Source organism: Lissotriton helveticus, chromosome 2_1 (assembly GCF_964261635.1).
Source record: "Lissotriton helveticus chromosome 2_1, aLisHel1.1, whole genome shotgun sequence".
In the NCBI taxonomy this organism is placed as follows: domain Eukaryota; kingdom Metazoa; phylum Chordata; class Amphibia; order Caudata; family Salamandridae; genus Lissotriton; species Lissotriton helveticus.
This window is the reverse complement of record NC_136059.1, coordinates 1,992,601,716-1,992,673,804: the sequence shown is the minus strand read 5'-3', so window position 1 is coordinate 1,992,673,804 and position 72,089 is coordinate 1,992,601,716.

Here is a 72,089-nt window from a genome sequence, read left to right as displayed (position 1 = left end):
ACGAGTGTAATTCAAAGCTTTTCAAATAAGCTACACCGATGCCTGAATGTCTACTTCAGTTATCTAATCTCCCATTAGCCACATTTGGGCCACCACTGCAGATTTCCTCAAACAGTAAAAATGAAAGAGTATGCAGAATACCATTTCAAGATGCTGACATGGTTTTGAAGTTTGCAGTACTGATACCTGGCGCTCTGCATAAGAAAGTTGCGGTCCAGTAGAAATGGAAGCAGAGCTTCTGGTATTCTCCTTACTCTTTGAGGGCTAGTTTGCAGGTGCATGTGAGGTGCTGGTGGATCACTAAACAAAATATCTCCTGAGGTCGGACTCTTCTTGATACCGAGTAACACAGAGCAAGCAGGCAAAATACTGTTATCCAGACTAACTGACATCTTAAAGACCAGCAGTTGTCTACTAGGCAGACCCAAACATTGACAACAAAGCAAATGGTTGAAGAGGGTGGCTGATCCACTTTCAATTGTATGTATGCTGAACCACTATGTGAAGGGTACTCTGATGAATAACTGAATTGGGCCCACAGCCCATGTTCTAAGCAAGATTATGTATTATTTTTGAGAAATCATGAGGTGGGTAGAACAGCTAAAGCAGTCTTCTGGTCAGACTTAAAACACAGAAATACATAGCGCACAGGGAGCAGGAGGAGGGCAGGGGGCCTTGGCTCTCACACATAAGATATACAGAACTGGTCAAGAGCATTACAGTATTTACTGAAAAGTATAGAACAAGTTTAGCACTACAAGCCCAGTGCAAGTTTCCTTCAAAGACAAGGAACAGGTGTAGTACTGCAGTGCCAGCCAGTGCAAGCTGCAGCAAAAGACAGGTAATAAGTGTTCTATTGTAGTGTCAGTTAGTAAATGCTTCCTTCAAAGACATGGAACAAATGTGGTACATAATTCAGTATAGTATTGTCCTCGAGCTGGGTACATGAATGTTTCTAAGTTCACGTTTCCATTGTTTTACTTTTAACAAATGCCTCCCAATGCAGTGATATAATCTGTTGTACTAAGGTGAAATGCTTGTTAAAGAAATATACTTTTTTTATTTTCATAGATACTTTATCATATTTTACGTAATACAGCTCGTGCCTGGGCATTTGGAGCCAGGGTAGACATGTGACTGAGCTCTCCCATTTAATATATTGCCTCTCCCAACTCTACTTCAGTATTGTGTATCACAGTTAAGTGCAGTCACCGTACCTCAGTATCTCACTCTGGGGATATTTCCAGGTATCATTGCTGCAAACCTCAAGACCATGTCACCATATTGAAATTGTACTGTGGAAACTCTATCATTTTTTACTGTTCTAATACGACAGATCAGCACATACCCTCCATGTTTAGTTGCCATTATGTTCCTTTTGTTTTTCTTTCCTAATTTTTAGGTCGAGCTATTTATAGCTCTGAACTATTGCAATGGAAACAACACTCTTGAACAAGCGGATTCCTCCCAATGCATGTTGTCTACTGAAGCGTGATGCTTCGCCAGACGCGCGCTTGACCCCCCATATGCTCGTTTGCCTCCCAAGCTGCTTCCCCGCCCCGCCCCCCGCAATGAGACTTCAAAGCAATGCGCTGCTCTGAAGTGATTGTTTTTCACGCGCTCTGCAGGTCACCCATGCTTGTTCCCTCCCACTCGCTCGCTCCCCCGCGCCCCCACCCCCATCCGAAGTTCTCGTGATGACTGCTCCACCATTCTAAGCCTCTTATAAAATATTTTAACAAACTACTACTCCGCCAACGTTGTGGAAAAGTAAATTTTGCCATGTTCTGTGTCCCTACGTGTCCTCCATCTTATGTTATGTGTGCATGATTAATATGCATATGTATCCCCCATGTTCGATTAAAGACGCAATTACAGTTGTGTCCATCTCTAGTATGCCAGTTTCCAGTTCTCGTGAAAGCTACGAGTATTAGGCCTATGTAAAGTTACGTTGCCACGTTTCTCAGTGTGCACGTTATTTCATTGAAAAGTCCCTGTTTCTAGGCCTCAAAAGGGCCCGGACACCAGATTCAGCTCCTGTCTCCTGAACCCTCGCTGAGGAGCGATACAGCCCCCACCTGTATCCTCGACCCTTCACTTACTTCCTGCCTCACAGTGCCCGGCTCGGCCTGGCTCTGCCTATGAGTCTGCCAAGAGTATGTTATGATTCTAGTTATCAGTCCATCCCTCCTTCTCTGCATCCCTAAGCTACTGAATCGCATCAATAGTTTCCGTCATTGTCTAGCCTTTACGTCTCCATGTAAGAGAAATACTGCATTTAATGGTCATTTAATATTCTTCATCACGCACTACATGTAGAATAATGCATGCTCCAGTCTTAGAGTCTGTTAGCCTCTCCCCTCCTGACTTTTAGTTTATATCAACATGTCCTCTAAACATTAGATACTAGATAGGATTTAGGTACATGTCGCCCTGACTCTCCAGACTTCAGTCTCTACTCCTAGCACAGAGTTCATAGCCCCCAGCTTCTCCTAGTAACACGTCATTGTCAGTTTGCGCGCACCATTAGGTTAGAGGTCCCGGCTCCTTAGGTAGCCCCCTCCATGTTTCCGCCCCATTTATGACATATTCTGTTACGTTTACATCACATGTCTATGTATACGCCTCTTGTTACACCCACTTTCACCCTTATCTTTCGCGACTGCTATTGACCACACCCACTGCTCCGCCTACTGTAATTCACTGCAATGCAACTGTTTTAGTATATATGCTTGTGTACTGTTATTAAATGTTACGCCAGTCCAATCCTGTCCCGTGCTAGCTAGCCATCCCAGATCTTGTCCGTGCAGGTTGTCCTGTTCCTGTCCTTTATGCTGTATTAAACCTGCAAACTCCTACTACCTCGAATCTTGACTCTTATTTATTGAGCTATCTGTTATTCATATATTCATTCAAAAATAGAGGTATTATTTATTTATTTACCACATAATGGCGCCCGAACAGGGACTTGCCCTTTCCCCACGCGCCGGTGAAGCCACGCCGGCCCCCTGACCCTCTGCAGCCGTGACGGAACCATACCGTGCACGTGCAGATATTTCTGCTTCAAGTATCCCTCAGGCCCACGGAGGAGACGGAGGTGGCGGTCCAGCATCCAGACGAGGCGGTGGAGGAACGCGGCGAGTCCCGACCAGAGCCCAAGCCGAGAGTACAAGGTCCGAGGTATCCGGAGGCCCACCCGTAACAGAAGTCCGAAGTTCGTCCGTCCGGCGTCGAAGCAGTCCAGTCCAGTCCGAGGCCTTCCGTTCTTGCTGCCCGGTGAGTACCGTTGCTGGGGTAGTATCTAGACAGGGTCAATCTAATTGACTCTGGTCCGTGGGTTTTGGTGGTACACAGACCCAAAACGAAGTGTCCACTTCGGTGGATGCGGGTCCTGACGTGTCTCTTTATGAGACCGGTAAGTTTCGTACTGTTTTAGCAGTGCATCTAGTTTCTGTTCTAGTCAGTTCTGTTCTCGAGAAGATTCATGTATTCTGTTTTCAGTATTCCAGGTAGTATTCTGTTCGAACTGTTATTTTAAATGTTCTTCATGTATTTCAATGTCGTGGTATGAGAGTGGAGTAATTATCGTGTTCATTGTGTATTGTATTGTGTCTAGATTACAGTTCAGTCATGCCTTTATTCTCGAAATTACGTCAGTTAAAAACCAGAAAAGGTCTGCTAGAAGCAGCAGTTCCTGTCCCGCCTAGGGACAGTCCAGGTCATTTTATGTATCAGAAGCATGGCATAAGTGCCATATTATATCTAGATTTATGGGTAGAGTATACCAAACAGTTAGAGGAAAAGTATAGATGGCCCGTATCAGGCACATGGGATGCCGAGTGCATCATGCGAGTAGAAGAAGCATTATGGAAAAAGAAAGCCAGACAGTCACAGAAAGATGCCATCGAGTTATGGCGCAAAGAATCTCATAAAAGAACCGAAAAAGAAATCAGAAAGTCAGAACTAAGTAGAGAATCCTTAGAACGAGCCCAAGAAAGGGAACTAATCGAGATAGGTGAACGAGTTAAAACCGAACAGTCAGACCGACAGAGGAATGCCCTTATTAAGGGTATGTACCCTCTTCTTGCCGAGGGCTTGCCAAAAGCAACCCCGGAGGCATCCAGTAATTTTCCGCCACCATTAGTTCCGACCAAGCTACGTCACAAACCGACCGCAGCTGATATATTCATCTCGTCCTATTTGGACGACACAGTTCCAGAATATGCGAATCCTGTTCCGCCAGTCCCTGTAAATAATGTAAATCCTGCTCCTCCAGTCACCGGAGTACCTGCTACGGTACCCCCGGTCCAGCCCACATTACAATTTCCCACTCTGCCAGTACGAAGAGTATCAGTCGACGATTCTAGTTTAGGGGCCGCAGGAGGAGGTCCTCCTGGTACCCCGCCCCCACACCAACGAGTAACGTTAGTCGAGTTACATGAATGTGCGTTACAGCGTACGCCCAAATATAAGTCCGTTGCAGATATCCGACGAGCTCTTACTGAATGCCGCTATGATCCAGTTGCAGGTGATGATAGTACAGTTATATATTCCATCCGTGTAAGACGGGTGACCGGGTATTTGGACACCCTACCGAATATGAAAGAAGATCTAGACAGAATATATCGTTTCATCCGTACAGGGGATGATCCAGAAAGTATTGGCGAAGCCATGTCTCAAAGGAAAGCTGAGATCCAGCTCATGTTATTAAAGTTTCTGATTAATTGTTTAATAAGAGAACAAGATTACCCGACTAAAGATCCGGCCGAAATGAGAATCCTGACAAGGTGGAGTGATAATATAGCCGAGGGTAAGCACAGAACCATCAGTAGTATAGAGAGTATGTACAAGAAAATCTGTAAAGAAATAATAAGGTTACACGAGAAACGCAAAGAAGCACAAGTAAGCGAGAAAGAAAATGACTCTTCTACTGAAGAGGTAGAGGACGAGAATCCCGCCAGAATAGCGTATGTAGGAAAATCTAGATTTCCAGACCGCCATTTACGCCTAGAACACAAGTCAGTCTTTCATCATCCAGCACCAGAACAAGGTTCTCTAGAACAAGTATTTCAAGCTACCGATCACATTCTGAAATCACGAATTGGTTACAGTGAGTTAAGTACTATGCATGAACAAGAACTAGTCCGATCAGCAGTCCGATGGATTACTGATTCTACCACTTTTCCAGATGAAATAGTGGCACAAATGTTTCTGAAACTGCCCCCAGCCGAGCAACGACTGGTGGGTATGTATATGATCCAACACCTCATTACTCTGTATGAGGGCCAACACTCTGATCCAGGTCCGTTACACGATGTCCTGAACGAGTTACTCCAGTATAGATGGAAAGGTCTAGGTACTGATTTAATTAGTGTCATCCTAGAACAGCGCCACAAATATAGTACGTTTTTGAACCCGCATTTTGTTCATGTCTCACCCCCAGAAAGTAAACCCTTTTACATAGATAGACAGAATCCGTTACGAGAAGTACACCCAGTTAAGACAACGGATGGTGAAATGCAACGAGTGTTTGTTTACACCCCGATTACAAAGATGGAACTCTTAGAGATGAAGAAATTAATTCCCTGTCATGACAAAGATCCAGCAGGGTTCCACCGAGAATTAAAGGACATGCTCCGTATGGGAGAATACACGTATCCAGATATTATTAAAATGTTAAAAGTCCTGTTGCCCGCAGGGGTATATGAAAAACTCAAGGAAAAAGAATGGGAGGTGGGAGAGAAAAAGATCGATTGGGCAGTTCTAGAAGCTGAAGATAAGATACGAGTACCAGGTACCGGTCTTGGAGAGAAATGTAAAGAATTACCAGAACTGTTAATACAAGTTTTGCCCAGATTATTAGCCACTAAAAAGGAAGACTGGGATGCAATCTCAGCCTGTAAACAGAAACAAGATGAAGACACTAGTGATTTTTATTCTAGATTTGAGAAATGCTTTAGTATTAACAGTGGCCTCAAGACAAGTAGCGAGTCATACCCTCATCTTTTTGTTACTAAACTAGTCGAGAATTCAAGTCCACAAGTTAAGAATCGAGTTTTGAAAGTCGAAAGTACCTGGCAAGCTAATACCCCGTCCCAAATGTTACAGATGCTTCAATACCACCAGAATAGAATCAGAGAAGAGCAAGATCATGAGAGAAAACGTATGAAAGAAACGAAAATGAAAGTACTAGTTGCACAATCTGTTCCTCAAGACAGTCAGAAGAGGGGTACGAATCAAGCCAGTCATCCTGCAGTTCCCGTTAAAGGGACCTGCAATTATTGTAAACAGCCAGGTCATTTTATAAACGAGTGTGCAGTTCTGAAACACAATATAGCTACCGGTAAGACTAAAGAAAGACCACGTACGCCTAGACAAGAACAAGTTTCACAGACTTCTCAGCCACAGAATGCACAACAGACAGTTCCAGTACCGCAGCCTATTGCTGCAACACAGCATGTTACACAGCAGATGTACCAGTATGCACAGTCCGAGTATCCAGAGTATCAGCCATATTCATGAAACAGCCTAGAGAGGGAGGTAGGCTTGCCTCTCATCGAGATTCCTGTAGATCAAGAGGGTCCCTATGTTCATAGTCAAGTATTAGGGAAAGACAGAAAGTTTTTGATTGATACAGGGGCAAGTAGGACCACTATAAGTCACGCCGAAGTTCCAGGGGCTCCGCTCTCAGGCTCTAGAAATGTTTCCCTTGGATTTTCAGGAAAGCCTATTGTAAACGAGATATCTAAGCCAGTTACTCTAGAAGTAGGTCCATTGTCCCGCACTACTGATCTGTTACTTACGAAGTCGTGTCCAGAAAATTTGTTAGGTATTAAAACACTGAAAGAATTAGGTGCAGTTATTTGCTGCTCCCCAGAGGGAATACGACTGTTCCTACGTGACTTCAAGGGTCACTATGTATTACGAGATTTTGATCCGAGATTGTCCAATGTTCCGCAGCATCTATGGGCGCAAGGTCCAACTGATGTAGGTTATATGCAAATCACACCCCATCGTGTGACTCTCAAACCAGGTGTAGTGTTACCACGAATCAGACAGTACAGATTGCCACCTGAGGCTGTAACAGCCTTATCCAAAATTATTGACGAGCTCATGGCTCAAGGAGTAGTTGTAGAAACTGACTCCAATGTATGTAATTCTCCGATCATTCCAGTCATGAAACGTACTGATCCAAATGCACCCCCAGTATATCGATTAGTGATTGATCTTCGAGAACTCAATAAATGTATTATTCCCCAGTACCCAGTTGTCCCAGATATCTCTTCCCTACTGACAGCTATTGATTCCGAAGCCACATTTTTTACAGTCATAGACCTCAAGAACGCGTTTTTCAGTGTCCCCATTCATCCAGACAGCCAGTTTCTTTTCGGATTTTGTTTAAATGGAAGGAGCTATATGTTCACACGCGCTCCTCAAGGTTTCACAGAAAGTCCTAGTATTTACAGTCAAGCACTTAAGAGACAACTAGACAATATTCACATGCCAACTGACACTGCCCTGCTCCAGTATGTCGATGATCTACTGATCACAGCCCGTTCTGAACGTGCTTGCGAGCGAGCATCCCTTACAGTCTTGTATTTCCTAGCGGAGATGGGGCACAAGGTGTCCCCTTCGAAGCTTCAATTCTGTGTCCAGCAAGTGATCTATTTAGGCCACTTACTGTCCAAGAGGGGTAGGCAGTTGACACCTGACCGTATCCAGCTAATAGCGAGTCTTCCTCAGCCCAAGACCCAGAAGGAGGTACGTGCTTTTATCGGCCTCACTTCTTACTGCAGACAATGGATTCCTCAGTATGCATTTCTAGCCAAGCCACTGATACAGTTAACGACACAGGAGGCAGCCGTATTGACTGTCCTCCCTTGGACATCTGAACATACACTTAGTTTCAATGAATTAAAGAAAGCTCTATGCCAAGCTCCAGTTCTAGCTACACCGAACTACAGTAAGCCTTTTACACTTTTCGTCACTGAACGCAAAGGTACAGCATTATCTGTTCTTACACAAGATCAAGCAGGACAATACAAGCCCTGTGCTTATTTTTCGAGCACACTAGATCCTGTAGCCCAGGCTCTGCCTGCGTGCCTCAAGTCAGTTGCAGCCACAGCACTAGCTATCAGACAAAGTGATTCCATAGTATTAGGACATTCCTTGACAGTACAAGTTCCACACTCTGTGGAAGTTCTTTTAAATCGAACACAAACTCAGCACTTGACAATTGCACGTTTAACAGGTTATGAACTGACACTGTTCCAGCCACACATAGAAATCAGACGCTGCAACGTTCTAAATCCTGCTACACTGTTACCGTCAGTTAATTTGAATCCTGCCACACACGACTGTGTGGAAGTAGTTAATATTATGACAAAGCCAAGACAAGATCTGACAGATATTCCATTACCAGATCCCGACCTGACACTTTATGTGGATGGTTCATGTATGAGAACAAGTACAGGAGAACTAGTAGCCGCGTATGCAGTGACTACTGACACTGAAGTTATAGAAACACACCGTATTGACACCCTGTCTGCTCAAGCAGCAGAGCTAGTTGCTCTGACACAAGCCTGCATACACGCCAAGAACCTGAAAGTTAATGTTTACACAGATTCACGCTACGCATTTGGAGTCGTACACGACTTTGGAGTACTCTGGCAGGAGAGAGGTTTCATGACTTCTCATGGAACCAAGATTCAGCATGGTCTCCTTATTCAAGCTCTGTTAGATGCCATACACTTACCGACATCTATTGCTATCATGAAGTGCAAAGCACATACGAAAGTTACTGATACTATTTCTCAAGGTAACGATCTAGCAGATCGCACAGCCAAGCTTACAGCACAGACTCCAGACATTCCAGTTAATCCGACACAGACGCATACTCCAGATCCGACTACTTGTATGACAGTTAAGGACCCCACTCAAGATGTCATAGATATCCAGTTACATGCTACTCCTGATGAAATCAAGAAATGGTCCGAACAAGGAGGGGTCCAGACAGATCAGGGATGGGTAACGAAGGGAAAAGCCACATGGTTTCTCCCCGACTCTATGGTTCAAGTCATTATCAATACCGCACATAGTCCAGCACATTTAGGAGAAAAAGCTATGTTAGACAGTATCCAGAACATTTGGTCCAACAAGCATTTACGAGCTGCAGCCAAGCAGAAGGTCCGTACTTGTATGATATGTTGCCAGTTTAATCCAGGTAAAAGTGTCCCGGTGGAACAAGGTGGATTCCAGCCCCCTGACCACCCTTTTGAAGTCCTCCAAATGGATTATATTCAGATGGAGCGATGTCGAGGTTTCAAGTATGTCCTTGTAGTTGTATGCGCTTTGTCCAGATGGACAGAAGCATATCCAGTTCCAGATTACACAGCCGCGACCACTGCCAAGCAGTTGGTTCGTGAATTCTTCCCCCGCTACGGACTCCCTAGAGTCGTATATTCTGACAACGGCCAGCCATTTTCATCTGAACTCATGAAACATGTTTCCCTTCTGTTAGGGTACCAGTGGAAGTTCCATTGTGTACGCCATCCTGAAGCAGCCGGTCTAGTAGAGAGACATAACCAGACCCTGAAAATTCGAGTTGCAAAAGTATGTAAAGAGAAAGGTGTGGACTGGCTAGTAGCTCTGCCAGTTGCTCTGTTTTATATGCGCATGGTCGCACATTCCAGATCAGGTCTGTCCCCGTACGAGGTCGTATTCGGCCGCCCCCCTAATATGTGGGGTACACCTAGACCCCGAAGTATTACCGATGTTTCAAGTAATATGCTGACAGATTACCTAGCTTCCTTGATGTCTGCCCTACACTCTTGTCGTTCACAGGTTGCCGCCGCATTTCCAGACAATACCGAGGTGGCACCGCATGAAATCGTTCCCGGATGCATGGTTCTTGTGAGGAACTTTGATCGTTCAAGTCCGCTGGAGCCTCGCTGGAAAGAACCCAAACAGGTCCTCCTGGCCACCCGTACTGCCGTCAAGCTGGAAGGCAGGAAGGGCTGGGTCCACCTGTCACATGTGAAAAGATTTTTTGGACTAAAACCTGTTACCAAGAACATTTCCGAGGATTGTAAAGACTGCCAAAGTACTATTCTTAAGGACTGTCCCGCAAAAGACTATGATACAGATTCCTCCCCGTTAGAGAAAACTCCGCAGCAGGAGTATAAGCTTAAATTAAGGTCTAGTAAAATAAGTCAGCCAGTTTGATTGTCTAAGTCCTCCCCTAGGTGAAACGGTTAGACCGGTTTCTGACATGTATATAATAGACCCCCACAGAGAGAGAGTTAGTGAGAACTCTAAAAGTTGCATTAATATTTTATGTTTTCTGCTATATTTTAGCATTATGATTTCCTGCACAAGTTATGCCTTTTATTTGTATTCTCCAGTTCCTCATGTAAATAAGTCTGCTAATGTTACAGTAGAGCACACGTTTAGTGATCTGCCTCCTCATGAACTCTCATATCGTCTTGCTATGCGTAATAATTCCTTCATCCGCATGTTACATCATTCACACCAGACCAGCAATGCCACTAATTGTTGGGTGTGTGGTCGACTCCCCCCTTTCCAGACCCCGAAGGGAGTTCTGCCACTCTTTCCTTATCCATTTTCACATAATGGTTCGTGTGGAGCATGGTCCACGTTAACGTCATCCTCAACAGATATGTCTTTTCTTAACAGTACATGTTTTCCAGACAAGCAAGGTCTTCCCCACAGAACAGGGTTAGATCTAGAAAATGAAGTTTATAATTTGGGTAATTATTCTTCGAATTTTATGGTCCTGAATGTTCAGTCTGATTCTACTCCAGACTTACCTGCTATATCAGTACTACCAGGAAAAGGTGAATTATGTGTCCGAAAGAATGGTTCCGTACATGTAGGCCATAGTGATTGTACTACTATTGTCAAGTATAGTGACAGTAGGAAATCTACTTTCAAAGCTTCACGTCATTCTTATTTTGTTTGTGGTCAGACCGCATATGTTCGTCTGCCCCTCGATTGGGAGGGAACCTGTTACATTGCCTTCCTACTGCCACCAGTTTTTCTAGCCCCACCTGACTACCATAGGAATTCTCACCTAGTACATACGAGACACAAGAGAGACCTCCCGATTGTCGATTATACTGAAACTGCTCTAGAACAATACATAGATATCAATAAAGGTGTCTTCCCCTACTTAGGTACTGTTGTAAATACTAAACTGATACGTAGATTAACCAGAACCCTCGAAGCAGTAGTGATTGAGACTACTTCTGCTCTAGGTAATTTAACCGAGGAGCAATCCTTTATGAGAATTGTCGTGCTCCAGAATCGTCTCGTCCTTGACGTCATACTGGCCGATAGGGGCGGGGCATGTAGAGTCATCGGATCTAGTTGCTGCATTTTCATTCCTAATAACGCGCCGTCTGTTTATTCAGCTATTACCAGACTCCATAATATTGCCCATATGTTACACCAAGATCCAGGCACCTGGACATGGTCCGGTTGGTTCTGGAATACAATTTCCGCCTGGGGATGGAAAGTATTGTCATTTCTGGGTATTGCAGTAGCGATCATATTCAGTTGCTGCCTCTGTTTACAATGTGGCCCTGCGATTTGCGGCATTTGTACTACCTCTTGTATTCCTAGTCCCAAGTCCCGTTCTAAATCCCGTTCCAAGACAATTCGAGACGAGCAAATGATACTGTATGAAATGATAGATGGTATCATGAATATTGATGTTTCCTGATGGAAACGTAGTGACAAGGAGGGAATGTGGAAAAGTAAATTTTGCCATGTTCTGTGTCCCTACGCGTCCTCCATCTTATGTTATGTGTGCATGATTAATATGCATATGTATCCCCCATGTTCGATTAAAGACGCAATTACAGTTGTGTCCATCTCTAGTATGCCAGTTTCCAGTTCTCGTGAAAGCTACGAGTATTAGGCCTATGTAAAGTTACGTTGCCACGTTTCTCAGTGTGCACGTTATTTCATTGAAAAGTCCCCGTTTCTAGGCCTCAAAAGGGCCCGGACACCAGATTCAGCTCCTGTCTCCTGAACCCTCGCTGAGGAGCGATACAGCCCCCACCTGTATCCTCGACCCTTCACTTACTTCCTGCCTCACAGTGCCCGGCTCGGCCTGGCTCTGCCTATGAGTCTGCCAAGAGTATGTTATGATTCTAGTTATCAGTCCAGCCCTCCTTCTCTGCATTCCTAAGCTACTGAATCGCATCAATAGTTTCCGTCATTGTCTAGCCTTTACGTCTCCATGTAAGAGAAATACTGCATTTAATGGTCATTTAATATTCTTCATCACGCACTACATGTAGAATAATGCATGCTCCAGTCTTAGAGTCTGTTAGCCTCTCCCCTCCTGACTTTTAGTTTATATCAACATGTCCTCTAAACATTAGATACTAGATAGGATTTAGGTACATGTCGCCCTGACTCTCCAGACTTCAGTCTCTACTCCTAGCACAGAGTTCATAGCCCCCAGCTTCTCCTAGTAACACGTCATTGTCAGTTTGCGCGCACCATTAGGTTAGAGGTCCCGGCTCCTTAGGTAGCCCCCTCCATGTTTCCGCCCCATTTATGACATATTCTGTTACGTTTACATCACATGTCTATGTATACGCCTCTTGTTACACCCACTTTCACCCTTATCTTTCGCGACTGCTATTGACCACACCCACTGCTCCGCCTACTGTAATTCACTGCAATGCAACTGTTTTAGTATATATGCTTGTGTACTGTTATTAAATGTTACGCCAGTCCAATCCTGTCCCGTGCTAGCTAGCCATCCCAGATCTTGTCCGTGCAGGTTGTCCTGTTCCTGTCCTTTATGCTGTATTAAACCTGCAAACTCCTACTACCTCGAATCTTGACTCTTATTTATTGAGCTATCTGTTATTCATATATTCATTCAAAAATAGAGGTATTATTTATTTATTTACCACAACGTGACAGTGATTTTTTGCTCAAGACCCTGGCAGAGGCGCACCCGCTGATGCTTATTTCATGGACCATAATGCTTTGGGGCAACACGCTGGTAGGACAAGCAGTGTGCGACCAAATGGACTTACTACTCCGTACTTGTTTGCAAACATTTCACTACAACTTTAGGGTCCATTACGTATGTAGTATCACTATTCACAAAACTAGCGTTATTTGTTTTCAGCTGCTGTCCTCTTATTAAGCCACTTTGCTATGTCCCCCATCAAACTACAAGTTTGTATCTCTTTCCTACCTTTGTTAGACGTCTCATTCATTATAGCTTCGTATCCAACTACTGTGCGTTTCACACAATCCTTTTACGAGCATTGTGTGCGCTTTTTTTGCTAACGTTCGTTTTTAATCTACCTTGTATGTCTCCTCACGGCCGAGCTGCACTTCTACAATTCCTCATGTTACCTCATTGTTTTACGACGCATGCGAGCTTAATCTGCAGCCATAATGAACTCATCATACATTTTATGTGTAAATGTATGTTCTTGTGTCACCAGAGCGCATAAACATTCATTCCTGCGATTTGTTATTTGCGAAATGTCATTTGCAGTTTACTTTACGTAGTACTCATTCACATTCCTCATGGGCTCCGCTTAACTGGACAGCAATTCAGGCTTGGGCTACATTATCTGCGAGGTTTTTATTTACTACAATCAACCTTTTATGCCTCCTCATGGCCGAGCCGCACTTCAAAGGCAGCTCGATTTACTTCTCCGGACAACGCAGGGCTCCCCCGCTGTGTCCATTAACTTACCTAGTCAAGCGAGAACAGCATTTAGCGGATGTCTGTCGAACGTAGCATGTGCACGTTTCTGGCCTCAAAGTCGGTACTTAACCTGAACACGCTCAGTGTTCCGTTTGCAAGCCTGCTTGGTGGTGTATCTGAATCTGTAGGGTAGATTTTGTTATTTCTTTTGGTTTGTATTGCATTAATCTTGCTGCTCTATGCTGGTAGAATTGCTGGTGTTGCACCCCTCAACGCCACAGCACCACTCAATGCCACAGCACCACTCAATGCCACAACACCACTCAACGCCACAGCACCAGTCAGCGCACAGCATCCCTCAACACCACAGCATCACTCAACGCCACAGCTTTACTCAACGCCACAGCATCACTCAATGCCACAGCATCTCTCAACGCCACAGCATCACTCAGCACCACTCAACGCCACAGCACCACTCAACGCAACAGCACCACTCAACGCCACAGCACCACTCAACACCACAGCACCACTCAACACCACAGCACCACTCAATGCCACAGCACCACTCAACGCCACAGCATCACTCAGCGCTACAGCATCACTCAGCACCACTGAATGCCACAGCACCCTTCAATGCCACAGCACCCCTCAATGCCACAGCACCCCTCAATGCCACAGCACCACTCAACACCACAGCACCACTCAATGCCACAGCACCACTCAATGCCACAACACCACTCAACGCCACAGCACCACTCAGCGCACAGCATCCCTCAACGCCACATCATCACTCTACGCCACATCATCACTCAACGCAACAGCATCACTCAATGCCACAGCGTCACTCAATGCCACAGCATCTCTCAATGCCACAGCATCACTCAGCACCACTCAACGCCACAGCACCACTCAACACCAAAGCACCACTCAATGCCACATCACCACTCAACACCACAGTACCACTCAGCGCCACAGAATCACTCAGCACCACTGAATGCCACAGCACCCCTCAACATCACAGCACCCCTTAACGCCACAGCACCACTCAATGCCACAGCACCCCTCAATGCCACAGCACCACTCAATGCCACAGCACCACTCAATGCCACAACACCACTCAACGCCACAGCACCAGTCAGCGCACAGCATCCCTCAACACCACAGTATCACTCAACGCCACAGCTTTACTCAACGCCACAGCATCACTCAATGCCACAGCATCTCTCAACGCCACAGCATCACTCAGCACCACTTAATGCCACAGCACCACTCAACACCACAGCACCACTCAGCACCACTCAACACCACAGCACCACTCAATGCCACAGCACCACTCAACGCCACAGCATCACTCAATGCCACAGCATCACTCAGCACCACTGAATGCCACAGCACCCCTCAATGCCACAGCACCCCTCAATGCCACAGCACCCCTCAATGCCACAGCACCACTCAACACCACAGCACCACTCAATGCCACAGCACCACTCAATGCCACAACATCACTCAACGCCACAGCACCACTCAGCGCACAGCATCCCTCAACGCCACATCATCACTCAATGCCACATCATCACTCAACGCCACATCATCACTCAACGCAACAGCATCACTCAATGCCACAGCGTCACTCAATGCCACAGCATCTCTCAATGCCACAGCATCACTCAGCACAACTCAATGCCACAGCACCACTCAACGCCAAAGCACCACTCAATGCCACATCACCACTCAACACCACAGTACCACTCAGCGCCACAGAATCACTCAGCACCACTGAATGCCACAGCACCCCTCAACGCCAAAGCACCACTCAATGCCACATCACCACTCAACACCACAGTACCACTCAGCGCCACAGAATCACTCAGCACCACTGAATGCCACAGCACCCCTCAACATCACAGCACCCCTTAACGCCACAGCACCACTCAATGCCACAGCACCCCTCAATGCCGCAGCACCACTCAGCGCACAGCATCACTCAATGCCACAGCATAAAATGCCACAGAATCACTCAGCATCACTCAACACCACAGCACCCCTCAACGCCACAGCACCACTCAGCGCACAGCATCACTCAATGCCACAGCATCTCTCAATGCCACAGCATCACTCAGCACCACTCAACACCACAGCACCACTCAACGTCACAGCATCACTCAACGTCACAGCATTACTCAATGCTACAGCATCACTCAATGCCACAGCATCACTCAATGCCACAGCATCACTCAACGCCACTGCATCACTCAGCACCACTCATAGCCACATCACCACTGCAGGCCACAGCATCACTCAGCACCACTGAAGGCCACAGCATCACTCAGCACCTCTGAAGGCCACAGCATCACTCAGCACCACTGAACGCCACAGCATCACTCTGTGCAACCATTCAACAACAACTGGTTCTGATATCTTCTCTCAATGTTTCAAGCTTTATTACAAATGTCACAAAAAGATATTAATATTTCACTGCTGTTCTTGGATTTTCATCACAATAAAATACAATGAACATAATCTTCCCAAAAGTTTTTTACAAAAATTTAAGCTATTGCCATTATAAATTACAATAACTTTTATTTAAGTATTAATTATTTAAAAAAAATAAAAGCCATTGTTATTTGTAACATTAATACATCTAAGTCATGTAAATACAACACATATTGCATTACAAATGCTATAGGTGTCATGTTTGCGAAAGTTAAAAATATTGGCATTGTAAATGACAAAGCTATTAATTACGCTATTTTCAAAAACAACACATAAATAAAATATTTGTCATTTACAATACCAATAGATCAAACTTTCCTAATGCGAGACCGCTTGCATTGCAAATGCTTGTTGCATATGCTTGCACTGAAAAAGAAAACCACCACCTTGATTTTGGAAGGCAAGTAGGACTTTCTTTTGATGCCAAGACTCTTTCCTGTCAAAAGTCCACAAAGATTAGGCTCATATAGTCTGCAGTGCTGGCCTATGTGTGATTGAAAGGATGTTGGTCAGGCTTCAGTGTAGTTTACTTAAAAAAGATTTGAATTGCACTAGTGGACCAATGGACCAGATACCTGTGCCTCCTAAGCCACCATCCGTCCCAACTCTACTCCTTCCGAGTGAGTGTTGTACCTGTGAGTGAGCAGTGTGCTTGTGTGAGTACAGGAAAGACACTATGTTTTGTGAATGTGCTGTGAGGGGTGTGCCTGTGTGAATGAAGGATTAACATTGTATTTTGAAACTGCAAGGTAAATGGTCTACAGGTTGAAATTTGCGTTTGTTTGAGTGCAGAGTGAGTCATATACCTGTGTGAGTGCAGGGTGAAGGGGTGTGCCTGCCTATGTGAGGGCAGCAGTGTGAGTGGGGGGTCCCTGAATGTTATGTCTGTGTGCATGTGCTTTACAAGGGCCACATTTATTAGCTTTGTGAATGCTTTTTAGTTTTATGGCTTTGACTTGCACAAATGCAGTGCAGGGCGTGGAAACACAATAGCGTGTGACAGTAGTAGTGACGTATACAGACTATGCTGAAGGAGGCTAAGGAGCATCCGGGGCAGCTGATAGATGTCACTCTAGTGAGGGGACCCAGTTACTTTGTTTGCACTAGGACCCAGGGAAATTCAGCTATGGCACTGCTTTATATAACATGCTCCGCTCTTCTTCCAGATTCTACTAACTTTTCAAAGAAAGCTAGGTATGTCATGAGCATCTGTTCGCTTTAGCACTCATGTCAACCTCATGTGTAACTGGCTTCTTCACTATCCTAGCTGTATCATCTTCTGAAAGTAACGCAAAGTGATGTGAGTAAGTCTGGCACTACTGTGCAAGACTTTCTGAGTTGCTATTGTCTTCACCAGAGTGGTTTTATAAAAGTGTTAGATCTGGGGGTCTCTAGTTGGTAGAGGTAGGTACCACTGTCCAAATAGGGACCCTTACTTCTAGTCAGGGCAAGGAGATAACCCTCTGAGATAACCCCTGCTCACCCTCTAGGTAGCTTGGCACGAGCAGTCTAGGCTAACCAGAGGCAATGCGTAAAGTATTTGTACCAACACTCACAGTAACACAGTGAAAACACCACAAACTGACTCCACAACAGTTTAGAAAAATAAAGGTATTTTTAATCTAAACTACACAAGACCAAAACGACAAAAATCCAACATACACAGTTCAAGAATATGGTTTCAAAAAGAGTTCTTAAGGTTGCGTTAGAATTCTCTACGTTGCGATAGAATTCTCTACTGATGCGTGAAAAGTTCACAGTTGCGTCACGTTTACTCACAGTACCTTTTAGTTGCAACAAAGTTCCAAAAGCAGAAGCTGGTGCGGTGGAAAACAAGCGATGCGTTGCTCCTGAGACCCTGGGGAGGCGATGCGACAGCCCCGCTGCAGCAGCGGGCGTGTTGCGACGAATCCGGTCTGTATGGGGAGGAAGGCCACTTGTATGGATTCCGGTGCGTAGGTTCCGAAGGAAGTCTGTTCTCGCAAAGGCACGATGCGACGATCTCGTAGGGGCTGCGACGATCTCCGGGGCGACGATGCGCGGTCCAGCGGAGATCCTCTCTCTCGCAGCTCCTCGATGCGTTGATTCTGCGACGATGCTCGCAGCGACGTGATGCGGTCCGCAAGCAAGCGGTGCGGCGATCTCACCCAGCGACGACAGGCTCTGCGACGATACTCGCAGCGATGTTCGATTCTCCCGCACCGGTCTGGTGCGTCCCGCAAACGAAGGATGCGACGTCTCTGGCAGCGGCGTCAGGCGCTGCGACGATCGAGACTTCCGTAACGGCGGGAAACTTCTCGCACTGTCGGGGATGCGCTCCGCAAGCGAGCGATGCGACACTTTTCAAGTTCAAACGTCACTCAAGCTTAGTTTCAAGCTTCCCAGCTCAGGTACAACTTCCAGAGGCCCCACAACTGGATCAAGCACTCTAGGAAGGACAGAACTCTCTCAGCAGAGTTCAGGGAAGCTGGGGGTGAAGTCCTTTTGTTCCTGGAACTTCAAAACAGGGAGCCAGCTCTTCTCAGGCCCTTGGAGATTCCTTCTAGACAGGGGACACAGCACACAGCAAAGTCCTTCCCCTCTCCTTGGCAGCAAAGCAACAGCAGGTCAGTCCAGCAGAGCAACAGCAGGACAATCTTCCTTCTTCAGTTTCAGCTTTCTCCTTGGCAGAGGTTTCTTCTTGATTTCCAGGGTGATCTAATTTTCTGTTGTCAGGGGTCCTGTACTTATACCCCTAAAGTCTTTGTTCTCTTGGTGCATGTGGGCCCTGAGCCCGGTCTAAACCAGTTCTGGGTGGATCCTGAGTACTTTGTTTACATGATTCCTTCTCTCCTTTCACAGTGCAGGGCAGAGACATCAGACGCACCACAGGGGGTGGAGCCAGCACTGTGGGGGGCGGGCACAGTCCTATTCAGGCCCAGGTGCTAACTCCTCCCACCACTCAAGTTGCAAATGCAGTCATTCAGCCTAGGGCTGACTCAGCCAGCCTCCTGGGGAATTCCCCAGCCCCTGTCACTCTCAAACCAGACAGTCAATACGCAAACAGGCCCAGGCACACAGAAGGGTCAGACAAGAGAACAGCAACTTTCTAAAAGTGCTGTTCTCAAACACAGGATTTAAAAACAACCTTTCCTAAAAGATGTGTTATTAAATTCTGAGTTCAGGGATACTAGATACTTATGTCCTATCTTGTTCCTATGGGAAGAAATGCTGTTAACCACTGTAGCCAGCATCCCCCATGTTAATCTATGGAGCAAGATAGCCTTACAATAGTGAAAAACGAAAATGGCTGTAATTCACTACCAGAACATGTTACCTGCACCAGTACATGCTCTACCTTTCACATACACTGCACCCTGCCCAGGGGGGTACCTTGGGCCTTCCTTAGGGGTGACTGATGTGCACAAAAAGGGAAGGGTTAGGCCTGGTCAGTGGGGACACTGACCAGGAGGACATGGCAGTTCTAAACTGCACACAGGCACTGCAGTTGCAGGCCTGAGACACCATTTTAGGGCTACTCATGTGGGTGGCACAATCAGTGCTGCAGGCCCACTAGTAGCATTTGTCATCACCAGCCCTGGCACACCCAGTGCACTTTACTAGGGACTTCATGGTGATACAAATATGCCAAACATGTATATCCAATCAGAATAACAATTTACGTAGAGAGCATATGCACTTTAGCACTGATCAGCAGTGGTAAAGTGCTCAGAGTCCTATTGCCAACAGCCGCGGGTCAGGAAAAATAAGGGAGGAAGAAGCAAAAAGTTTGAGGATGACCCTGCAAGATGGGCCAGTTCCAACACAACCCCCTTCCACCCTAAAGCCAGGGTAGACCAAACGATACCTCGATGGTATTCCCTGCTTAAGGCGATAGAACACGGAAACTGGCCCACACAGCAGGGCAGTCCTGTTCTACGCCGTCCTAAACCCATTTCAACCACTCTATCCATACTCTCAGGGTCCACCATGCCAATCCATGTGGAACCCTTCTCCTCGCCTGTGGACACCACCTGTGCAGCACTTAAACTTAACTTGCTCACCGGTGTGTCCCAACAGACAGACAGCAAGCCACAGTGACCACCGCCAGTGATCAGGGATGAGACCCAGGCCTTATGCCTCTCAGGGCTCTCAAACCCCTGTGGCTTCAGAGGATGGGGGGCAGTAGCCCCAGGTGCTTGGCACCCTTTGTCCACTCCCTCTCTTGTCAGGTCAGGTCTGACACTCTGGCACTGACCCACCAGCCCTGGACCTGTATCCGGTGGCTGGACAGGAGGCTGAGGTGGGCTTCCCCACACCCGGTCCTCCTCTTCCTTGGGGCTCTGTACCCTCCAACCTGGACCGGTACCCCCTTCTAGAATAGTCAGGGCACCTGTGGCAGGTGTCCTGCACCATTCACCCACCAGTTCAGGGGTTCTATCCTGCAACTGGTATTCCAGGTCAGGGGGGACACCCCGGACCTGACCCTCAAAGCTAGGCTCCAAAGCCTTAAGGTCAGACAACACCTGAACCTGGCATCCCCACCCAGGGACCAACCCCTGCGGTGGAACACTTGCCTGGCGCACCAGGACTTCACTCACGGATGTGCCCACACTAGTAGACAGTACCCACCTGGCCAACACAAGGGTGTGGCCTAGTCCACCCCCAGGGTGAGACTCCTGCCCTCCTTCCAGGGGTAACCCTGTCACCCAAGACAACCAAGAACAGAACTTTCCTACCAGTTCAGGACCTCCCTCCAGCAACTGGTCTCCCAACCTAGGGTTTAACCCCGCAGGTGGTACCGGGGTCAGAGGCGAGGACTCCCTCCCTCTGCACCCCCTTCCAGAGCGCTGCACCCTCCCTACTGGAGGGGTACCCCTGGGAACCATATTGGTCAGGGCACTGGTTACAGAGGCCCTACCTTCCAGGTCAGGCAGATCCTGAACCTGGTCTCCCAACCCAGTGACCAAAACCTGCGGTTGTGCATTTGCCTGGCACGCCAGGACTTCTGGGGACTCACATAGTACCCCCTTGAGGGTGACACACAACTCATGTGTCCTGTGACAGTCTGCCTGGCGCAGATCTCCCGACCCCTGTCCACCTGACAGCGCGGGAAGATCCCCCAGGACAGAAGTGAGGTCACCATGGTCACTCACTGGGGACTCAGCCCTTCTGACTGGTCCCTGACCCACTGGTTCTCCCACTGGGGACTCCTTCCCCCTCTCACCCCTCAGTCTGGACTTCTGTACCCTCCCAAGTGGAGCGGCACTGCCAGACACCAGAACTGATGGAGGCCTGGTTACAGGCACTCCCCGTTCCCCAGACACTAGGAGATCCTCCTCAAATGGCCTACAAGTACAGTCTAGGTCCCCAACCTGGTGTTCCCCTAAGGAACCCTCCAGGCCCTGAGACTGGGTTTCGGGCACCATGAGACACACCGTCCCACACTCATTCCTTCTCCACTGAGACCGGACATGAGCCCCTAAACCCCTCCCACTACACTGGGACCTACCTGGGCTACACTGAACCGCTTCCACCTCACAGGTCTGGAAGATATCTAAGCCACTCCTTTTGGGATCACTCCCCAATGCCTCCTCAGACTCTCTGGAATCCACCAAGAGGTCTGCCTCCAACGCAAGCTCTCTGGGATCAGAGAACTCACACTCCACCGGGTGTTGGCATAGCTCTGGAAAACAGGGACTTAAAATATGCTCTCCAACAAATGAATCACACAGCCCCCCACAGTTGTTAACCAAGCTACCCTTTGCCTCACCCTCCAGTGCCTCACACAAGTACCCCACACCACTCTCCTGAGACTGGCAAGACAGTATATGACTGTCTCTGTCACACAACCCACACTCTTCTGGCTGGTCTTCACACACACACACCACGGTTTCTACCATGGGGGAACCCCTCTCCCTGTACCTCTCATCTAGAGTCAGTAGAGTGTCCCTCCCACCACTAGGAATATGGTCCCCTGTGCCAGTCCCCCAATCTACTTCAGGGACACTGCACTCCACTGGAACTACATCATAAACCTGAACCCCCTGGTGTATGTCGACCCCCTCCCTCAAGTCAGGCGCCACATCTCTGGGTGTTTGTACCTTTCTTTCCACACTAGATATCATAATCATGCTCCCACCATCTGAGCTGGACTCCACCTTCAACTCAGCAAAGCTCATCTCTTGAGCTACCCATGTTACTTCTTCAGCTGAGACCCTCATGGCCTCACGCCTCTTGAGCTCCAACTCAAGCTTCCTCATTCTTAATTCATAGGCCAAGGTCAATTTCAATTCTTCCAGGGCACGGGCATTTTTGCTCTCCTCCGCCGCCCTTTCTCTCTCTTTATCCCTTTCCAATTGCTTCAGCTCCATTTCAAGCCTCAACATTTCTAACTTATGATCTCTAGCCCTTTGGGTTTCCTCCAACTCCTCTGGGGAAAAACTTTCAGCTGAATGGTTGCATCCAGCCCTTGAGGCTGCTCTGTACACAGGCAGATCCTGTGGCCTGAAACCATCCCTTTGTGCATCCTCATCCACTCCTGCATCATCTGTCTCCCCAGCCTCTTTGGTCTCCCACCAGGCCCTTAAGGCCTCCTGTAGCTCCTCCTTCTTGGAGCAGCGCGTCATGGGGCATCCAAAGTTCCTGCAGAACTGCCTGAGTTGACCTACTTTGTAATCACTTAACATTTCAATATCAAACTCCAGTTCTGCAACATCACTTGCTGGTTTACCATTCTGAGACATGATGCTTGGATTCTTTCAGGGTTATGATCAAAAATAGAACCAACCAAAAAAACAGTAGTATGTGGTGGCGTAGTGGTCTGCACACACTAGTGATGTACACCAATTACTGTGGGTCAAGTACAAATACAAGTTCAAATCCCACCGCCTGACCACCAATGTTAGATCTGGGGGTCTCTAGTTGGTAGAGGTAGGTACCACTGTCCAAATAGGGACCCTTGCTTCTAGTCAGGGCAAGGAGATAACCCTCTGAGATAACCCCTGCTCACCCTCTAGGTAGCTTGGCACGAGCAGTCTAGGCTAACCAGAGGCAATGCGTAAAGTATTTGTACCAACACTCACAGTAACACAGTGAAAACACCACAAACTGACTCCACAACAGTTTAGAAAAATAAAGGTATTTTTAATCTAAACTACACAAGACCAAAACGACAAAAATCCAACATACACAGTTCAAGAATATGGTTTCAAAAAGAGTTCTTAAGGTTGCGTTAGAATTCTCTACGTTGCAATAGAATTCTCTACTGATGCGTGAAAAGTTCACAGTTGCGTCACGTTTACTCACAGTACCTTTTAGTTGCAACAAAGTTCCAAAAGCATAAGCTGGTGCGGTGGAAAACAAGCGATGCGTTGCTCCTGAGACCCTGGGGATGCGATGCGACAGCCCCGCTGCAGCAGCGGGCGTGTTGCGACGAATCCGGTCTGTATGGGGAGGAAGTCCACTTGTATGGATTCCGGTGCGTAGGTTCCGTAGGAAGTCTGTTCTCGCAAAGGCACGATGCGACGATCTCGTAGGGGCTGCGACGATCTCCGGGGCGACGATGCGCGGTCCAGCGGGGATCCTCTCTCTCGCAGCTCCTCGATGCGTTGATTCTGCGACGATGCTCGCAGCAACGTGATGCGGTCCGCAAGCAAGCGGTGCGGCGATCTCACCCAGCGACGACAGGCTCTGCGACGATACTCGCAGCGATGTTCGATTCTCCCGCACCGGTCTGGTGCGTCCCGCAAACGAAGGATGCGACGTCTCTGGCAGCGGCGTCAGGCGCTGCGACGATCTCGACTTCCGTAGCGGCGGGAAACTTCTCGCACTGTCAGGGATGCGCTCCGCAAGCGAGCGATGCGACACTTTTCAAGTTCAAAAGTCACTCAAGCTTAGTTTCAAGCTTCCCAGCTCAGGTACAACTTCCAGAGGCCCCACAACTGGATCAAGCACTCTAGGAAGGACAGAACTCTCTCAGCAGAGTTCAGGGAAGCTGGGGGTGAAGTCCTTTTGTTCCTGGAACTTCAAAACAGGGAGCCAGCTCTTCTCAGGCCCTTGGAGATTCCTTCAAGACAGGGGACACAGCACACAGCAAAGTCCTTCCCCTCTCCTTGGCAGCAAAGCAACAGCAGGTCAGTCCAGCAGAGCAACAGCAGGACAATCTTCCTTCTTCAGTTTCAGCTTTCTCCTTGGCAGAGGTTCCTTCTTGATTTCCAGGGTGATCTAATTTTCTATTGTCAGGGGTCCTGTACTTATACCCCTAAAGTCTTTGTTCTCTTGGTGCATGTGGGCCCTGAGCCCGGTCTAAACCAGTTCTGGGTGGATCCTGAGTACTTTGTTTACATGATTCCTTCTCTCCTTTCACAGTGCAGGGCAGAGACATCAGACGCACCACAGGGGGTGGAGCCAGCACTGTGGGGGGCGGGCACAGTCCTATTCAGGCCCAGGTGCTAACTCCTCCCACCACTCAAGTTGCAAATGCAGTCATTCAGCCTAGGGCTGACTCAGCCAGACTCCTGGGGAATTCCCCAGCCCCTGTCACTCTCAAACCAGACAGTCAATATGCAAACAGGCCCAGGCACACAGAAGGGTCAGACAAGAGAACAGCAACTTTCTAAAAGTGCTGTTCTCAAACACAGGATTTAAAAACAACCTTTCCTAAAAGATGTGTTATTAAATTCTGAGTTCAGGGATACTAGATACTTATGTCCTATCTTGTTCCTATGGGAAGAAATGCTGTTAACCACTGTAGCCAGCATTCCCCATGTTAATCTATGGAGCAAGATAGCCTTACAATAGTGAAAAACGAAAATGGCTGTAATTCACTACCAGAACATGTTACCTGCACCAGTACATGCTCTACCTTTCACATACACTGCACCCTGCCCAGGGGGGTACCTTGGGCCTTCCTTAGGGGTGACTGATGTGCACAAAAAGGGAAGGGTTAGGCCTGGTCAGTGGGGACACTGACCAGGAGGACATGGCAGTTCTAAACTGCACACAGGCACTGCAGTTGCAGGCCTGAGACACCATTTTAGGGCTACTCATGTGGGTGGCACAATCAGTGCTGCAGGCCCACTAGTAGCATTTGTCATCACCAGCCCTGGCACACCCAGTGCACTTTACTAGGTACTTCATGGTGATACAAATATGCCAAACATGTATATCCAATCAGAATACCAATTTACGTAGAGAGCATATGCACTTTAGCACTGATCAGCAGTGGTAAAGTGCTCAGAGTCCTATTGCCAACAGCCACGGGTCAGGAAAAATAAGGGAAGAAGAAGCAAAAAGTTTGAGGATGACCCGGCAAGATGGGCCAGTTCCAACAAAAAGCATGCTTCTCATGGCTTACATTGTTACAGCCTTTTAGAGTGGGAGGAGTCTGATATTTTATGCACTCTTCCACAGCCCTGATGGTCATCATCCAGTGGTCTCTCCTGAAACTTCCAAGATATCTGTAGTCCAGTAACTTTGATTACTCATGCGTCACTCTATAGTTCCCTCATGTGCTGCATCTTTGTATTGTAATAAGCTGGTAAGGAAATGAGCAGATCAGGTGGTACTTGCTGATGTCAGAGACTAACCCAAGTTCAGCTCTGCAGTTTGTAAGGGCATAGATGAATGCTGGCAGTCAATGTATCCTCTAAATATTTTTCTCTGTGCGCGGCAACAGTATGTTTGCTGGCACTCTTTTCTCCACTGAGTGCAGAATCAAAAGTAGTTAGTATTTATGCAAAGGTTTGTGGTGCATGAGCCACCACTTTTTACTGCCATCGAAGAGGAAGGAGGTACGTGGAAGAAGCAGGAGAATAGAGAGACATAGAGTAGACATTGAGTAGATTTTCTGTGCCACCGGCCCCTACCTGGCCTTCACAGGCCCATCTAGAGACAATACCAAAGGAATACCCTCATGACTCTCTCTGAATTCCCAAGACCCTATGCTTAATGCCCTCTGATAAGAAGTCAAGTAAGATTACAGGATGACAAGGGCAACCGAGGTAGGTCAGTTATGTGAACCTGAAGTGGGCAAATCAGCAAAAGTAAGGGCCTGGCCTCTGCTTGATGGAGGGAATGGGGTGGGAGATTTACGGGAAACAGTTGCAAGCTTGCAAAAATGCAAGCAGTGACACCAAGAGAGCAGGTGCGATGGCGGTGCCGTTCTGATAACGGAAACTTATCAATTTCTCCTTCAGATATGAGTACTATGTTCAGCAAAATGAATACAGTGAAGTTAAATTTAGTCACTAATTTAGGAGTATTTATGGTCTCAAGAGAAATTCAAACAAATTTTGCCACAGTATTATAGTGCTGGAAGTTTATTCAGTCATTTCTGCTCTTCACCTCACAGCTTTGTGAGGTATTGCTTTTGGGCACATTTCAAGCAATATAACATCAAATCTTTACTACCTGGCTAGCATAAAATATTATGTCAACTGCATGGGTACTACAGTACAAAGAAACAAATGATTTCATTTGACAACTTTTGACTTTTCATGCATGGTAAATCCAAAAATATGTTCACAGCATTCTAGGTTCTCCCTTGTATTACTCAGAAACATTATTTACAAAGCATGACAGTACCTTGACAGACACCTGAACATGCAGAAACATATTAGCAATGCAATCATGGGTGCCAAACACCAGATGAGGCTACTAAGGAATCTCAAACCATTCCTCTCACAGGAAGACTCCAAATGGGTGGTTCAAGCATTAGTATTGCCAAGGCTAGACTATGGTAGTTCCACGCTTTGCAGTCTCCCCAAACAAAGCTTGGTTCCACTTTCGTCTTCCATTAATGCCTCAGCCAGATTGTTTACTGGTACAAAAAGAAATGATCACAAATCCCCAGCCTTAAAATCCCTAAACTGGATACCTTATGAAGCTAGAATACAACTAAGGATTGCTTGCTTGACTCACAAGGCACTGCACTTCAAGACCTCCATCTATCTGGCTCTCAAATTAGAATTATTAGGGGGCGGCCGTCCATCACTCATTGCTCCTGAAAACTCAAATCTTCCACAAAAAGAGAACGAGTTACAGAGCATTCTCGGGCATGGCCCCGAAGATCTGGAATTCCCTTCCTCCGGAAGTCCGCCGAATCCCATCCATCACTTCCTTCAAAAACTAAGTGAAAAAAATCCTAATGCTGAAGTTCCTGCCCTAAAGTCCTGGTTTAACTACTTCAATATGCTCTCTTCTCTGATGTGATGGATGCGATGACTGTCCATTACACAGTTACACTCTTGGGTTTAACAGTGTGAACAGGCCGCTGCACAACTTAGTATGTTATTTATAGAATGTTTCTCTCCCATTACCTGTTCTTCTGCATTTGTGCAATCTGGTGATTAATAGTGTTGGCAGGCTGTGATCTTACTGGGACTGTTTACATTGCCTACTCCTCTCTATTATTGGATCCGTCCTAAATGTTTTTTAAATGCTCTGAATCATGTTGTTGTCGTGCTCTTTTCTTGAACCTATTTGTAACGATTATGCTTGTCCCACTTTGGTATCCTGCCTACGTCAAATGTGAAGAGCTCGGATACCCTCCTGGGTCTTGTTTGCGCTATACAAAACTTTATAAATAAATAAATGAAACATTATAAAAATTTCATCTGTAGATATGCAAAATAATATGCTAGTCACACGGAATAGGGCTCACGTGGAAGCATGTGTTAGGGGCATACGGATGGAATGGCAAGGCTGTTTCACACATGACACAGTTTATGACTGACTGTTAGACTTGTCATCTTTTGGCGTGTTTCCGCTGAGTTTTTCCTTTCTGCCCTCCCTGTTTTGACTCTGTTTTTGCTGGTGTAGTGTTTCTGCGCATTTTTCGCACTGCTGATCAGTGGTAAAGTCCAAGTGCTCCTGTGGTAAAGTATGTTGTGGAAGGGTGTTTCCCTGATTGTCTGTTCGGTTTTCTTGTCACCCCCTAGTAAAGTGCACTGTGTGTGCCAGGGCCTGGAAATCAAATGCTACGCTTGGGCCTGCAGCACGGATTTTGCCACCCACGTGAGTAGCCCAGAAAAGGTACCTCAGACCTGCCATTGCAGAGTCTGCGTGCAGTATGTAACTGTCATGTCAACTTGGCCCGTGCACCTACTGGCCAGTCCGTAACTTCCCTTTTCTTACATTTCAGGCACCCCTAAGGTAGGCCCAAAGTACCCCTGTGGGCAGGGTGCAGTGCATGTGAAAGGTAGGACATGCCCTGGTGTGTGTGGCATGTCCTGATAGTGAATTACAGCCCATTTCGTTTTTTCACTATTGCAAGGCTACCTGTTCCCCATAGGACAGAGTTGGAAGTTTGTTTACAACATCTTATAAACTTAACTTGCCCTGGAAACTAGGTGGGAAAATAAAATTTAGTATGCCTGAACTCAGAATCGAACTATGCTTCTTTTAGTAAAGGTGATTTTTACATTATGTGTTTGTGTGTTTGAAAATTGCACTTTTAGGAAGTAGGTATTTTATAGCTCAGTCATCCCGTGTGCCACTTTTGGAATGTGGATTGCCTGTCTGGGTTTTGGACGACAGATGGCTAGGAAGCAAGGGTGGCTCCTGATAGTCTAGGTAGGTGAGGAAATGGCTGAATAGACCTGGGCTGCGATGGGGGAAGAGGGAGGAGATTTCCTTGTACCTCAAAGGGCCTGGTCAGCCTCTGACAATGCTGTCTCCACCCCCCTGCCGGGAAATCACACCAGAGAAGGCAGAACTGGTTCTGGCTGGGCACAGACACTCTCTGCCTAGAGGATCAAAGGATTTTTGGATGCAAATACTGGAGCCCAGACCCCTGAACTTTAGAACTCTTTTGGATCAAGAAGACTGCCAAGATGAAGAGCTGGAGAAGCTGTGAGGAGGGACTACCACTTTGCTGTGTGTTTTGCTGTGTTGGCCTACAGTGGCTGCTTCTGTCTTGGGCAGTGAACGGACTGGACTGAACTTTCTGCAATTTACTTTTGTGAGTTTCTCCAAGGGCTTGAGGTAGAGCTTGCCCCCTGTTCAAGAAGGTTCAGGAACAGCAAAGACTTCAAGCTCTTCTGCCCTCAGCACTGGGGACTGTGTGTTTTGGGCTGCAACAGAAGAAAAGCAACTCGACGACTTCCACTGCGCCGCTGCCGACTCTGTGTCTTTAAGGCACCACAGAGGGCACCGCCGCAACACCGCAACCCTGGTCTCACCGACGGCACCTGCTGACGCAACCACCGAGTCGCTGCTCGCACCGCGACCTTGTGTGCACCGCACTCTGCACCACCTCGCTTCACGCCAAAGCCTGGGCACTGCAGAGAGCACTACCGCAACACCGCACCATGACCCTGGTCTTACCGCCGAGACCTGCTGACGCTGCCACAAACCATTGCTCGCACCGCAACCTGTGGGCACCGCACTCCGCACCGCCTCACTTCACTACGAAGCCTTGGCCTCCCCGACGACGACGCTCCATGCCAAAATCGACACCGCTGCTTGCACCGAGGTCCAAAGGCAGCGCTCATAATGTACACAACACTCTACACCTTGGGTCTAAATCACTGAGAAATAGCGGCTGAGAGTGTTTTTTACAGTTAGACAAGTCATGATCTATTAAATCAGTGCCTTTGCCTTATGTTTTCCACAGAGCGGGGCCCCCTTCCCTGAGTAGTGACCAGGTAGAGGTGAGGGTGACACCCAATTGTTATGGGTAAGTGTATGTACTTACTAGACTACCTCTTAGCCAATGTGTGGTTTCGCATAGCCCAAATATTGAAGAGAGGCTTGATCTTTATGAGAATATGGCAGAATGGGTAATATTTCTGTAACCAACATATCTTTTTCTTTTTTAGGTACCCGGTAACTATTTCCATATTTGACTAACGGGACATTACCGGTGTAGTATATTTAAGAATTTATTTGATATATTTTTCACTTTATAGTTGTTTCACTTATGTGACACTCAGCAGCAGCTTTGTTTATCACCTTTCTTGGTCCTGAGGAATGCCCCGATACTAGTAGATCCGTGTGAGGGCAGAAACATGTCGACCTTGGAAATTCCACTTGTTAGCATACTGCTTTTTAACCATGACAACGACACTCTGTGAATAAAATGGTTTAGAGTGCCTGCAGTCATTTTTCAGACACCACTAATTATTGTTTAGCTCTGCACTTTCTTAGAAACCCTTCTCACTTAGCGATAAGAATTTTTTGGGGTTTTTAGCTGTACCTTCTTGGAGTCAACAATTGACAGTTATCCTCAATTCCTTCAATCGGCAGTGAGAGAAGGCCAGACCCAAATGATGAAACATCGCCTCCTGTGAATGATGGGTTCTGGTTAAAGAGTGAATCCTCTCCTATAGAGGTGTCATAGTTGACTCTGGTGTTAGGAATTACCTTTTGCCTGCCCTATTTCTCAGTTATTTAGACCCAAGGTGTAGAGTGTTGTGTACATGTTCAAGGGGAAGTACAACTTGCTGGTCTATAAAATTTTCCCTTAGACCTTCCTTAAATGTATTGTTTTAACGCTCATAATGTTACACGATGCACCGCCCTCATCCTGCACCAAAGCCTTGGCATACCAACGCCGGCACCATTGACTCCCATTCGTCAGCCGACGACAGCGGTTCAGCAACGACGACAACGCTGCCTGCACCGTGACCTGCCAGCACCATGACGAGCACCACCTTCAACTCACACCGTGACCCTGGTCTCACCACCGATGCAATCTGATGCCACCACTGAACCGCTGCTCGCACCGCGGCTTGAGGGCACTGCACGCCGCACCTGTGCACTTTGCACCTCAGCACCCGACGCCTGTCGGCGCCAGCGCTCCTGATCCCAACAGAAAGGAGCTCGACCTGCAACTCGGGTGACTTTAAGCGCCTCGTCACCCTGCATCTCTAACAGGTACTGTTTGCGGGTCTTCCCGACACCGTAGCTGGTCCGCGACCCCACGACCAGCCTGAACTGTTTGGATTTGTTTGCTCACGACGCTGTGCTAGCCCCAGACGGAGCTATCGACATCAAGGAACTGTTTTAAAACTGTAGATTTTTAAATACTGTATTGTGGATTCTTATAGTTTTTGGTCTTGTATATAAAAATATTGGCTATTTTTCTAAACTGGTGTGGTGTCCTTTTGTAGTGCTTACACTGTATTACTGTCAGTTATGTACAAGTGCTTTACACGCTGCCTCTAAGATAAGTCTGACTGCTCGTGCCAAGCTACCAAGGGGGTGAGCAGTGGTTATTTTACGAGTGTAACTCTCTAATCCTGACTAGGACGAAGGGTCCTCCACTTGGACAAAGATGCAAGCCTTTGCCAACTAGAGACCCCCATTTCTAACATAGACTGACTGCCGTATGGTCCTGCATACCATGTCTCATGATAAGGTTCATATCAGAGTTGGCTTGATTTTGATTAGTTAGTTCCTCATTTTAAAGATTATTGCAAAGATGTTCATTTGAAAGAGAGTTCACTGATACCTATCTTTTCATTGAGTCGAATGTTTTGCATTACAACATACAAAAGAAGAAAACCCTAATGGCCAAAATAAGAATTGCCATATTTCTCTAAGCATTAGTCAGCAGCAGCCCCCCCCGTAGGGTGGAGGAGCGTTGCCCCCCTGCTGCCTGTTCAGCAAACGTGAAAAATAAAATGTTAATAAAATGAATAACCTTTTTATCGTCACTGCTACCAGCATAAGCAGTGTTTTAGGGTGGACCATTGCTTTTGACTTGCAGCTGGGGAGGAGTGGTGCTCACCTCAGTTTAAATAGCACATGTTACTTTGCCGGCTCTCTTGTGACGGCCAGCCTGGCATGTGCACTTTAAACCTTGCCACCTAGCTGTCTTAGACATCTGGGTGGAGAGTGGGCACAGGCCCGCAGTGCCTGCTGGAGCAGCGAAGCAGCCAGTTCAAGCCAATGCTGGCGCTGCTCAACATTATCAGCAGCATGAGAGCAGCATCTAGATTCTTAGAGGGGATTTAGTTGAGGCTCCAGGAGGATTCGCTCGGACTCCAATCAAGACAAGGATGAGGAAGCTTGGGAAAGTAATTGTTTTATTTTATTTTTTGGCCCACTGACCAGCACTCTGAGAAGCTCGCATTTGCTTTAAGGCTTAACTCCAGAGCTCTCAGTCACATCCCATTATAAAATCTGCCATGATTGAGAGCTTTGGAATTTGAGCTTAAAGGCATTGTGATTTATGACAGCGCCTGCCACTGGATGTGACTCTCGGCTCAACGACTCTCCAAGGTTGAGGGTCACCGCTCACCACTGGCATAAGTAGGAGGTTTGGAGCACCTGTAACTGAATAGTGTAAAAGCAGCTGCCTCGAGTAGAAATTCCCAGCTACATAAAGAGAGGCAACAATTGTGAGTATTATAAAAAGGTGGAGGATATACTGTGACATTATTGACTCCAAAGAAAATTTCATTTTGCTGTGTTTGGAATGTAGTTGGTACTAAAGGGAGAGGGTGATTTCCAATGCATTACCATCCTAGATTTCTTTACCCTTGATGAATACGGAGTCCCTTGATAGGGAGGCTGCCATAAACCATCAGGCCAACAAACCTAAACATTTCATTGAACCTGGTGCACAGTAATTAACGTGAGAATGTTTATATAGCCAGTCTATCGGGGCTTTTTACTGCAGGCTGCCATTCTCTTTGTGTTCGTCAGTGCTCGGCACTGGCTCTTAATTGTCAACACCGGCACTTGTGACAGTCTGCCACAAGGTGGCACTGTCTCATGTGACCACAATAGTAAATTATTAATTCAATATACATTAAAAATGACTATTACTTGCCGCCCAAGCCATTCTTATAGCTTTCGGGACCAGGAATAGTCTGGATTGTCACTTGCAGGAGTGTGATGGTAGTAGTTTTGTTGTTACTATCACTGGCAGCATGGCAGAGGCAATGTGTGGTACAAGCTGCAGTGGTCTCCTGACGAGAGCTCTGGCACTTTTTTATTTGCGAATTAAGCACTGGTGCATGCTATGTTAGAGAATGGGTGGGCTCACAAGCGCACAGCCTACAGGGAACTCCGCTAGCAGTACCTGCTCATCATGTAGTGTGCTTTAGTGTTGTCCTAGGGCAAAAAGTAACAGGAAGCTATCCTCGAGGGAATGTTCATGCAATGCTCATTGAAACACTCCATAATATTGGTATGGTGGCCAACTGTCACACGTTTTGCCAGTTTGACCTACAATTGTGGCTCCTGCCCCACTGCCGGCACAAAGGCAATGCAGGATCCCATTCTTTCTGAATTTTGGTTCCCCACCTCTTCAATCCTCTGAAAGGGGAAGTAACTAAACCCTAACTAGCTACAAAAGAGTTACCTATTGATGAATGGAAAGGAGGAACTTCAGCTTAGGAGGGGTCCCCTTAGAGGTATAATGCAGCTTCAGGCACAGGTTCAGCTATTGAGATGTAAATTTACCTGTATGTTGGTAAAGAGCCATGAATGTGTGAATGAAATCCATGCTGTGGATCTACCCTGGGAGTATTTTCTTGGTGTTATTTTTTTCTATTATGCCTATTTCAGATTGGTGACAAATTGTCAAATCAGTTTATAGTGCAACGGTAGAGCATGGGTCACACAGGATAAAACAATTTGTTAAAGCAGTAGATCTCCTTCTGCAGCACATGGTTACTTGCTGCAAAGGCATTTAACACCATATTGCATTTTGGCGAATATAATCAGAGAAGATGGTATGCAGTTCCTATTGGGGTAAGGGGACAAGGAGGGAGAGATACACACTAATTCCTCGTGGAGACAGAAATGTCCAACAGAAAAGGGCGGGAGGGGGATTCCTCCCTTTGGAACTAGGGCCCTCACACACCCAGCCAGCTAGGTGTCATGCTTCATCATTGGGTCTGCTCCTCATCGGGTCGGCGCTGCAATACCCGATGGGCACCCAATGAGGGGCTCCCTTCTTGTCCCCTTACCCGTATAGGAACTGCATACCCTCTTCTCTGATTATTGTTCCAGGCATGTATGCTGGACCTAGTAAAAGCCCTTCTGTCCCTTTCATTGATATATTTTGGTGAATATACCATGAAACTGGGCAGTTCTCCACTTCTCCATTCCCCCAGACACTATCCAATGCTTTTCTTTTTTAACCACACACTGACTAACAGCTTTTGCTTCAATTTTGATTACAATCATGCCAAAATGGAGCAGCAGAATCAGTTAAAAAAGTAATTAACCCAGAGCACACAATTTGTCCAAATGGGAGGTAGAGATTAAAAACCATGGCCTAGATGTATCAAGCATTTTGCGATTCGTTAAGGCAGGAATTCGCAGAATTTCGGGCCTAACGAATCGCAAATGTACATTTTGCATCTTTCGGGATGTATGTGATTTTTCGCATCGCTAAATTAGGATTCACACCTTTTGCGTTTCCTTATTTGCGATTTGTGTTTTTCTGTGAATTTTTTTTGCGATTCTCTATTTTGCATTTATCGTAATTAGCGATTGTCGCTAAAATGTGTTCGCATTTTAAGAATTCGCAGTAAGATGTATTACTGAATCGCAGTTTGCGAAAAATGCAAAATCGCAAATTAAGAATTCGCAAATAAGACTAACTCACATCAGGTGTTAAAGTTTTTGAAAGTATAAATGAAAGCCCCAACTGATTTTTTGAACAGAACAATGGCTGCACTTTACCTGCTAGCTAGAAGGCTGCGCATTCAAGCTCTTGCACAGAGGAGACAGAGGCAGGAAAGGATTTTCAGACTGAGGATTACCTTATTTCAACAGACAGAAGAAGACATTTTTGAGAAATATAGACTGCATCCACATACCATTTTGGACCTCATTGTGGAGTTAAAGCCTTTTTTAGAGCATGAGACACACAGGACACATTCAATACCAACTCATGTGCAGGTTCTGTGTTCCCTGCATCTTCTTGCTTCAGGATCTTTTCAAAGGGTGATTGCAGAGGTAGGAGGAGTATCTCAGAAAGCTTTTTCTCGTTTTTTTAGGGTGTTTTTGGATGCAATGATGAACAGGTTGCATCATCATATTTACCTCTCCAGCACACCACAAGATATCCATATATCAAAATATGATTTTTATCAAATTGCTCATTTTCCACATGTTATTGGATGTATAGATGGGACACATATTGCCATTACTCCTCCTGCTGCAACTGAATATGTTTATAGGAATAGGAAAAGTTACCACTCTTTAAACATTCAAATGGTGTGTAATGCTAAGTATGTCATTACTGACATTGTTGCAAAGTTCCCAGGAAGCACTCATGACTCATATATGTTTAGACACAGTGGATTACATGGACGTTTGAGTGCTGGTGAATTTGGAGATGGATTTCTGCTTGGTAAGCGCCTTTTCAAAACACATAATCCATATTCTAAATTCCAATCACTTCTATTTCTGAAACTAAACTACTTTTCAAATTAACATGTAGGAGACAGTGCGTATGCTGTTCGTGACTTCATTTTGACTCCATACCTAAATCCAACAAATGTTCATGAAAGGAGATACAATAAGGCACACCGCTCTACACGTGGAGTTATTGAAAGAACTTTTGGAATTTTGAATAGCAGATTCAGAAGAATCCATAAAAGTGGAGGGTCTTTGCAATATAAACCATCCCTGTGTTGCAAAATAATCACAAGTTGTGCAATGTTACATAACATGGCTATTAGAAAAGGAACTGAATGTGAAGTTAGTGACCCTGAATCTTCAGACAATGATGATGTACCACCCCCAAGAAGATGTGCTACAGGGTTAGGAGCTGTGGCTGGTCGTCAAAGGCGTGCAGAAATTACAAACAATTATTTCTAGGTAAGAATAAAAAGCATGACAACTGTTTTTTGATTTCTAAAATTTTACTTCTAGTACATCACAAATGCAAAAGAAATCTGAAACCTGTTAATCCACAGGACATACATCAATGACTGTTTGATCACAGTTACATGCTATTTCCCTTTTAAGATATTTGAAAAAAGTTTTTACTTTTTGCCCTGTCTGCTGCTTCTGCGTTGCCCTGGGCCACTTCTCCTCACAGACGTCTGTGGAGTCACATGGCTCCCACTCCTGTGGTCAGTGGTGTCCAATGTTGGCGTAGGGTTACTGCTACTTCTACTTCCCGTGTCCTCAGTCTCAATGGGCTCAAGAAATGCACTAGCACCTTTGTTACATGTCTTTAGTAATTCAAAAGAATTGGAAACTTTGTCAAGCCCTTTGGCAACATTTCTGGAACATTCACTGACCATGCGTTGCATTGCAATACTGCGCCTATTGCTCTGTGCTGTCACAGTGCACAGTCTGTTGATTGCAAAGTAGTATTTCTGTAATCTAATGTTATGTCTGCGTGAATCTCTAACTCTATTAGAGTCAGATTTTTCAAATGCAACACAGAGTCTGTCCAAAGAGTCAGCCATGCGCCTCATGCCATCACCCATGTTGCTATTACTCCTATTTAATTTATTCAGTTGTGCATTAATGGACCTTAATGCTTTGTGCTGCTTCTCTTGGACTTTAAGCATGTTCTGTTCCAATCCAGCAAAAACATTTGTGGTCTCTGTTACTTCGCCCCTGTTCTGTCTGGTAGTATTAACAGAGTATGATCTTTTTCTAGCAGAATCATTAACTGTTTCAAAATGAGCAACTTCATGTTCTGACACATGTGCACTATGTCTTGATCCCTCAGGTTCATCATCTGTGTCTTGGAAAGGTTGTAGTTGAGCAACTGCTCTTCTTTTACTTCTCACAAAAGAAATGGATTCTTCATCATCATTGAAAATAGATTCTTCTGGGGCTGTAATATGTTCTTGGGAAGATTGCCCTCCATCAACATCATGTGATTGTTCAACATGATATGGGAATAAAGAAAGAGGCACATGAGATGTTTGCCTGTCTGTCTGTCTGCTTTGTAACCATTAAAATATGCAAACAACAGATGCAATTGTGTCTATTTACTATCAGTTATTGGTTTATTTGAAGCAAAAGTGTAATGAAGTCAATTAGGTTTGAAAATTTAAAAATCAAGGGGATTAAATCTGACATTACAGTAATCAACATTCTCAAAATAAATGCACTCAATCAGATTATATGCTCTTACAAAAACACACAAACATCATACATATAAATTCAATCAATCTTGAATCCTTCTTACCTTCTTCTGCAATTCTGTGCTCAGAACTATCATTGGCTGAGACTCCACTGACACTTTCATGCTGTATTGTTGATTCAACAAGCTCCTCATGTGGGGTTGGCTGGTCTATATTTGCTGCTCCTCCTCCTGTTTTATTAGCTTCCTTCAGTCTCTCAGCAAGTTTCTCCTTTGCCCTCAGCCGCATGTCGTACCAACGCTTTTTTATCTCCTCAATAGATCTTGGGATGACTCCCACCGCATTCACTTTCTCTTGAATTTCAAGCCATATCTTCCTTTTCCTCACTTCAGGTACATGTTTGGCTTGTTTTCCAAATAAAAGTTCGTGATTACAGGCAATTTCCTCCACCAGTGTCTCCACCTCCCTCTCAGAAAACTTCTGCTTTCTCTTCCTTTTCTCTGCTGAGGGGCCTCCTTCTGAATTTTCAGCCTCCATACTGAAGTCAATCAGGTCTTCTCTCCAGCCAAACAGGTTTCCAACTGCCACTGGGTGTGGCTCAGGCATGCAGGTGATACTAATCAAGAGCAGTTCCTGACTATGACTCAGCAATTTTTTTGTTAGCAGCAGCAGATTCACGCTTTTTTGCGATTCCTTAATTTGCGAAATTCGCAAACTTAGAAGTCGCATAAAAATCGCAAAAAATGCGACCTTTAAGGAATCGCAGAAAACTCGCAGAAAAGTACATACATCGCATTTTGCGATTTCTTAATAGCGATTCGCAATGAATCGCTATTAAGAAATCGCAAACGTAAATCTTGATACATCTACCCCCATGTCTCCTGGTTCTATGTTTTCTACTGGTCCACTAGACCACAACTGGGGACTTAGTTTTCAAATTTAGTTGATTTATGTTTGATTAATTAAAATTAAAACATAAAAATCATTCCATAAAATATAGTGTTAGATCCAGCAAACAAACCACTCAACACAATTAAAAGTTTTTGATGGGTATCCCCTTGTTGCACCGTAATCTCCTTTAAGTCTGTTTAGGGAAAGAAATCCCTGGGTGCATGTGGTTAGGTTGCACCATTCCCATGTTAATTTGTAGCAGTATGGAACATATCTTACACAAAGCGCCAGCTCCTGTTTAGCCAGTTTGAGCTCTGGCCTTATTTGAGCTTGGCTGGTGCTGCCAGAAAGGGCAAAAATGCAACGATAGCACACACATTGCTGTCTGCCTAACCAAACAAAAAGTTGATCTTTACACATGGTTGCTCAGTATGAGATTGCTGCCATCACTTTGCATCTTACGGCAAAGAGTAATGCTATGGTGGTTTCCCTGGCCATGTTCTTTTTTAAATGGCCAATTCTACACATCAGAGATTTATCCATGGCCCTCATGGTTGCTTCTTGTTCCCTGTGCACCCTTTCATCTAGGCGCACAACTAGATATTTAAAACTTTCCCCTCTTTCTAAGCAGGTTCCTTTGATGTGCCATGCGCCCTGTTTGATCAGATTCCTTCCAAAGAGCATCATGTTTGTTTTACTTAGATTGATAGAATTAGCATTATCAGAGCAACAGTGGACCAATGCGTTAAAGGATCTCTGAAGACCCAATTGTGTGCTGTCTATCAAGACCATATCATCAGCGTACTGGAGGATTTAGAATTTTTGCCCCACAAATTTAGGGAGCCAGAGCCAAAAAATATCCAAATAACCTTTCTGGTCCACCCCATAAAGATTAAATAGCAGTGGAACTAAAATACAGCCTTGTTTTAGACCTTTATCTGTGGCTATCTTTTCTGAGGTTATCCAGTTTTGAATTTATCTTGATTTTCAGTCATGTCTCACTATAAAAAAGAAGTAGTGGAGGGATTCCCCATCTTCTTAACTTCAACTTAAAGGTTACCTCTTGGAAAGCTATCAAAAGCGTTTGTGAAATCTATAAAAGCTGCTTAAAGGGATAGTGACTTGGGATGTGTACCATCATCAATTAGGCAAGCAATGGTTTGCAGGCATCAGTGTCACACTTTCGTTGGAAACCAGATTGGAACCATGGAATTAGCTACTTCTCTGTGGCCCAAGCTTCTAACTGCTTGCTTAAAAGTGTGGCATAACACTTCCCTTCAACATCAAGAAGCGAAATCGCTTGGTTGTTCCCCAGCAAATGCTGGCTTCTTTTCTTGTGGACTGGTGCTAGGATGGACCTTTACCAGCTAGCAGGGACGATGCTAGAGAGAAAGCAATCCACAAAGACTGTATTTAGAAATTGTGCCCATTGTGTGGGGTCAGGTTTAAGAAGGGCAGCTGGTAAACCATTAGGACAAGGTGTACCTGCCACTCTTAACTTACTTAAATTCTTACCCACCCTTTGTTTTGTTAAGCCAAGTTGGAGCTTCCAATCAAGTGTGATCAACGTGCTGGCTTATTGATGTATCGGCTTGTGGCCTTCCATCTAAAAGGTAGTGTTCCAGCGCCTTGACAGGAGCGGCTGTCATATACTTGGGGGACCACTCTCCTATTGCTATTGGCTTGGTAGGACTTTCATCAAAGTGGAAGTTGTTAATTGGGATATACTCCCCCGGATCACACAGAGGTTCTATCCTTTAGTTTTCACTCTTTGGGACATAATTACATGCTCCTAACACCACTGGAGCATCACTGTTTCGGACTCTCCAGTGGCGTTGCTCTCAACCCAATTTTTACAAGGTGGCGTTAAGCCACTTAATGTGGCTTAACCCCACCCAGTGGCATGGCAAGTGGGGTGGGGGTGAGGGAGCGCAGTCTGTCCAGGTCAGCACGGGTTTTGAGGGCGCTCTAACCTGCGGCGTCGCGGGCCATCAAGGACAGGAATCGCCAGCACACCCCCTCTTACATTCTGCCAAGGGCGTCAAACTCGGGGGCTGCCACGGGTCGCAAAAGGTCTTGCTATGCAACTGATACCACCTTGTAAATATGACCCTTAACGCAGCAGTCTGCTGTGTCAAAGGGGTGTGCAATGGGTGTTGCAATGAGATTTCCACCGCAAGACCCATTGTTTTTCGGTGCTGCCCTATATTTACAAGATATGGGGCAGCACCAAAAATAGAACCAGGAAATACCTGGTCTTAAACTTAAACAGGCGACATGAGGATTTATTTTTTATTTCTCCTCGTATTTTGCTCTTTCCACTTGTGCTGCATTCTGCAGCACACATGGATCAAGTAAATCGCCTATAAAGATTGTTTACATGCAGGAATGTTTCACTTCCTGCACATAAGCAGTGCAGGCACCCTTACAATATGGCGCAAGGGTGTTGGCACTGGCACTAGGCTGCTCTTTTAGCGCTAGGGGAAACGCATGGATGCACCATATTTTTGTAAATAAGGCGCATCCCTGCATTTAAAAAATGTCGGAGCCTGGCGTTTCTTAGTTTAAATTAACACTGCGCTCAGATATTTTTTTGTAAAGATCCCCCTTTATTTTTTCCAGTATATGCCATCCTGCAAGAGGGGCTTCTTCCTTATAGTAGTCCTTGAATATATTCTGACCAATAGTTTGAGGAGACATTGCAGGTTGCTTGTTTATTACTTTGGCAGTGCTTATTTACAAGGCCCCAGAATTTCCTTATATCTTTAAATGTAAGAGCTGCATTGAATTTTGCCCAATTTACATCATTATTCATTATCTTATAAGCATTGCTGACCAGCACGGATCGGAGGTAGGGGGGCAGGGGCGGGAGGAGGGGAAGCAGGCATAAAAAAAAAAACCTACCTTCTTGACGCTTCTTCGCCGCGTTCCTCCATAGTCCTCCCTTGCTGGCCTGAACAGGAAGCACACCCAGGCTCCCAGTCAGCCAATCACAACGCTGCCTTAGCAGCATTGTGATTGGTCTGAGTGCCATGTTTTGCCGCTCAGACACTGACTGGGAGTCTGGTCATGTTCTCCAAGCAGGCTGTAATGCAATCAATCAATCAACCAATCAGTACATTTATAGAGCATGCTACTCACCCGTGAGGGTCTCAAGGCACTGGAGGGAGGGGGCGGGGTGTCGCTACTGCTCGAATAGCCAGGTTTTGAGATGTCTCCTGAAGGTGAGATGGTCCTGGGTCAGTCGTAGGTGTGCGGGGAGGGAGTTCCATGTTTTGGCTGCCAAGGTAAGAGAATGATCTTCCTCCGGTGGTGGTTCTGTGGATCCGTGGGACGGTGGCGAGGGCGAGGCTGGCGGAGCGGAGCTGGCGGGTTGGGGTGTAGAACGAGAGGCGGCTGTTGAGGTATTCGGGGCCCTTGTCGTGGAGCGCTTTGTGTGCGTGGGTGAGGAGCCTGAACGTGATCCTCTTGCTGACGGGGAGCCAGTGTAAGTTTCTCAGGTGGGCGGATATGTGGCTGTGGATGTCGAGGATGAGTCGTGCGGAGGCGTTCTGTATGCGCTGAAGTCGTTTCTGAAGTTTGGCTGTCGTTCCCGCATATAGGGCATTTCTGTAGTCCAGTTGGCTGGTGACGAGGGCCTGGGTGACGGTTTTTCTGGTTTCGGTGGGGATCCACCAGAAGATTTTGCAGAGCATGCGCAGGGTGTTGAAGCAAGAAGATGAGACGGCGTTGACTAGCTGATGGGGGTCCAGGTGCTGAGGGTGGTGGTGGGGGTCGTTGGTTCGGTGACTGGGGGCGGAGTTTGAGGTCTGAAGGTGTCATGTATATCTGCGATCTTTCGGTGGAAGAACGTGGCGAGGGAGTTGCAGAGGTCTTGTGACGGTGTGATGTTGTTGTTGCTGGCGCCGGAGTTGGAGAGCTCTTTGACGATGTTGAAGAGTTCCTTGCTGTTGTGGGTGTTGTCGTATAGCCGCTATTTGAATGATGTCCTTTTGGTGGTGGGGATCAGCTGGTGGTGTTCGCGAGTGGCGTTCTTGAGGGCTGTCCTGTTTTCTGTTGTCCGTTCTTGGCGCCAGGTTTTTTCGAGGGTGCGGCAGGATTTCTTTGAGTCTTTTTTTTTGTTCAAAAGATTTTTATTATGAGCTGCAAAGAGATACATCAGTACAAGAATAGTCGGTTCAGTGCGAATAATTACAGAGCATTGATAGAAAAATCATATGAATAGGAATACAGAAATTTGGTACCAAGAAAGCAATCGAGTCCAGAAAACAATAAGTCCATTACGATACATAAGATTCCACATAAAGTGACCACTTAAAATGTCCTGCGGGCCGCTAGGGGAGAGTTGTGTCCATGGTTACCTGTTGTCTTGTATAACCTGACCTGGAAAGAAATAGGCACCACCACACAAGAGCAGAAGCATCATAAGTTATACATTAGCGTAAACCAAACCTGTAGTACATGGGGGAGATGGAATCATCAAACTGTGGTGAAGATTGTACAAAACATAGACTGGCCAACGGACAGATTGAACCTTATGTGATGAAACGCTCTAGATCCCAGTAGACAAGATTCAAGGAGGTTTGTGTGCGTCAAAGTGATCATCTAGTGAGGACCAGATTTTCCTTGTTGGGGGTCTCCACGGGGTGGAGGTCAAGGCTATATTGTCAGCACCTCTCAAGTAAGATACCCAGTTCAACCAGTGAGGAAAGGAGGCTTTGTTCGTGCTTTTCCAGTTATTAAGTATGATTTTAACCCCAGCCGTCAGCAGCAGGTCCAGTAGGGCTTTGTCTTCATCATTGAGCGTGACGGCTTTGGCAAAACCTAGGACAAGCGTTGAGAAATCTCTTGGTAGAGTAATATGGAGGACTTCCTTTAGAAAACCAAAGATTTTGTCCCAATACGAGGTCACACAGGGGCATTTGAAGATTAGGTGCTCCAGATCGCCTCCCACCCCTGAACAATTCCAACACGTGTCATCGGACTTGATTTTATGAAGAAACAACCTCCTAGGTGTCCAGAAGGCCTTATGTAGAAGCCAGAACTTGGTTTGCGACAGTGTGGGGCATATTTTGTGGCGGGTGGTGGACTCCCAAGTACTGGTCCAGATTGCGTCCGAGTTAGGTGTGGAGGAGAATGAGTCCCAGTAGCGTTGGATTGGTGCATTTAGGGAGGACGATTGTGGCCGCATTAATTTATACAATCTAGAGACTTGTTGTCCCTGTTTGTTAAGGGAGGGGAATAAGTCTAGGAGGGATGGAGTGGCAGCCTTCAGGTTAGCCTTCGTTAGAGCTACTTTAATGTGTAGGAAGTTATAGAATTCAATATTATCGAGTCGGAACTTATCCTGAATTTCTTTAAAGGTTAGTGGGAGCGCGTTTTCGACGAGTTGGTGGGGGAATATGACACCATTGTCTATCCAGGAGGGGTAGTTTAGAGGTTTCCCTTTGTATGTAATGGCGGTGTTGTGCCATAGTGACTCCCACTGCGATTGTCGGAATTGCTGCGGTAGATATTTATTGACTTTTAAAAGAGCCATTTTAGTGTTTTTGAAGATAAGGCCCGGGCCTAGGTTGGGGCGGGGTTTGACGGTGAGTAGGGCGCAGGGGCTTAGACCCTTCAGTGTTGACTTTTCTACAGAGAGCCACACCGGGCTATAGTCAGGCTGGGAGGATATCCAGTGCGACCCCTGTTTCGCTAAAAAGGCTATTTGGTATGTTTTAAAATCTGCCAGATTAACTCCTCCTAATTTTTTATCCAAACGAAGTTTTTTTAAACTGATTCTTGCTTTTTTGCCCTGCCAAAGAAATGCCGAGATGTTTTTATCCAATTTAGCATGGAATTCTTTGGAGAGGACGAGTGGGAGCATCGTGACGAGGTAGTTAACCAAGGGGGATATCATCATTTTTATGGTTTCAATACGGCCCCACCAGGTGATGAAACGGGGTGACCAACCGTCCAACAGACTTTTGATTTTGTTCAGGGTTTTGTTTTCGTTATGTTTAAGGGTACTCAATATCTCATCCGTGAATTCAATTCCCAAATATTTAATCACTCCTGTTTGCCAGAGTAGGCCGGAATCGCCCAGCACTTCTCTCGAAGTGTGGACATTAAGAGGTTTTACTTCGGATTTATCCCTATTTAATTTGTAGCCGGAAAGGGAGGAGTATTTGTCTATCGAGGTCATTAGGGCAGCAATGGAGTTAGCAGGGTTTTCGGTCGCGATCAAGATATCGTCTGCATATGCTGCTAACTTGACTCGCGTGTCCCCAAAGGAAATACCCGCAATGTCTCCATTATTTTTGATATCTGTAATGAGGGGCTCAAGGGCTAGGAGAAAGAGAGCTGGTGAGAGAGGGCAGCCCTGTCTGGTTCCTTGGTAGAGACGGAACGGTTCCGAGAGGGTGCCGTTTATAGCTATCCTAGCCGAAGGTGCAGAGTAGAGGGACATCACCATCCTGGTATAGGTGTCGCCAAGGTTGAAAGCGTACATACACTGGTGTAGAAAGGACCATGAGACCTTGTCAAAGGCCTTTTCCGCGTCCAAGGTTATTGTTACCATTGGTGTGGGAGAGGATTTTGCCTTTTCTAGAATATGGCATAGTAGTCTCGTGTTGTCGTTGGACATCCTGTTCCTTAGGAAGCCAACCTGCGAGGGGCTAATTAATTTGTGGAGAATGGAGTTTAGTATGGTCGCTAAGATTTTAGCATAAATCTTGCAGTCCAGATTTATCAAGGATATGGGACGGTAATTTTTAGTGAGTAGTGGGTCCTTCCCCTCTTTTGGCAGTACTATTATCGTGGCTTCACTCATTGAGGGAGAAACACCGCCATTGTTTGCAGTGGAGTTAAAGAGTTTAAGGAGTGGGGGGCTAATTTGGTCAGCAAAGGCCTTATAAAAGGGTGCAGTGAAGCCGTCTGGGCCGGGGGCCTTATTGTTCTTCAGGGTGTTAATCGCTGCTTTGATTTCTGAGCCAGTGATTGGGGAGTCAGATGGGATCTGTCAGCTTCAGAATGTTTCGGGAGGTGGAGTGAAGTGAGGTAATCAGCGCAGGCTGATTCGTCTAATAATTTATCATTTTTGTAAAGGTCTTCGTAGAATTTTTTAAAAGTATCAAGGATGTTAGACTGTTTGGTGTGTGTGACGTTTCTTGAATCTTTAATGGACGATATGGTAGTCAGTTTCTGTTTGTGTTTGAGGTAGGAGGCCAATAGTTTCCCTGCTTTGTTGCCCTCGCACAGTTTCAAGGCCTTGAAGCGATTAATCCATACCCCCGCCCGTTTGCTGGTGATGGTGTTATATTCGTATTTTTTCTTGGTCAACGTATCTAAAACGGTAGAGTCAAGCGGGTTGGATTTGTGTTGGGCTTCCAGTGTGCCAATCTGATGCTCTAGAGATTCTAGCTCTTTATTGAGCTCCTTGTTTACCCTTGCCCTAATAGTGATGATGGTCCCGCGAATTGTGGCCTTCAGAGCATCCCACAGGGTGGTAGGTGTAGTGTCGGGGGTGTCATTTAAAGAGAGATATTCCTCAATGGCATCCGATATTATTAACTTGTTCGTGGGGTCTGAAAGTGTCTCGTCATTGAAGCGCCATCTCCTCGGTGGGAGAATCGATCTGGAACCAGCCAGTTTTGTTCGGATACATGCGTGATCAGAGACTAGTTTGGGGGCTATCTCTGTCTCCTCTATAAGGTGAGTGAAGGGGCTTGATACCAAAATGAAGTCGATACGGGAATAGGAATTGTGTGGTGCAGAGTAAAACGTGTAATCCCTACCGTCTGGATTTTGTAGGCGCCATGAGTCCTTCAGGTGGTATCTGTCACATAGGCGAAGGAGGGCGTCATGCGAGCGGGAGGGGTGGAAGGCACATTTGGATTGCCTATCGAGGATTGGGTCCAGGGGGAGATTAAAGTCACCTCCCACTATCAACAGGTCATCCGTAGGGATAGGTTCTAGTGAGCGGGAGACCAAGTCCCAGAAATCTGGGTCATCTGCGTTTGTGCCGTAGATATTTATTACGTGAATGGGGTCGTCCTCCCTGAGAAGATTAGTGATGGACAGTCGGCCTACTTCGTCGTGGGAGTGTGAGACTAGGGTAAGGTTCGCTTTTTTCGCTAAGAGGGTGATAACCCCTCCTTTTTTGTGGGATGCTGGTGAAGACAGGATGTGTGACTTTGAGTCTTTGAGGGCGTCTGTGAACCACAGGGTTTTCCTGTTGCCGGTCTTGACTGGGTGGATCTTAAGTGGAGCGAGGTCGTTGGCGCAGTTGGTGAGCCACTGTGCGATGTTGTGGGCTGCGTCGTTGGTGTCAGCGGTGTTGGTTGGCGGGTTCTGGCTCAGTGATGAGAGGAGCTGGTCTGTGGTGGTTTTGCTACAGCATCTGCGGGGATTTGTTGCGTGTGTTGGTGGGATGTAGTCTTTTTGAAGGTGAAGTGGATGCATCTGTGGTCGATCCAGTGTAGTCCGGTGGAGTGGCTGAAGGAGACGTGGTTGCTGGCGGAGAAGATGGGGTAGAGCGTGTGGCCAGCGAGGTGGGTGTGAGTGTCCACCAGTTGTTTGAGTCCGAGGTTGGCAAGGTTGTCGAGCAGGGTGGTGGTATTGTTGTCGTTGTATTTCTCCAGGTGGAAGTTCAGGTCCCCTAGGAGGATGTATTCTGGTGAGGCTACGGCGTGCGGGCTGACGAAGTCGGCGATTGTTTCGCTGAATTGTGTGCGTGGGCCCGGGGGTCTGTAGATGAGTGTTCCTCTGAGGGTGGTCTTGGGGTCGGTGTGAATCTGGAAGTGTAGGTGTTCGGCGGCGGAGAGTGTGTCCTCGGCGTTGGTCGAGATGTTGATGGTGTTCTTGTAGATGATGGCGATTCCTCCTCCGGTTTGGTTGACGTGGTCCTCCCGGGGGATCTTGTAGCTGTCTGGGATGGCTATGGCGATGTCGGGGGCCGAGGAGGCGTTCATCCAGGTTTCCGTGAGGAAGGCGACGTCTGGTGCTGTTGTGCCGAGGAGGTCCCAGAGTACGATGACGTGCTTGTGGACAGAGCGTGTGTTGAGGAGGATGCACTTGAGGTGGTTGTTGTTGCTTGGCTTGGCGGGCGGGGGGCAGGTTCGGAGGCAGGTACATTTGCAGGCTAGGCAGGTGAAGGGTCCGTGGCTGCGCTTTGGGGTGGCTCGGTAGCAGGCAGTTGGTCGTCCGGTGTTGAGTGCGTTGAGGATGGCGGTGTCGTATCTTAGTCGGGTAGCCTGGCTTCAGCGGGGGCCAGGGGTTCTGGCGCCGGGCGCGGTCCAGGCGCGGACGGGGGCAGTCGGGCCTGCCTTTGGCGTGCCCACTGCGCGCGGCCGCTGCGCGGCCTCCATATGAGGGGTCGTGGGAGGGAGGAGCAGCTGGGAGGCGGGAGTGGGGCGGCGAATGGGAACAGCGGGGAGCGGGGTCGCAGGGACACAGCGGTGGGAAAAGTGGCACAGAACGAAAACGGGGAAAAGGACACAGAAGGCAAATCGGGGGAGAGGGGCACAAAGGGCACACAACAGTTGAAAATAGGTGGTACAAAAGGCAACGAGGCAACAGGGCAACAAAATACAAAAGGCAGCAAGGCAACAGGGCAACAAAATACAAAAGGCAGCAAAGCAACAAGAGGGGCGAGGGACAAAGACCGGAGGAGGTAAAGGGGACGGCGAGGGACTCACGTTACAACAGGTAGCGGCAGGAGCAGGCGACAGCTAGACCGGAGGAGGTAAAGGGGACGGCGGGGGTCTCACGTTACAACAGGCAGCGGCAGGAGCAGGCGACAGCTAATTGCGGGGGCAGCATCAGAGGAGGACCGTGTGGCGGCTGGGGGGGCGACCTAACTGAGGGCAGGGTCAAAGGTCGCTCCCTTCACTGCTGGGCGGCCTCCATATGAGGGGCTGTGGGAGGGAGGAACAGCGGGGGGCGGGCCGCAGGGACGCAGCGGCGGGAAAAGTGGCACAGAACGAAATCGGGGAAAAGGACACAGAAGGCAAATCGGGGGAGATGGGCACAAAGGGCACACAACAGTTGAAAATAGGTGGTACAAAAGGCAACGAGGCAACAAAATACAAAAGGCAGCAAGGCAACAGGGCAACAAAATACAAAAGGCAGCAAGGCAACAAGAGGGGCGAGGGACAAAGACCGGAGGAGGTGAAGGGGACGGCGGGGGACTCACGTTACAACAGGCAGGAGCAGGCGACAGCTAATTGCAGGGGCAGCGTCACAGGAGGACCGTGTGGCGGGCTGGGGGGGCGACCTACCTAAGGACAGGTTCAAAGGTCGCTCCTACATGGAGAACATGCGAAGTGCGCAAGACTGTTTGGTCACCCGAAAGGGCTGGCCAAGCAGTCTTGCACACTTAGGAGGGTTCTCCCACTCCTCCCTTGACCCCACCCCCTCGTGCTAAGCTGCAGGAAGTAGGACAAAATAAAATGATAATAACATGAGTTATTATCATTTTTTCCCCCTTTATTTCACTGCTAAAAAGCAGTCGAGTGATGCTCCTTAGCCTTAGCGGAGAAGCCACCACTGCTTATAAGCCCATTTTTTATTTCTGTGAGCTCAAAGTTTTAGTTTTTTAGCTTTTCTGATGTTAGATTTATGGTACTATACTTTCATTGGTCTTTATTTAACTCTTTCACATTTTCTAGGCATCCTGATCCAAGGTATGTTGGGGTTCTTCCCTGCGAGCACTTCCATTCGGTTGCTTCCCTCCATTATACATTGTAGAGAATTTATTAAATTGGACCAGCCCTCTATTGGGTTGCCATTTCTCTTAAAATTCTGTCCCAATATGTTTATATAGCTTGATCTTTTGTTTTTGCTTCTGGGGGACATACCCCACTTCCAGATGACACGGTTGGGGGCCCATGCTACTTGGCATGCCCATTTTTTGCTGTTGCCACAGAGTGGGAATAATCTTGCATAGCAATGCTGCATGATTGCTTGTGATTTTCGGGGTTACTTGGAAGTCATAGATATATTTGAAATGTTCAATGCAAACCCATATGTAATATAACGTTGCTAATCTGATGGGGGAGATGAGGACAAAAGTTGAGGGTGTGTCTTTGTTGTACTTGCCTTTTATACATCTCAGGCCAAATGCTTCCAAAGTATTTGATAAATATTCATCAAAGGCCATTTTTTTCTCTTTTTTCTGTGATTGCGAGGTCAGCCCAGGGATATTTTTTGTAAGTTGTGTCATAATAGCAGCATATTTCGCTTATTTTTTGATCGTGAAATTGTTTTGGGATTTGTACACAATGTGTATTGCGTTGTCTCATATGTAATTTTCTTTTTCTTTTTTAGTGGGATAATGTTGATCCTTGCTGTGTCTGTGCAGAGTAGGTGGGGGTGAGTCTAGGTGTTTCTGGCAAGTGAGTAGTATCGTTTTGGAGTACATAGGTCTTTGTGCTAAAGCCACATTTTATTTATTACTTATTTTACCAAGTGTTTGTTCTTATTGACTTGTTTGTTAAATTACCTTTATTAGTAAGGATTATGGCTAGCCACATGATTACTGCTCAACAGGTGGTTGGTATGCTTTTTGATTCTTCCTCTAACCATGATTGTGAGCCTGACAGTGCATCTGAGGCAGAGGAGGAAGTAGAAGATTCTCACAGTGAGTTTTCTGTCCTCAAGGAATCATCTGGTGATGAAGCTACTCTCAGTGTGGCTGAGCTACTCTCAGTGCGGATGAAGTGCCTGTTTTAGAAGAGGACACTGATGTGTCGATGGTGCAGCAAGAGGCATCTGGATTGCAGCCTGGGGTGGCAAAGCTTTTCATTGGAAGTGCTGTACTCTGGGTTGATCCAAAGATGGTGCATCCAGTGTTGCCTGCCTTTACTGGTGATGCAGGGTGTAGAGTAATTTTTGAAAATTGTTTGCCTAAACAGTTTTTTCAGTTGTTTATGGATGACATATTGTTGGCTGACTTTGTTGAGCAGACTAATTAGCATGCTGAACAGTATTTGAGGGTCAATAGTGCCAGACTTAGGCCCCGCAATGTAGCTACCCGGTGGAGTCTCACAAATCTAGACGAGATGAAGCAGTTTTCGGGTTTAACTTTTTTGATGGGCTTGATAAGGAAGCTGTCCCTGGCTTCATATTGGTCTACCAGTCCCTTGATGGCAATGGCCGTCTTTCCTGCAATAATGAGTCGTGATCGGTACTTATTTTTGCTGTGGATGCTGCATTTTGTTGATAATGCTTCAGCATTGCCACAAGATCACCCTGACTGTGACTGCCTTTTTAAAAAATTATTTTTATTATAGAACAAAAAATGACAACACAACAGAAAACAACAACATAAAGTAAAGCAATTGTCAAAGAGGCTACATCACTGAAATTAAAAGCTGCATAAATGTATTCAAAAATAATTAAGAGCCAGAAGCAATGACATACAGGCAGATCACAGTCTGCACCTTCAAAAGGGATTCTCCATCTACATTATAAGGAGCATCATCTAGAAAAGGGGTACATAGAAGTCCTCTGTATTCGTTCCATGGGCCCCACACTCTAGTCCATTTGCCCAGGCGGCTCCTTCCTTCGTATTTCACCCTCAGCTTGAATGCACCAGTCCATATCCGCTACCTAGTCCGTTCTACGGGGCACGACACCTCCCTTCCATGTTCTAGCAATATCCCTCTTTGCTACAATACAGCCCAGATAAACCCAGATTTGCTCGGTATGATTCAGATCTGTGGCATCCCAGATATTTAAGAGACACAACCTTGGGGTGGGGTCTATTGGTTTCCAGCATATTTGGGACATAAGGGACAAAATCTCATTCCAATAGCGTTGGAGGATCAGGCATTCCCACCATTGATGCATGAAAGTACCCACCGCACAACAGTCACTGGGACAAAGTGGGGAGGGAAGAAATCCCATCTTGACCAGAGCTGTGGAAGTATAATAAGCTCTGTGTAGCAATTTTAGTTGAATAAGTTTGAACCGGGACCTGATGGCCACCTCTTTGGGAGAAGCCAGGGCTTGCCTCCAGTCCTCATCTGGTATGTCCCCTAGGTCGTCCACCCATTTCATACAGATTTTATCAAGTGGTTCTGGAAGATTGTTAATTATCTTGCGATATGTTAAGGAAATCGCCTTATATGGCAGGTAGTCGTCTAAGAGCCTATCTTCTAAAGGTGATGAGGCCGGGAGGTCCGAGCCCTTAGGAATGGCCTTGGTGAGTGTGCTACGTGCTTGTAGATAACAAAAGGTTTTCCCCTTGTGGAGCTGGTATTTGGCCTATAGCTCGGCGAATGGAACCACCGTGCCCTACACCCACATGTCTCCGACTTCAGAGAGGCCAATCTGGTCCCATTTATCAAAGCCTGGCTGAGTTGACAACATCCCCAAGTGACAGGATTCTAGCAATGGGGTAACTTGTGTGGTTTTACCCTTCCATCCCAATGCGGTTGTAGCTGCCTGCCAGATTGAAACTGTGGTGGAGGTGGGTGGGAACAAAGGTACATGCTTGAGCCCACTATAGAGTGCCCTCAGATAGATACCCCGTGTCATATTAAATGAGTCCATTCTGTACGCTGGGTCCGCAGTAGGGCGGTGATAGGTGTCCAGTGATTAAGGACCATCAATTGAGAGGCCCAATAATAGATTTTGAGTGCAGGAAGCACAATACCACCGTCGTACCAGCTACGCTGGGGTTTGTCTAATGCGATCCGGGGAGTGCTACCATTCCATAACAAAGAACAGACCTCAGAGTCAATTGTGGAGAAATATTGTGGCGAGAATGGGTAGGGTGTATTTTGCAAGGCATAAAAAAAAATGGGGGAGTGCCATCATTTTAAAAAGGGCAGCCCTTCCAAATAAGGTGAGAGGCAACCCCTTCCAATGCTTCACATCCCCACAAAGGCGGTATAAGGGTGGAAGAAGATTCCTCCTGTGAAAGGAATCCTGATCCTTTGTAACATATATACCCAAGTAAAGGAAGCCCTCGAGACTACACCCGCCGTACAATCTCGGGGGAGTCGTGGAGGAGACCCACTGAGAACACATATCTAATATTTGTCCCAATTGATAATATAGCCCGAATATTTCTGAATATGGGTCAGGATATGGAGTACTGAATGCAACGAGGACCAGGGTTTGGCTAAATACAAAAGAATGTCATCTGCATATAGAGATATTCTGTCTGACCAATCGAGAGCCCAATTTAATCCACGAATAGACGAATCACCTTAAATCCACACCTCTAACGGCTCTTGCGCCAGCGCAAAGAGCAACGGTGACAGGGGCAGCCCTGCCTCGTTCCCTTCCCCAATTCAAAAACCGCAGATCTGCCACCGTTAACTGTAACGTGTGCCAAAGGTTTGGTATATAATAAAACGTATCCAGAGTTGCTTCAAGATCAATCGCATACTGGGGTCCAGGCGTGGCAGGGGGAGGGTGGAAAGTAAGTCAGCGGCCTTCTCCTGAGTCGAGATGGATGTGGGGACATAGAGACGTTGAAAGTACTTAGCAAAAATCTCCGCAATTCCGCCCCGGTCACTACGTCTCTCTCTGCCCGGAGCAACCATCTCAGCAATCCAACGATTGGCCGCCTCCACCTATCAAACCACGCCAGTATTTTACTGGCTTTATCTCCTATCTCGTAAACCCTGTATTGAGTAGTGCGATAGTGCGCCCGGGCTGACTCACTCGCAAGTGCTTGATATTCCTTCTGCTTCACTGCCAGTCTATGAGAGTTATCGGGGGAGGCAGATGCGATAAGATCACGTTTGAGATTAGCCACCTCTAATTCAATATCTTCTAGCCATTGACATTGTTCCTTTGATGGCCTGCCATAGCTGCCATCCCGCACCCACGAATAACTGTCTTATACGCCTCCCATAATGTTACATCGGAGTCTACGGAGCCATCATTCGCTGCAAAATAATCGGACGTATCCTTTATTAACTTATCTTGTATGTCTGGAATTCGGAGATACCATGCATTAAGGGCCATCTCCCGATGTGAGGCGGGTAAAGCCCCACCGTGTATGATCAGGGAGTGGTTGGATATGCCCCTCGGTAAGAAGGATATGTCACCAAACATGGAAAGTTGAGAGGCCTGGCAAAAGAGATAATCAATGTGAGACAGACTCCCATGGACCCCAGAGAGGAAGCTGTATTGTCGATCTAAAGGGAGAAGGGTACACCATACGTCAATCAATCCAAGGGCGTCCAAAAATTCCGATAACTATTTCACCTGTGACTAAGGACGTCGGGATGGCAAACAGTCTATTTCTCCGACCATAGCGGCGTTAAAATCTCCCCCCCCCAATAAAAGATCTCCCTCAGGCAAATTCAGCAGGTGCACGCCCAAAGCAGTCAGTGTGGAAGAGTGAAGTTTGGGGGGAATGTGCAAAGAGGTCAGATTAAGAGAGCGGCCCTTCCAATCTCCGGACACTGTAACAACATGTCCATCGGGGTCATGTGTGGTTTTCTTAACCTGGAAGGGAAAGGAGGACCTTGCAAGGATACCCACTCCTCTGGATCCTCTGGTGTATCCCGCATGGGCAATTACTTTGTAACCCCAGCGATTCAGCGCCTTATATGTCGTGCCCGGTATGTGCGTTTCTTGTAGAAGTACAAGGTCTGGGGAGTGTCTCATCAGATATTGTAACACCAAACCCCTTTTAATCCGGTCGCCCAGTTCATTAACATTCCAGGTAATCAACATAAGTCAGCCCAGGGGTGTGGAGAAGACAGAAATGTCACCCAATAGGATCTTGAAACAGGGACCCCAAATCCCAAAGGGCCCAATCAATCAATTTACACAATAAGACATAATGCAGAAATATACAGGAATAGTCTCTATAGGCATCAGCTACCAGGGTGTAAATGCACCTAAACGACCTAGACAGTTTGCTTAGAACATTAAACAAAAAACAAACAACCCTCACTGTAAAACCCCCAGAAACCCCCCCACCCTACCTCCCTGCAACATGGACTCAGAACTGCCACCACGCCAATTTGCAGAGCGCTTGGTACCCATAAGGAACCTAATAATAGGGAAACGTTACTCAACCAATGCACCCCAAGATTCGACCCTCTTCCCCCCGAAAGACACAATAACTGCCCAAAATATAAACAAACCTCTGATAACTGTAAGTGGTAGTCTAGCACCCCGAGTACAACCTTGAATCATAACTCACCCTTCCTATGCTTCCCAGAAAGCAATGACAAATATACTAAAATTATGCAAGAGGGACATGTTAAAGAGCATATGTATGTAGGTCACTATTTGAATAAGAGATGAGTATTGTCCATTACAGTTCAGGAGTACAACCCAGGGACTTAAGCAGTGTCTCAACCACTCGCAGAATACAATGTAAATGTAAATGTAAATGTGGATGCACTTGTAAAGCGCACTGCGACTCCATGGAGTATCCTGGCGCTGAAGACCGCTGGGGAACCCGTCCTGGTTTTCCCTGTGAGATGGTCCCTTTCTGGGTATCTCCAAGGTGAAACCAGGCATCCCCGGCGTCTGTGGGGGGGCCGTTGTAGAGATGAGGCAAGCTTAATGCCCAGAGTTGGCGAGTGTGTTCCCTGGTTAGAGTAGGCACCGAGGCGAGAATTATCGAGTCCGTTTTGACCCTGGTCCACGACCCTGCCGCATCGGGAATTGAACCCTGGTCCCGGGCTGTTCTCTGCTTACGGGTCTGCCGCCTCTAACCAGTGAGCCACACCACTCCACAATAAAACATGAGTCTCAGCATGTAATGGTTGCTATGATACCTGCACCATTTAAGTTCAACCCGGTCTCTCTGGATGGCGAGCGGAGTCGTGTGCGTGTTCTCTGGGGTGACTGCCTTTTTAAGATTCGGCCTGTCCTTGATCAATTTGTGTATCGAAGTTCAGAGATCTATACTCCAGGGAAAGAAATAGCTTTGGTCCTCTTCAAGGCCGTTTGGTTTTAAGGCATTCATTCCTAGCAAGAGAGCACGTTATGGAATTAAGATGTATATGTTGTCTGAGAGTAGGACAGGATATGTATATAATTTCCGGGTTTATACTGGTAGGGATTCCACTATTGACCCCCAGGTTGTCCGTCCCCTTTAGGAGTTTCAGAAAAAAGTATGTGGAAACTTGCTAGAGGACTCTTTAAAAAAGGTCACCCTTTGTACCTAGATAACTTCTAAACTGCTGAGTAATTGTTTATGGAATTGTTCAAAGTGGACACTCTTGCTTGTGGCACAATCCGCTCTAACCGTAAAGTTTACCCAAAACAGCTCGTTTGAAAAAACTTGAGAGGGGACAGTACAATGCTTTGCTTACTGATGACCTGCTAGCTGTGAAATTTGTTGACAGGAGAGATGTCTACATGCTGACTACCGTCCATGATGAAAGTACTTCACCTGTGACTGTTTGGGGTCAGGGTGCTGAAGTGCGCAAACCTGTGTGCATTGTGGACTACAATAAGCACATGGGTGGTGTAGACAGAGGAGATCAGAGGTTGGAACCTTACACTGCTGTTCATAAGGCTTACATTTGGTATATGAAGTTGGCCATCCATCTCTTCAATTTAGCAACTTTTAATGTTTTTGTTGTGTTCAAGGAGTGTTCTCCAGCGTCAAGGATGATGTTTGATCAGTTTCAGGAGTCTGATAAGCAGACTTGCGGTAGTGGAACAGGCAAGTATTCCTAGAGTTGGAGGGGTGGAGGATGTAGCTAAAGTGATAGGTCACAACTTTCCTGATTTAATTCCTCCAATGCCTCAAAAAATAAATCTCTGTAAGAAATGTAGAGTTTGTTTGTGAAGAGGTATGCCGAACAAGAGTTGTATGCACTGTGCTGATTGTCCTTCTAATTCTGAGCTATGTTCGCCCACCTGTTTCATATTATATCACACTCAAAAGAGTTTTTTAGAGCAACAGTAAGTCTAATATTTAAGTGCCTAGTCTGTATTGTGTTATATTTGTAGTTTTGTTTCACGGTTGGCATCAGAGTGATGTATTTAGTTCCAGCTGTTGTGTCTGTAGTTAAAGTTTTGCTTCTAGATCCAATAGGTTCGTGTTTTTTTTCTTGTTAAAAAAAGATTTGATGATGGTGTGCGTGGACTGGTGTTTGGCATGGCGTTGTGCATGGACTGACGCTTGATTGGTGGTGTGCATGGGCTGGCCCTTGGCTGGCGGTGTGTGTGGACTGGCGTTTGGCCAGCGGTGTGAGTGGACTGGCACTTGACTGATGGTGTGCTTGGACTGGCACTTGACTGGCGGTGTGCGTGGGCTGTCGCTTGCCTGGTGGTGTGGGGGGACTGGCGTTTGGCTGGCGGTGTGCTTGGACTGGCGCTTGGCTGGCGGTGTGTGTGAACTGTCATTTGGCTAGCGGTGTATTAGTAGTGACTTGCTGCTGGTCATTACACACACTGCTATCCAAATGCCACTGCACACACTACTTCAACTGCTAACCAATGTGTTTGCAGTGTCAGTCATGTGGGTGTATGAAAGTGATGGGTACTTGAACTGCGCTGTCTGTTGATGTGAATGTTGTAATGTGCTGTGCCCGCGGCTGGAGTGTGAATGGTCTTGTGTGTGTCAGGTATGAAAGGTGTGTGAATGGCCTGTAAAGAGGTTGGTGCCTTACCGTGGCTTTACAGCTCCCGAGCTGTGAGTCATGTGTTCAGGTTTTTAACCTTTTAATTATGAACAGTGCATTTTCTTTTTATAAAATCTCTTGCTAATAACATTTTACGCTCTGAACCTTCACTCACCTTCATGCGAAATTCAACCAGTAGGTGTGTGTACTTAAGGAATAGTTAGTTTTGAAGTAATCTTTATAATTTTTGTCTTTCTCTGTCAGGGTGTACATTGTCTCTACATTGTCTGTTGATGTGAGTGTTGTAATGTGCTGTGCCTGCCGCTGCAGGTGTGAACATGTGTGTCAAGTATGAAAGGTGTGTGAATAGCTTGTAAAGAGGTTGGTGACTTGATGTGGCTTTACAGCTTGTGAGTTGTGAGTCATTAGTTCAGGTTTTTAACCTTTAAATTATTAACATTTCACTTTCTTTTACATTTTGAACCTTTCACTCAAATGCAAACTGAATGTGTGTATACTTGAAGAACAGATGGATAGGCTGCCATATTTGTCTTGTCAGTCTTTCTATGGTAAAGTGTAGTTTGTGTCTATGGAAAATCAACCAACTTTAGATATTTTAGTAAGCTAAAAAAAATGAGGGTCACTGGGTGGTGAGTGTCTCATGGATACCAACAACCTTTTTTACACACAATGCCACGCAAACCTCAAAATGTGACTATAGTCACACATTTTCCTTGAATTACTGTGTCATAATTTTCTGGTATCAGAAAAAACAAAATTTTCCTACAATCCGGCATTCCCCTAGTTCTCCTGATGAAAATTGTATCTCACTCGTGTGGGTGGACCGAGTACCCGCAACATGCGAAAGGCCCAAAACGTATTGTGGAGACATCAAAATTACCTATAACAATGCGACCCGGTTTTGCAAGGGGGGTCACCTGGGTTTTTGGCCCCTGGCTCAGCAGCCATCTAGGGAAACCTACCACACCCAGGCATTTCTTAAAACTAGACACCCAGGGGAGTCCAGGAAGGCATGGTTTGCATGGATCCACCAACTTTTTCCTACCCAGAGTCTCCTGCAAACCTCCAATTTAGCTGAAAACCTTGTGGGCTAATTTCTGGGTTCCACCAGGAGAATCCACACACCCTGAATACCTTTAGAATTCTCAGGGTGTTGGAATTAAAGGGCACACATTTGATGGGAATACTTTATGTGGACTAAAAGTTTACAGGGGCATAAGCATGAACTACCCCAAATAGCCGAAAAAAAGGCTTAGTACGGGGGTGAGGCCTAGCAGCGAAGGGGTTTAAAGACCCCTTGGCACCACTCCAGTTGTCAATATCTGCCTGAAAATTGAAGAACCGGCTTTTTGGAACCCCCTCCCCACTAGGAGAGTCAAAGCCAGCGGTGCAGGGGACACCTAGAATCTACGGGTTCTTCTTGCATAAATCATACATTACCAAAGAGACCAGGACAACCATCCGTGGAGGGAAGTAAGTTATGTATTAGCTCGAGCTAAGTACAGGGTTCCAGAATGGTACAAAGACAATTCTACGGAGACTGCTGCTTTACTCCTCAGCGCACACAAATTTATAGTGCTAGCCACGCCCATTTGCACAATACAAAGTTCTTCATTTTGACAAGTTCATCATAAGGCAAGTTCTTTGTCAGTCTTATGTGGCGCAATCGTGGCCAGGGGACATCTGTCTCTGATTGCACAATGTGCACAGCCTCGTGCTTCCTTGCTCAATTGGTGTGGTCATGGGGCACAGCCTCGTGCTTCCTCTATCAGTTGGTGTGTCACGGGGCACAGCCTCGTGCTTCCTCGATCAGTTGGTGTGGTCACGGGGCACAGGAGTTGCTCGTGACAGGCTGAGTTACGAACGGTGGGCAGGATATGGCTAAGTCTCTGGCACAGCTGGGGGGTGAGGTACAAAGGCAGATTCTCAGAATCGGCTCGACCACAAGGAGCGGGGAGGGTTGGGCAAGTTTCATCAGGGACGTGGAAAGCAATTCTGCACCAGGTTGCCGAGAGCATGGCAACACAAAATGAAGTCTTGTGGGTCATTTTAATTACAGTTCAACAATCTTTATTAACAATGGTGACTGGTCTGCCTCCCTGATGGGTGTTGTTAGGTCCTCGAGGGGTACAGTGTCAGGTGTCTAGTCTTTATTATGTGCCTCCCTGCTAAAACTTGAGGTGCCAATGGGCGCAAGGGAAATTGACGACTCTCCTTCAATTCCTCAATTAATCTTTCTGCTTCCTGTCCTCTATTGCACAGCTTTAGTTGTGTTGTTGGGTCGGGGGGATAGTTGAAGTATGCTCACCATGGACGGTTCTTCAGAGTCTTTCCATGCTTCATTGGCAGATGAAGGTGCTTCTGTATCCAAATTTTTTTTTTTGTTTTTTACACTATCCTTTGAATCTAATGGTCCATCATCATCCTCCATTCCTTGTCCTTCTTGGTTTTGATTTTTGCCTCCTGACTTTTTGATTTTTTTTCCTTGGTGCTTAACAAAGGGTAGATGGGTGCAATCCCTTAACCTGTGGGCCTAGCCGAAGACAACTTTTTTGGTCCTTTGTTCTTCAATTTCATTAAGTGTTTTTTATTTTTTCTAGCTATGCCTTCCCACTGGTACTCCTGATTTTTGTTGTTACATACATCAGGGTAAAGTTCACAGCTTTCTTGATTTTTTTAAAATAATTTTTGTTCTCCTGGGAAGATATGGCCTTTCACTGCTACTTCAGTTTCCATTAGGAGAGCAGTGCTACTGTCACTTTCTGTGTCATGAGGTACTTCGTGATTGTGCATGCTTGAATCTTGCCCTGTTTCAGATTGATTTAGGTTATACATTTGGTTTTCATTAGCCCTGAGGATCCCATCTCCATAGGGAAAGTATATTGTTCAGGCACTGGTGGATTGTCTTGGCTATTTAATAACTCTTCTATTTTAACTCTCTCTTTCTTCAACCTGGAATTAGCTGCAGCTTCTCCCTCAAGCCCATGATCAGACTAGTCATAACTTAAGGTAATTTAGCCATTTTCATTACTATTGGAATACATTGGCAATAAACTGCATTATCTGTCGCAAAGTCTTAAGCCTGCTTTATTAACTGATTTAGTCGCTCCAATTTGGTATCAATTGCCATGGTACAGGTGGATAGCATTTTTATCACACATATTTGTAGATCAGATTTGTGTGCAAGGAGCCTGATATCATTGGTTATGGCCGATAAGGTTCTTATTAGGACATTGCCCCCTCTCTTTCGTGGTAAATTTTTTTACAGCTGCGGCCATTTGTTCTGGCTCCCACTCCTGACTGCCAAGATTTCCTTGCCATTCATCTTACCATACTCTGCAGCAATTGTAACACAAATCTGATAATTTTCTTCTATATTATTTACCTTTTGAAAGTCTTGTCTCTTTTTTCCTACCTCGTCCAGAGTGGTGTTAGTTATCAATAGAGGTTTGTTCCTAATTAGAGCGACTGGAGATAAAGGGATAGCTGATGGAGTTTAGCAAAGCCCCACACTTTCAACTTGTTGGTCCATAACTTCTTTGTTAGACATTAGGGGGTCGATTCCGATCTAGTAAAAAAAACGTCTGTACGAATCGTATCCGGAGCCCTCTCCGTATGACTCATACACACGCCGTACGACCCAACGAGTACGATCCGGACCGGGGCATCAGGACGCGATCCGTACGGTCCACGTCAGGTAAGGGCGATTCGTACGGAAAAGCACACAATCACATACACACCGTACGGTGCGTATCCCCCATGATCACAGGGGTGTACCCCGTACACCCAGCGTACATGGGGTACGGTGCGTACCCCCTATGATCGCAGGGGTACGCCCCGTACACCCAGCGTACATGGGCTACGGTGCGTACCCCTGCGATCATGGGGGGTACGCACCGTACCCGGGGGGGCCGTTCCGTACCGGTTTCGGCGCGAACCCTGCTTTTACGGCTGTTTTCAGCTCCCGTAAACAAGGGTCGTAGGGTGCATACCCGACATGTATCGTACTTGCTGGGTCGTATAAACCAGCCGCGAGCCGTACAGATGTCGCGTACAGCAGGTTCCGACGGAGACTCATACGGGGATTCGAGTCGTACGGTCTCTGTACGATTCGTACGGAGTCCGGCTCCTGGTACGAATCATACTTCGACGTACGTAAGCGGGACATTGCAGGGTACGATTCGTACGGGAAAAACGCTCCGAACGGCTATTCGGAGCGTTTTTTCCGAATCGGAATCGACCCCTTTGTCTCTAGTTCTCAGTCGTTTGCACCTGGTCCAAGAATCAACCCTCACGTTAGTCAAGGTGAGTTCATTACACACCTAAGATAGCCCCTGCTCACCCCTGTGACAGCTTGGAACAGAGCAGTCAGGTTTAACCCAGAGGCAATGTGCAAAGTGTTTGTACAAACATACACACAGTAACAATGTATGCAGACTGAATATCGAGTTGGAAATGTCGACCTACACAAATATCGAGTTGAAAATAACATATCACAGAAATATCGACAGCAAGAATGTCGTGGTCAAGACTATCGAATTTAAGGTAGGAAATATTTTTTTGAAAAATATCGAAGCCATTAATATCGTTTGCAAAAATGTCGTTGTTTAAAATATCGATTTTCTAATTAGTGTGTTGTATTCTATGATGCTGCTCTGCTGATGCCATGATGTCACAGTGTCTGGTGCATGCTGAGAATGTTACCATTCAAAGGTCTTACTCTGTAACTGTTCTCTTGCTGCTGCCAGGCTGTTCTTGGCAGGTGACAACCTATAGCTGTGTAGTCTCTCTATCAATTAATTCACCCTTCAAAGAAACCGCTTTGGAGTGAATAACTACAAATTTCTGGCGATGATTTGACAACACAGAGAAACCCACAGCGTGATCTCCTCAAACTCTCTGGCTTCATCTCAATCATCTTGGCTCAACTCGACCTCTACTCTCAACTTCAGGCATCTGCCTAAGTTTTTTTTAAGTCTTTCAGTGCTCCTCTTTAACAACTACAGCTTCAACCAGCCATCCAGCCTCATCCACCAACCAGCCTCCATACCTACATAAAGACATTCTTCGATATGGTCCCCTGCTAATTGTACCTGCTGAGTCTTGCCTGCTGGTATTTTCTCGTCACTCCCCTCTCAGTGGCTCCACTTCTATCCTCATGTTCCTTTTACAACATCGGGGCTATCAAATTGAACACTGTGCCTGACTTAGCTGCTGCTGAAGAGTGGTTGAGTACCGTTTTTCATCACAAGTTCCCCATTGTCAAGTGGGTGAGTCACGTTTCCGGTGTCAGCACCTTCAACTTGCCGATGGGTCAAATTTCTATATTTTACCTCTTTACCGTTTTTTCACGGCTGCTTTCTACACGCGTGCTCTTCACGAAGACACGCACAAGCTTATTCATGTGCATTTCAACCACTCTGTACGTGCTTGCATTGACATAATCTGTTACCACGGTGCATGTCAACAATGGTTACTGCATTCATGTCACTTCTTCAGGCTCAAACAGCGTTTTCATGACCACCATGCTTATTATTTAGAGTGGTGTCTCATTCACCTTGTTTCTACGGCAATGCTGTGTCTAAAAACTGTGTTTCTCATTATTCCAGCCGCATTTACTCTTCGTTTTTACTTATCTATGCGAACCTTGGTGAGACGCACACAATTTCCACTTTGTAATTATCCTGCTTGTTTTGTGTTTCAGTGACTCACATACTTTCACTAGATCTGCAAACTTTTGGCACCCAGTTTTGCAATGTGTACATCCCAGTGATTCACAGACTTTTCATTACTTTATCTACATTACTTCATGCGGATTCAAGGTTGCTTTCTCTGCATTACTTTATGCAGATTCAAGTGATTTGCACACTATTTACTTTTCATTGCTCGTTCCACACGCATTTTCCACTTGGATCCCAGTGTGTTGGTTTTTTTTTTTGCCCTGGTTTTTTTTTCTTTCTACTCAAATCAACATTGAGTCTATATTATTCTATATTTATTCAATTATCCCTATTCCTCTACCATGTATACCATGCAAGCCATCTCTCCACCTCCACTGTTCCTCGATAATCCAGGAGAACCACTTGTTAAATGGGACGTTTGGTTCGATGCGTTTGAAACTCATTTGGGCACCATTGGAGCTTTAAGGTTTTCTGCTGAGAGGAAAAAGTGCCTACTACTTCATTCTTTAGGTTCCAAGGGGAGGTACATTTTTAAGCACCAACCAGAGTTAGTTCTCAATGACAATGAAGTTTTGGATGAATATCAAACAGCTGTACACAAACACAAAATTCGCTTAGACAAAGAACCCAGTTTAATGGTATTAAAGACATACATTCTTTAAAAGGAAGCAAACTGATGGGGAAGACGTTGATGCCTACATCTCTGTTCTTAGGAGATTAGCTTCAGTTTACAGAACAACTCATCAGAGATCAGTTTGTCTGTCAATGCAAAGGTAAACATATTAGGAAAAGCTGCTTGCGATGGGAAACCTGTCTCTTGATGAGACGAATAAAGTTGCAAAAAGCATAGAGATTTGGCAAGTTTCTCATAAGGAACTTGATGAGAAGCCCATTGAGAATATACATGCTGTTGGAGTCTCTAACAAAATTAAAAACAGGTTTGCTAAAAATAGTACCAACAATGCAACCAGATCTAAATCTAATGTCACCATTCCCAACAACATGTGTCTCCGATGCGGCAGCCCTCCTCACTCCAAGGGTAATAAATGCCCGCCACCAAAGTTATGTGCAACGTTTGCAAACAAATGGGTCACTATGCTAAAGTCTGTTTCAAGAAGAGATTCCAAAAGAAAAATGTGGCTTATATTGTGGAGTCAGATGATGATTCTGATCCTAAAATCCTCTCCGTTATTTTGGATGATTGTTCTTGGAGTAATGTTATGAGGAACTTCTAACTGGCACTCCCTCTCTAGGTGTTGACCCCGTTGTTGAAATACTTTTTGGTGATAAGAAACTCCAACTGTTGGTGGACTCTGGTGCCAGGATCACTATGATAATTCAAAAGTTGTTCACTGAAACATGGGGTGACAGGGAATTATTTCATTCAGATCGTTCTCCTGTCTCCTATGAGGGACGCAAAACTGAACTTGTAGGTTTCATTGAGGATGTCTTGATGTTTAAATGTAGAAGGATCAGAGGGAAAATTTATGTTGCATTCAAGGGGCTTAACATCCTTGGGTGGTTCCACCAGGACTTGTTTGGTATAATACAAAAGCCAGGCACCAAAGAACAAGTTATGCTTGTTACCTGTGAAGATGAAGGTATCAAATGGAAAATCGAGTTTCCTTCTGTTTTTGATGACACACTTGGAAAAATATCAGGATTAAATCATAACATTATTGTAATAGATGGTGCTACACCAGTCTTGCACAAACTCAGAAGTGTCCCTTTTAGCATTAGAGAAGATCTGAATAAAGAGCTCAAGGGTTTGTGTGACAGGGTTATCATTGAACCAACGAAGTCATCTCTATGGTTGTCACCACTGGTTGTGGCTCGTAAATGTGATGGGCAGTTGCACGCGTGTGTTGACCTCAGGTCCCTCAACAAAGCGATCTGGGTAGACTCACACCCTCTGTCTAGAATCACTGATCTATTTACCAGTGTCAAAGTTGCCCAAGTGTTTTCTAAGCTAGACCTGGCTAGCACATATCACCAGATCGAATTGCATTGCGACTCCCACTCCCTCACTGCTTTTGTGTCCCCTCTTGAAACGTTTCGATATCAGAGGATGCCTTTTGGGCTTGCTTCCGCTGTGTCCGTGTTCTAGAGGGTTATGCAGAATTTGTTGAGAGGAGTGGAAGGTGTGCTTGTCTTCCAAGATGATGTGATGATTCATGCCAAAGACAAAGACTCACACAACATTATCCTCAGAAAGGTACTTAATATATATATTTTTTTAAATGGTGATGTTCTCACGACTGGAAAATGCAAATTCCTCTGTAAAGAGATTGAATATCTTGGGCATATGCCAGCACATGAAGGGATTAAGCCTAGACAGGGTTTTATTGATGCAAATTCTAATGCTTCTGTACCCAAGAAAGGACAAGACGTGTTAATTTTCTGCTAGGTTTATTAGAATATTACTCAAGATTTATTCCTAATTACACTTCAATTGTTTATCCCATTAGTAACATGCTTACAATTGGGGTCAAGTTTGATTGGTCTGAAGAATGTGATATTGCAATCAATGCTGTTAAGTCCTCTCTTAAGAACAATGATGTCCTCTCTCCATTTGATCCTGATTTGCCCTGTTGTATAGCTGTGGATGCCAGTCAGGCTGGATTAGGCGCTATTCTCACACAAAGTTGTGGTGACAAGGAAAACATTGTTCCTTTTGCATCTAGAGTGTTAAGATGAGCTGAGGTCCTATGTTCCGTCATCGAGAAGGAGTTGCTTGCTTGTTTAATGGCCATTGAAAAGTATCGCCCTTATGTGTGGGGAAGGCGTTTCAAACTTGTTACAGACCACAAACCTCTGGTGTCCATATTGGGTTCCGGTCCCAGTAAGTGTTGTACCCCCAGGATAACCAGGATGGTTAGCAAGCTCCTTCAATGTAATTTTGATGTTTCACATATCTCTGGGGGGAGGAATGGGAGGGCAGATTTTCTTTCTCATTTACCTCAGAGCAATGATTGTGAAAGTACCAGTTTTCAAGAATTGGATGAGGAGGACGCAGAAGATTGTTTTGTGGCTGCCATGGATATCTTGGATCTTGCTCTTGGGTCTGAAGGTGATTGGAGAGCATATTTATTGGAAGATGATCTCCCCAACAAGTGTGTAAATTTGTCAGAGAGGGGTAGCTTAGAGAAAGGGTGTTATCTTCTCTCCTACAACCCTTTTGGAAGGTTGAATCTGAAATTTCATTAGAGGATGGTCTTCCCATGAGGTGTGACAAACTCATTCCGCCCCATTCTATTAGACTAGTCATTTTCAAAAAATCTAATGAGGGACATTTAGGTTCCATGCTTACCAAACGGTGTGTCGGTCAATATTACTGGTGGCCAAGCATGGAAGCTGAGATTGGTGTTATGGTGGAAACCTGTCCTGTATGTTGCTCAGATGAGAAAAACGTCAAGGTTACCACGCCTCCTCTTTTACCCATCGAGTGTCCTTCTGGTCCCTGGGTCAAAGTAGGTGTTGACGTTATGGGGCCTTATGCAGTATTACCCCTAGGGAGGAAGTACATTTTAGTTTTGATGGATTATGCATCGAAATGGACTGAGATTAAGTTGGTCAGAAAAGCCAGTTCCACCAGTGTCATCACATTTTTGAAGGAGGTCTTTCTAATATAAGGGTTTCCCCAGTTTCTGGTTTCAGATAATGGAACTCAATTTCAGAGTGAAGAATTTGAATTTTCTTTAACCTCAAGTTGTGTGAAACATTTGAAGAGCTCCCTCTATCACCCACAGACCAACGACCTTTTAGAAAGGATAAATCAGTAGGTGGGTGAGTGTGTGAGGTGGGCTGTGTGTGGTCACCAATATGTTGTAAAATCATTAGAGATTATTAGTTTTATAGGACCACTCCCCACTCACCTTCTAAAGTTTCCCCTTTTGAACTTCTCAGAGGAATGAGGGCCAATACATGTTTCAGGCCTGCAGGGAGGAGCAAATGGTTGAAATCTGCATCCAATGTTGACGCCCTAATGGAAATTGTCAAAGTTAATTCTGAATCTGTGCAAACTAAACAAAAAGTATGGTTTGACAAAAAAAGGGGGCCAAGGTTGTTTCCCTTAGTGTGGGTGATTTTGTTCGCGTTAAGATTCCTGTGCATACCAAGAAAGGGAAGTGTAAATATGGTGAACCTATCAAGATTATCAAGATTGGTAACAATGCTGTTTAAGTGGAAGGAGGTCATTGGTGAAACCTGTCTAAAGTTGTCAAAACAAGATCTAGTCTCATGTTGAGTGGTCAAGAGGACAGTGTTCCTCCTGTTCCTCATGAACGCAGGAGGAATTCCAGAATCATTGTTACACCCAGAAGGTTTAATGAATGATCTTTGCACCTCACGATTAACTTTGTGTTTTGTGCATTGTGCATATCTTACTTTTGGTTTTTTTGTTGTTTATTAATTCTGTTTCTTCTGTTGGAGAAGGGGAGGTATGTTGTATTGCATGATGCTGCTCTGCTGATGCCGTGACATCACAGTATCTGTTGCATGCCGAGAATGGGTCTTACTCTGTAACTGTTTCTCCTGTTGCTGCCAGGCTGTTCTTGGTTCTTGACAGGTGACGACCACCATCAGCTGTGAAGTCTCTCTATCAATAAATTCACCCTTTAAAAAAATCACCTTGCAGTGAATTACTACATAGTGTTATGTATTTTAGTTTATATTTTAAATGTATGTGATGTATGTTATTTAGTATAAGTATTGTTTATGTTTTTTAATATATGTGTTACATTTTTAGTAGTTATCAATTTTATTTTAATAAAATTTAGCATTTTTTAGTTTTGTAGCGGGTTGTGAATTTATAGAGGAATAGGGTGAGAAGTAATTTAATTATAATGAATTAATGAATATTTTAAAAATAATTATATTTATTTAATTGAGATTTTATAGTGTTAATTGTGGGAAGTAATTTTGTTTTTTTTAATTATTAATTAGTGGATAACCCTCTTGCAGCCCCTCTGTTATTTTGCCTTGTTTTCCAGAGTAAGAGGAAGCCCCTCCGCTTCTACCCCACCGTCTCGGCAATCTAAATGAGATTCAAGGTGTCCGAGCCGTCTGTTGCCCACCACGAATCATGGCTTCATCTATGTTGAGACCAATTAGTTTTTATGAGAGAGTGAGAGGGATATAGGAGGCGCCCCGCCTGATCCTAAAATGGTGGCAGTTTCTCCCCCTTGTAGCTATAAAACGGCAATACTCCCCTCCTCAGAAGGCGAGCAGTCACTGGCTCTGGCCTCTAGCTGCTCCATTGCTCAATAAACACCCCCCTTCAGGGCAAAAGATAATAATGGGACCGGCTGAATGTAACACCACGATAATAGAAAAACAATGGTCCAAAACCTATTTCTTTTGAAACTGATCCAAACAGTCAATATTCATATAGTTATTAGTTCATGGGCGTTCACTAAGAGTCCGCACCTATGCAAAAAATGCACTCAGTTTCAAAAAGGGGGCCGTCCCCTACCCAGCCAGACTTTAGGCTGACTTTCCATCGTCTCCCATCGTATCTCCCTCCTACCCCTTCACCGTACCCCCTTACCCTTCTACACTCCATTCATCTCGTCTTCTATGCTCTTTAAATGTTTTTCCATTGAGACCTAGCTATTTGGCAGATGCCTGGGGGAGCTACCTGGTAGCTATAGAGGAGATGGGCTGTGGACTTCCCCCTCAGCCGTCACCTACCCAGCTGGACCTTCGGCAGACTTTCCCTTCGTCTCTCTGTTGCATCTCCCTCCTACCCCTTTACCCTTTCCCATTACCCTTCTCGCTCCTTTGACCTCGCCCTCAATGATCTTTAAATATTTTTCTTGCAACTGATGTAACCTGTAACTGATGTAACTTTGTAACATTGTGGGACCTCATGTAAAGCGCTCTGATAACTTCGGGTCTAGCCAGCGCTATATAAAACTCATCAAATAAAATAAGTTGGTTGTTAATGAATATTAATTATTTAATTGATAAAAAAAATATGGTAATTGTGTAATGTGTTTAAGGTGTGGGTTGTGGGGTTTATAGGGATAAAGGGTGGGAAGTAATTTTTGATTAATAAATAATTAGTTGTTAATTTATATTAATTAATTGATTGTAAATTAGTTATAAAAATGGTGTAATTAATTTTAGGTGCAGGTTTTGGGGTTTATAGGGGTAAAGGGTGGGAAGCAATTTATTTGTAATTATCTATTAGTTATTAATTAATATTCATTAATGAATTGATTATTAAATATATAAATTGTGTAATTAATTGTAGGTGTCGGTTGTGAGGTCCATAGAGGTAAAGGGTGGGAAGGAATTTAATTGAATCAATTCATAATTCATTGATCAATATTATTTAACAATTAATTGATATTTAATTAGGATATTTGTTTATATTTTTGTGTGTGGGTTTTACTTTCATGGGGATAAAGGGAGGGGAGTAAATTCATTTTACTTACTTTATAGTTAGTTGCTAAATGCTTTTTGGTTTTTAATTGAAAATACGTTTTAATTTTGTAATTCCTTTTGTAACAGTTTAATTTTAGCTGTGCATTGTGGGGATTGTAGGGGTAAAGTGTGGGAAGTTAATTCATTTTTATGAGTTTTAATTCGTTTTTTAATTAATATTGGTAGTTAAGTATGTTAATTATGGAAATATATTTCTTTTAAATTTAGATGTGGTTTGTGAATTGGGTTGTGGTATAGGGTAGGAAATAATAAAAGTAAATGTATGTAATAATTAATGTTTTTGTTTCTTAATAATTTTCAATTACAAATATTTATTTATTTTTATTTTAATGTTTATATTATTGTCATGTGTATTTAACATTATAAATGTTTTAAAATTAAATATATTAGCATCTTAATTTTTAACATAATTATATATTTCTTTCTTTATTTAGTTGTTTAAAATATTTTTGTTGTTGTTAATATTTTGTTTGTTTTTAATTTTGTCCTAACTGTAGTGAGAATGACTGTTACCCCTCCGCAATCCAACACTTTCCCTACTGTTGCACTTAGTGGAATGAGAATAATAAAATGTATCCCTCCACAATCAAACACTTTCCCTACTGTTGTACTCATGGAGTGGCAATAGTAATTTTTACCCCTCCGCTATCCAACACTTTCCATACTGCTGCACTCACTGGAGTGGGAATAGCATTTTTTACCTCTCTGCTATCCAATGTTTTCCCTACTGTTGCACTCATTGGAGTGGGAATTGTAATTTTTACCCCTCTGTAATCCAACAATTTCCCTACAGTTGCACTCACTAGAGTGGGAATAGTAATTTTTTTCCCTCCACTATCCAACACTTTCACTATTGTTACACTGATTGGAGTAGGAATAATAAATGTATCCCTTCACTATCCAACACTTTCCCTACTGTTATACTCACTGGAGTGGGAATGGTAATTGTTACCCCTGTGCAATCCAACACTTTTCCTACTGTTGCACTCAACAGAGTGGGAAATTAAGTTTAAAGATTTTTAAATAGTCTAATGTTTTAATTTATAAAAAAATCTTTTTTTATTAGATTTTGTTATTGTTATATATAGACTGTGCATTCCTGCAGGCAGCGCAGGACATCGGCGGAGGGTTTCACAGAATCCTGCAGTTCGCGTAACCATTGGGCCACCCGATCCTGACTAAATACTGCATTCTGGGACCTGCAGTCTAATCAATACTTCAGGAACTGTCACAGGTGAATTGTATCACCGATGGGGGCGGAGCGAACATTTACTATTTCAGTTGGGGCAAGACACGCCTTTGTGAATACACCTCCCTTTCCTGTTCCATGCTGGGCGCTGAAGAGGCCACTGGGCCGAAATGCATGCGCCCTTTGCTGCACAGTTATGGAATAAAGAGTCTCCGGTTTGCTCTCCTTGTGGCCTCTGCCTTTCATTTCTGGAGGGTTTTTGGACTCTTTTGTGCACGTCAGGCAGCGTCGTGCTACAGAGGCCCCTGCACACAAGACGGCTTGGTCGACACTGGCGTTCGTGTTTTGATGGAAATACTTCACATTTCAAGTAATTGAAAGGACCTTAGCCCACCACTCCATTCAGGCGGAAAAGAGGCGGTGTCGGAGTCATTGAGCTCCGCGCTGGGCGAGATGCATTGCCATTCTTGCCCACGTTGATCGGATTCCTGGAGGGGGTGGCTGTGCAGTCTGGGGGCTCGAGGAGACTGTGCATTCCTGCAGGCAGCGCAGGACATCGGCGGAGGGTTTCACAGAATCCTGCAGTTCGCGTAACCATTGGGCCGCCCGATCCTGACAAAATACTGCATTCTGGGACTTGCAGTCTAATCGATACTTCAGGAACTGTCACAGGTGAATTGTATCACCGATGGGGGCGGAGCGAACATTAACTATTTCAGTTGGGGCAAGACACGCCTTTGTGAATACACCTCCCTTTCCTGTCCCATGCTGGGCGCTGAAGAGGCCACTGGGCTGAAATGCATACGCCCTTTGCTGCATAGTTATGGAATAAAGAGTCTCCGGTTTGCTCCCATTGTGGCCTCTGCCTTTCATTTCTGGAGGGTTTGTGGACATATATATATATATATATTTATTTTTGTGTGTGCATTTTTATGTAATTTTAAAATGATAAAATAAATTTAAATAAGTGGTTTATTAATTGTTTTAAAGTAAATATATATATTCATTATTATGTATGTGTGTTTAACTTTTTAAATTAAGTTTATTTGCTATATTTGTTACAGAGTATATTACATCTACTTTACTTTTTATATTAATTTTATTATTTAACATATTTAATGTTTATGTTTTTATTTTATATATATAAAAATCGATTGTTTGTACAACAATATTTTTACATCGATATTTTTATTTCAATAATTTTTTACTTACCATTATAAATATAGGATGTCGATATTTTTGACATCGATATTTAAAACTCGATATTGTGGTATGGGGATATTTTAGGTGTCGATCATATGTCAGTGAACCCAGTATCACAATGAAGACACCACAAAAGGAAATCACACCAGTTTAGAAAAATAGTCAATATTTATCTGATTCAAACAAGACCAAATGACAACAATCCAGGCTACACAAGTCAAGATTTGAGTTTTCAAACATTAAATAAGTTGTAACTCTTAAAAATCAATGGTTCGCTTGATCAGGACAAAGTACCTTTGGTGCGTCAAAAATCAAAGATGATGCGAGGTGCAGGGAAGGTGAGATGTCGAAAAACCAGGTGATGCGTTTGTTCCCTTATGTCTAGGCAGGAGAGGTGGTGTGTTATTTGTGGATACAATACCTCAGTTCCGTACTGAGGGGCGGTTTCATTTAAGAAATCGGCACCCATGGAGGATGCTTCAAGAGTCAAGTCACGCGGTGTCAATTCCACAGCGTTGAAGCAGGTGCTGCGTCGGAGTTGGGCGAAGTGTCCCGGACTATGGTGATGCGGTGCTCAAGACTCACGCAGCAACGGTTCTTCAGACGTGCTGTGACTAACTCTGGGGTCTGAGTTGTAAGCTACAGTCATTACGTCAAGCGGGGGCCCTGCTCCGGTGCTGGTATCAGTGCTGCATCATGTTTTATTGATGATGTGCCAGTTCCGAATGACACTTGGAGTCGATGTGTGAATTGTCTTCTTTGTATCACCGGAACTCACTTCCAAGGGCCCAGGAACTGGATTTGGCTCCACTTGGCAGAGTAGGACTCACAGCAGAAAAGTCCAGTTGAATGCAGGGGAAGTCTTTGATGATCCTGAGACTTCTTAACAGAAGGCAAGCTCAACTCAAGCCC